Source organism: Rhinolophus sinicus, linkage group LG07, assembly GCF_036562045.2.
Source record: "Rhinolophus sinicus isolate RSC01 linkage group LG07, ASM3656204v1, whole genome shotgun sequence".
Lineage (NCBI taxonomy): Eukaryota > Metazoa > Chordata > Mammalia > Chiroptera > Rhinolophidae > Rhinolophus > Rhinolophus sinicus.
This window is the reverse complement of record NC_133757.1, coordinates 31,278,282-31,337,262: the sequence shown is the minus strand read 5'-3', so window position 1 is coordinate 31,337,262 and position 58,981 is coordinate 31,278,282. Positions and strand designations below refer to the sequence as shown.

Below are 58,981 nucleotides of genomic sequence, written 5' to 3'. Positions count from 1 at the left end.
AATGTCAATATCATATATAGATTCAAAAGTGCTGTGTGTCAAACTTGGTGTTCTGGAAACCACTAAATGACTCTGGTCATAACAAAGGCACTGACAATGAAGATTCAAGTGAACAGTTCAAATAACATTGTTTCATGAAACAGTAGTAAAAAAGGTGCATTACTAAATATTAATATATTTATTATATATTAATTACTCAAGTATCATTCTAAATACATATGCAAACTAAATATTCTAAATAAAATTAAATGAATTAGTTATCAAACTGCTTCCCAAAAACATTTTTCATTTTCACTGAAGTGATTTGAAAAAAGCAAGATGAACTTAAATGTCATTCCTCAAGAGCTAAGGCCATAACTTATTCATTTGTATCCCATGCCTTCACAGAATCTATCACTATCTTTATTCTCATGTTTATTTATTGGCTTATGTGCTTAGTCTGTCTCCCTCACCAGAATGTAGGCCCAATGAAAGCTGGGAACTTGCTGTCTTATTCACAACTGAATGGATCTTAATCTTACTGAATGCCTATGATCTGGGAGGCATTCAGTCAAAATTAAACAGATGAAGAGTGAATGAATGAATGAACATCTGGCAGACCCAGTAGAAAGGTACATTAAATCTTGCACACAAATTTGATGTCATCTTCTGATTGCGGGAAGGAAAAGTGCCTTCTCCCCAAACAATTCTCACAAGTAATGGAGTTTATGTTGAGCATTGGTATAGAAACCTTTCTACTCACTGAACAGAATCATAGTAGAGTTGTAGCTATTAGTAGCCTTTGTCCTGTGGGAAAATTCTCAAAAGTTTATACAACCATCTCAGTTACAGAGAAACGTGGTCTACTAAGCAGCTACTGCAAGAGATTTGGCACAACAGAGGAAACCAAGTAAAAAAGATAATGGAATGGTGTTATGTATTCAAAAGCATGGTTAACTGGTTTACTCATTTACCTCAATAGGACATTTTGCTCCATTATCACTTGGAACCCAGATTAATTCTAGTTTCACTTTACTTGAAACTCTTTGATGGCTCCACGCTGACTACAGAAAAGACCAAAATCTTCATCATGGAATATGAGTCCTTCCATAATCTGTTTGGATTCCTCCCAGTATATGGTTTCTCTCACTAACCAGACTCCAGCTGAAGCAAATAGCTCCCAGTTCCCGGAGTAAGCCCAGATGTTTCCTCTTGCAATGCTTCTCTCACCGTGCTCTCTGCTGGGGAAGCTCTCCCTCCCCTTCTGGTCCACTCCTTGGTCTCTACTTGTTGGTTAAGACTGAAGACTTTTCTAGCCCCCTTCTCCAGGATAAGTGACCAATCCCTCCTTCAAGGGTAGCCTTCTACCCTCACTTATAGACTATGTATAGGACCTGGCCCATGGTAATGCATAAAACTGCATTTCCCACTGCTCTTCCCATTGTTTACTCCAGGCACACTGGATTCCTGGCAATTCCTCACAACCTCCATCCTCATTTGTCAGGAGTAAAATATTTTCTTTCAGGTATTTACATGAGCTCCCAACTTCATTTGACTCTGCTCAAATGTCACCTTCTAAAAGAGGTTGTCTTTGACCACTCAATGAGTGTTGTATCTGTCTTCCCTTCTAGAACGTAAGCTCTGTGAGGATGGGACTTTGTTTTGCTCATGGCTGTAAATATTTGCAAATGAATGAATGACATCTGTGACACTTCATTACCTGTGTTGGCCTAAGATTTCTGTCCTCCTCCTGTTAGACAGCAGGGTCTGAATCCTCTTCTTCCTAGTCTCCTCAGCTCCTGCCAGAACCAAAGTAACTTCTTACTATTCCTTGTATGACTGAATGATGTCAAGTATAAATTACCTGTAACAACGGCTCCCAACAAAGGGACCCTGAATCCATGTACACTACATAGGCTGAAGACTAAGGCTATATTTCCACATCCCTTTACCTGAAATTTTGGGAACCAGATGTTATTTCAAAATTCAGAATTGTTCACTACTTAACATCCCTAATAGGGTCTGGGGCAGTACTCTATAATCAAACACATAAATAGCTCTGCAACAAAACATGTGAAGAGTCCTACAAAGTGTGACAAATAATGCTCAAGTCAACTTTTTCTGTCAAGTGAACTATCAAGATAAATTTGAAGAGTTAGAGATTTTGGAATTGTGGACATCAGCTGTAGACATATACCAGGATATGGAGATCTGGGACGTATCTCTGCTAAAATGGGTTCCCCACATTCCAGAGGTTAGAAATCACTGGTTTAATGCATTCATTTAAAACATCTATTTTCAGTACAGCTAACATCAATGAAGCATTTACTGTGTGTCAGCCCTTGTGCTAGTCTCTTTACACATGGAGGTAAAAACTACTATTTGTCCCATTTTATGAGTGAAGAAACTAGGGCTTAGTGAGAAGGTTAGTAACTTGCTGTATAGCTGGTCAGTGGCTGAGCTGGATCCAAACTGAAGCTGCCTGGCAATCAAAAGCCATGCTTTGGACCATCCTGACTTCACATAGTTCAAGATAAAAATTCACCAGTTTTCCCAAGTTGCTTTGTGATGTTGAGTCAAAGTAAAGTTTCTGTAATTCAAGTAAATGCAAAAACTCTCAGGCTATAAGTCCATTGCTGTGGAAAAAAGGTTGGCTAAAGGGGGTTAAATATACAAGTATGGTGATGGAAGAATTGAGTCTAGGTGGTGAATGCACGATGAAATTTAAAGATGATGTATTATGGAAATGAATGCTTGAAACCTGTATAACTTTACTAACCAATGTCACCCAATTAATTTAATAAACATTAAAAGAAAGACTGATTATATGTAGCCAACATTTAACTGGTATAATGGAATAATTTATTTCCTCAGCTAAAGCAACATTTTAAACATCTGTAAGAAGAGTGATTCTGGATAATTAAAAAATTGTATAGTCACACCAACTTGCCCTGATTTCTTTAGCAGAACCATGATCCAAGGTGTGCTATTCCCTGACAGATGAGAGGAGGAATGGTAGACGAGAACAATCAAAAAAGGCACTATTGTAGATAATATGTAGATTTTTTTTTACACTTATCTTTTTCATCGTGAATACATTTTCATCGTGAAAATGTATTCACGATGACCAGATTTTGAAACTCTTTTGGAATTACCGAATATAGTAGCGATATTTTGGGATTGAAGCGTTAGTTGTATAAGAATAAAATCATATGTATAAAAAAATTCCTGCATAGCGCTACAGTTTCAATTGAAGAGACAATGTTTTGGACTTTACCACACTTATGGTATGTAGATTATGAAATGCAGAGTTTGCAAAAACATAACATACATTCATTTTGTGGTAGAAAAGTAGATTATATGAACATGAAGAATAAGAAATGAAAATAACATATACACTAAAAAAAATCACAACAGAAACAGGCTTTATTTCAACCAGACAAGTGAATACTTCAATTAACATCAACTTCTTGAAGATTTAAAGATGTGGAAATTAAAGGTGGTGCTCAGAAGGCAGAGAAGGAAAGATTCATCATGGAGCAATGTATGCTTTTCCCAAATCCCTTTCAACAATATGCTCAATTCAAAAGATTAATTAGTTCTAAATCATTAGAGCTCATGCTTTTCAATATTTGTACAAGACTGACATTTAAAGGTTGCCCATCAGTCCCAATGATGTCTTTCAAAAAGAAGAATATATCTAGAGAGACCAGTAGGTTAATTTTTTTTTCAATTTGAGAAACTGAGATTGAAATTCAGTTTTTAGTTTAAAATATTTCAAATGAAAAAAACACACAATTATTATTTAAGGTGCCTTGTCATAAAGCTCCTAGGTACATAAATGAACAAAACAAATCGCTATTACTACCTGACTTCTCCTAAACTTCCCAATGTGAACAGTTCATCTACCGGGAGACTTTGCCCTGTAAATTTCAATGTCCTGCGCAAGGATTTGCTGCCATTCATATTCTGTGCATGGATGAGGACATTTCATCATAGAACCTTTCAATTTGATACAACCTGATATAAAATAAATCCAACAAAACACTATATATTCCTAAGGGATGAGACAAAATTGCATATAATTTTCAACTTCCGCCAGACTCATTAAATTCATGAGCACATTCAGAGTTTTCCCTTCAAGGCCACTTTCGAGAGCTTTAGATCTCGTGCTTAATTTTGTATTGAGTTGGACAGCACCTTGATTAATATGAACAATTACATTAAAGGAAGGTATGGCCGAGAGGGGAGTCATTGGAGAACAGACACAGCGGGAAAGACTCTTTTTCCATTAAGACATTCAAACAGAAAAAAAAACAAGACAAAAAGGGTAAACAAACAAACAAACAAAATAGTGTTCACAGTAAAACATGCCAGATTGGTAGTTTCATTTGAAACCAACAGCAAATCATGAAACGTCATGAAAAATATAAGTAAAGGTAAAATCTCCTAGAGTAATTACTAAATGAATTTAAAAATCACCACACTGATCAGTAAACCCCAGAAGAAAAATAAACAGCATTTACATTTCCGGTCCTTCTTAAACATCATACAACTAACTTCTCAAAGTTAATGCATAAAATCGGTAGGTTTGGCCACACTGCACAATTTTTTAAAAAAATACAGTATACAGAAAAAAAAACTCTTGTATTCCCCGTTTTGAATCATAAGCTCAAGACCCAAGAGTAAAAGATCAGCTAGAAGGATTCTGAATTATTTACAAATCCAGCAGGTGTATCTGCCATGAATGGCTTGGCTTCCGTTCCACAGGGGCTTTCACCTTCTCCAGCGGCAGTTCTCAGGTCTCTGTTCTCACAGAAGGCTGTCCCACCTATGGCTCATCTCTACTGGTCATCAGTCATTTTGAACAGTTCTAACAGTGCCCCAACAGCTCCAAAATAACCCTACAAAAACAATGGGAAAACTGTGTAATTATCTCTGAACTTTGTCAAATACCTATTATTTTTAATAACTCTAGGAATGCTGCCCCCTAATGTTGTAGATAAGAGAAATGTAAAACTTTAACTGCTATGAAACATGGTGGAATAATAATTTATTGAAAATCTATTTACTTATATATATTAAATAAGTTAACTGATGTAAAGTGCTAAAAAAATGGCACTTAGTGTGTGCTATATAAGTGTTGCCTGTTGTTATTATAATTATACCATTTTAATTCTTGCCATGGCAAAATTTATATTACCCTCATTTCACAGATGAGAAATGGAAGGTAATCAATTACCCTTTCAGAGTCACATGGCTTGTGCCAGAGTTCAGCCCCAAATCTATCAGACTTCAAAGTTGTAATGTCTCACAGGGAAGAACTGTAAGCTTCCCTCAGTAGATCTTGGAAAGGCATCTAATGTAGCCTGAGCTTCACTTTGCTCACCCGTAAAAGAAAAGCCCATGTTTCTGTGAAAATGAACAACAGAAATTTTTGGAGAACTTTGTTTCCAAAAGGCAGGAGACTCCACTCCACTGAAAAATGCCTAACTTGACAGTTACTGCAGAAACTTCTGCTGCTGTCAGCTAACATTTATTGAGGACTCACTATATACTAGAAATGGTTCTAAGCACTTTACCATAGGCTTACGCATTCAATCTTCACAATAACTTTAGGAGACATACTATTATACCCCATTTTACAAATGCTAAAAAAGAGAGGGAGAGGTAGAGTCATTTCATGGTCTAATGCCTCCCAGTCAGAGGCTGTGCTCTTCACTGCTCAGCTAGACTATGCCTCTTAGGAGATGCTCACTAACATGAATCAGGGAGAGGTGAGAGACTGAATGAGGACTCCTGAGGCAGAGCAGGAAAGCCAACCATAACAGCGCCTCCCAAAAGTTCTCTCTCCATGGTATCCCCCAGTAAGGCCTTCCTGAGCCAGAGCGAACTTAAGAGTGCAGAGAATTTTCTGAGAGATACATCCAAGAGGTTATAAAAACGCTCCACTTTCACTGGCCGTAGAGACTTGAATTATGATAATCACTAGCAAACCAAAGCCACAGTCAGCAGAGGCCTAGGATTGTACAAAGTGACATGCATTTTTACCCACAGATGTGGGTTTCCCCAAAACACTGGATCTTATCTCCTATCTTACTACCCAGTAACTACCAGTGTGCCCTTGCAGATGGCTTTTAGTCCCTGATGGCTTCCAGGGGTTGTTTTCTGCTTTAGTTCAAGAGAATCTGGACTTAGGGTTGCCAGATAAAACATACATAAATGCCAGATAAAATAACTGTGTTCTGTATTTTTAATCACTAAATATGGCAACACTAGCTGGACTAGAACAGTGGTTTTCATTTTAACTATTGTTTTTTTTAAAGCTGAGATGCTTTTTTTTCTTCTCCAAACAAAATCCTATTTGAAAAATCAATAAACAGATTAAAAGGGAGCTGCTCTGATTAAGGCAGAGGAGGTGAAAATTCTGGGACTCCATTCCCCTCACCCACCAAAAGTTTTATCACGCCAAGCCTTAAACCTTTTCTTTTTTTTTCAAAAAGGTTTTCTTTAGTGTTAACTTCTATCATTGGGCCTTAACTATTTCGTTATTTGAGTTCCTATTGTTTCATGCTTTAATAAAAATGAAATATGGGCTTAGAGAGCTCTAAATAATGTATAAATGCATCAGCACCTTTTCAAATAAGTAACTCAGTTTGGCAATGAGAAAAATGACACAGTAGTTAACAACTGGAATTTATGATACCAGTTGTTTCTGTTGTAATATACCCAAGGGATGAGGTACCTGCTGTAATAAACAGTTGCTCTCTACAGAACTGAATTTAAAGGGGGGCGGGGATAAAGGAGGTAGGAAGAGGGAAGGGCCCTATAACTCCTCTTAGAAACCTCTGATTTCTATTAGTGTAGAAACTAGATTTAAGGGACTCTGAATTAACCGACGCTCTCCATTTCGTCTGTAAGCAGGCTAGTTGATGACCAGGGACACCAGTCTCTCAAGGTCAAGGTCTTAGTAGCCCAAGAACTTCTGCTCTCACCAGTTGAGTTGTTTACTTGCCGAAAGTCAGCTGTATTTATCCTCAAATTTGTTTATATGTGTCATTGTTCATGTAATAATCTAATTTAATTATGTACCAACTCAACCAGGAAAAAAAGAGTATAAAATGAATGGTCACGTCTATGAAAATCCAGTTAAATTCTTGACAAAGATTGAAAAAGATAGTTAACACTGAAAGTTGGTACGAAAGTAAGTCTTAAAAGTTCTCATCACCAGGAAAACAAAAATCTTTGTAACAATGTGTGGTAATGGATGATAACTAAACTTATTGTGGTAACCATTTTGTAATATATACATATATCAAATCACTATGTGACACATAAACTTACATAATGTTATGTGTCAATTATATCTCAATAAAACTGGAAAGAAAACAAAACAAGATTGAAAAAGGTAGTCACAAATCATTGCTCTCTATTTAGGTGGGTGCCCCATATGAAAGATTGAGGGGAAAATCTATGATTCTGCAATCAAATTGCCTCACAAGTATCTTTAACGTCTTGATCCACTTTAAAGAAATAAATCAGAAATCAAAGAAAGTGAATATGAAAAAAATTATGGAAAAAAAAAGAGACAACTACAGAGCTACAATCAGCAGAACCCATGCTCAAAAACAGGCCTTGGTCCGACAACAAAAACTGGTGAGTCGATGAACATTTATACATTTATGTTAAAATAAAATGGTTAAAGTAGGGGGATATTTTTTGAGGATTATGCATTCTAACTGATTTCTTTTTTTTTTTTTTTTTTAATTAACCAACTACCAGTCTGGATTTGGATAAGAAAGCTTCCATTTTATATAGTTTTTCCTTATCCTCTGCATAAATGCAAACTGAGGGACCCACTCATATGCCAGACAACCCAAAAAACTTCCACATAGGACAATTAAGTCCACGTAAGCTCAACCTACCTCATGTTCCAAAAACAGAGCTTTTAGCTGTCCTTTGGACCAAAAATCCATGGCATATGCTAGCAGCTTCATGGACACCATATTGATTCTGAGAAAATTCCCAGCAAACACAACTCTGTCAATATTCTGGGGAAAAAAATTAGAGAAAAACAATTGAACCATGGCATCAAAACAGCATTTAGCAAAGACCCAATGTTCTGTGCATCCCTATACTTCCAGGACCTTGCAGAATATTTTTTTTCTTAAGTGTGATTATTTCAGAATTTCCAAGATGAAGTCGAACAAACCTCATAGTGCATTCCACAAAAACAGGAAGGTGAGCTTTTGGTTGGACGACACAGAGACTGACATTGACCTTATTTGCAGGTATTATATTAGGTTGCCCTAGGTCTGATAGGAGATTCCACTCCAACACTCATATATAAAATTGTAACTGGAGTTCAAGTTCAGCTAAATTTGCTTGCGCATTCCTTCAATCCCCCAAACTTCCAATTATAAAATATTATAACCAACTCATAAATAAAATGACCATGGTATATGTTATTCATCTAACGCGTTTGCTCAGTTTGCTCTGTGCCAAACACTGGGAATACAAAAAGAAACAATGCCCAGTCTCTACCTTTACAATATATGGTGGGATATCCTGCTCAGTCAACATGTGGGTTAAAATATGGTAATGAAAAATATCTTTATATTTTTATTGTCATGGATACAGATTTGCATTCTGAACACACACTTAACACTGAGTTCAGCCTGTCTACCATGCAGAGGTTGCTCACTCCCTCACAGAGCCAGTTGCTATGGTCACTCATATCAAAGAGAAGAGAGAGTCTTGGAGGCTGGCATTATTTTCTGTTCAGTCTATTGAGAATAACTGGGTCTGGGAACATTGCCTTTTAACTGTCTCAAGTTTTAACAATGCATGTTCATGAGCACATTTACCACAGTGAAAAATTTCCATGGGTAGAGGGATGGGAGGTGATATTAATAAGTTTCCACAAATAAAAGCTGTAGCCACAAACCACCCAAATTGAGAGGTGGCAAGGAACATTCAAAGTAAGAAAATCAGATTAATGAGGAACTTAATTAAATTTAGGCATTTCGCCTTTTCCCCCAGAACAAAGGTAGGATTTGCTTAAAGCCCAGTCCTGCATTACTCTAGCAGAAAGCCAGAAGGAATAGACATGGCATTAAAAGCCGATGGACGCTCCTTATTTCATGATCCAGGTAGGTCAAAGATAAAAAGAAAAGAAAAAGACTGGAGGAAAACATGAGAGAATTCTTTTTAAAAATAATATTTAAGTAGAAAAGATATAATACTCAGAATCCATTAAAAAGACTGATACATGTTTTTACTTCGAAAAATCAAATATTTATTCAGGGAAAAACAGCACCATGAATAAATCCAAGTGAAAGGCAATAAACAAAAAGTATTTCCAGTACATTTAATATAAAATGTATTGGTTACCGACAAATCAATAAGAAAAAGGCCAACAATCCAATAGAAAAATGGGTGAACAGTATTACTATATAGTTCACACACACACAAAAGGGAAAATACTAAATATTAAATAGATAAAAAAGAATCAGCTTCACTTATAATATGATACAGATTAAAACCAAAATAAGGTAGAATTTCTTACTTATTAAATTGAAAAACAGAAAAAGTTTGATAATCCTCCATGGAGAAACTCGCTCTCTTACACTCTGATGGTAGGAAATTAATTAGAACCACTTCAATGGAGGAAATTTTATAGTATCTATCAAAATTACAATCAATATATCCTTTCACTCAGCAAGTTCACTTCTAGATTTACCCTATAGATATAGCCATATGTATGCAAAATGATGTATATGTGTGTTACGATGTGTGTGTGTGTGCTTGTGTGTGTGTACTATATACATAAATATACTACAGATTTTTTAATAGCAAGGTCTAGAAAAGCGTAAATATCATTAGGGAATTTAATCAAATCACGCATAGCATACCTACATGTAAGGATGCTATATGGCCATTAAGAAACAAAGCAATTCTAAATACACCTATATGAACAAACTCAAGATATATTATTATGTAAAAAAGCAAGAAGCAACATTTCCAGAAGTGCGTATTGAAGTGTGTAGGGTAGATTGATATAATGTCTGGGATTTGCTTTCTAATATTTTAGCAAAAAAGAGAGGAGGAGGAGGAAGAAAACAGAGATAGAGAAAGCAGGCATGGCAAAGTCTTAATCATCTGAGTTGACGACTATATGGAGGTTCTTTATACTCTTCTCTCTCCTTTATGTGTGTTTACCAATTTAATAAAAAGTTGATAAACAAACAAACAACTAAAGCAAAATGTAGAATCGTATATAGAAAACGAATGGCATGGCATATGATTCTATCTCAATAAAACTGTTGTTAAAAAAAGGAATGTTATACAGCGTTTGCTACCTTTGGAAGGATATGTTTATCCCATATTGCGTACAATATAGAGTAAAAACAAACGAACAAAAAAAACTAAAAACAACAGCTGCCTCTAGTGAGGTTAACATTGAGGGCCAGAAGTGGACATGGTGACTCACGTCCCTGTATATCCTTCTGGTGTCAGTTTCTGTGTTATGTGTTTGTATTATTCTCTCTTTAAAAATGAATAAAAACATATTTAAGTTGATAGATAAGCATTTCATAGCATTCCAATAACCAACGCAAAAATATGTTAGATTCAGTACAGGTGGCTGAAATCAAAGATTCTCCAATCAGTGATTCCAGGGAGCAAAGCCATGACTGAAGAATTTGCATCACAGGACACGTGGTGTTACCAGACCCTAGTGTGTCCACAGGGAGCCTGCACTGGCAGGACGCCAGCTAATAGAGCCCTTGCCCAAGGTGATGGGTGATTTCTCTCATTCATTCAACTCCACAGAAACCTCAAAAATAGTTATTCTAAACGAGCACGGAATGTGGCTACACTTTCAAACAGCCACTTTCGCTGTGGTAATAAAATAAATGGTACTGACATTGAAATAAAAAGTTAAAAATAAAATCAGTTGTCCTTCCCCTGAAGTGATTACAATACCTGTAAAAAGACCTGCTGGCTCACTCAAGCTCTGTGGAAAGCAGGGGAAAGGTCTGTGGCTCTATTTCCAACAAATTGACCTTTGAGAGTCCATGAGTACAGCCAACTAAACACATATTAGTTTTAGGAATTGTTTGGCTATGTGGAAAAACTCTCTTTAAAGGTTAATGTCAAAAAAAAAAATAATTCTGTTAGTGAGTCCCATGACTAAAACGGACTTTGAAAAGTCATGTCTCTATAATACATTCTTTGACCTGAATAACAGCCTCACATTTAAACTCCATTGAAATGGGGACTTACAAAAAACTATGGCACCAACAGGCCAGTGACATATTCTATTCAATGTCATGAAAGGAAGGTGTTTCTCTTGTGACCCCAGAACTCAAAGACAGGGCGGGCACCAATGTATCATAAAGCCTGCCTCATTCCTTGTTTAACACTCCACTATTCAACTAGAAGGGGACTCGAGGGGGTTTCTGAAGTACCTGTAATGTTCTATTTCTTGATCTGAATGGTGGCTATATAGGTGTGTGTGAAAATTCACACTTATGATCTGAGCCCTTTTCTGCATGTACATATTTCTATTAAAACTATAGTTTAAAAAACTCTATTACTAATGCTACCATTGATTCTTTAATACTTCTCCTAACCCTCTGTCTTGTCTCGCTAACATAGCTCAGTGAAAGCTGTTCTACTTTACACATCTTGTATTTCAGAAAAAAGGGTTCCATTTTTTTCCAAAGGAATTTAGCAACAATTCAAAACCTGTTACCAAAGTTTTGTCAGCCACCAGCAACACCCCTTCTTGTGCCTGGGGCTCTGGCTGGCCTCAGCTGCAGCAAGCTCTCTGTGCTTTGATAGCCCTGTACAATGCTGCTTGAACTCCATGCCACAAGGCAACACTGTAAAGAAGCTGAAAGCAAAGAGAATATCGAATATTGCAAGTGGAATGTTTCACCCAAAAATATCTGCAAGGATGCACAAAGCTTTTTCTCACACTTCAACAGGCACATGGTAACAGTGATGGTTAGAGAGGCTATGACACGGGTTATAATTTTACAATGTTTCTTCCACAGTTAGATGGTTTTATTTATCACCCAGTACCTACTTAAAAATAATACACATATTCTTTTCCTCCACCCCACACATAGTCCTCCCATTTTACAGACTGTGACTACCAGAAAGGGCAGGTTTCCCAACGGTCTAGTTTTGTAAGGGTCACAGTTATTGCACTGCCAAAGCGATGTGGATGAATGACAGGTGGCTTTCCCTGGGTTAAGGCCTTACCTCATTCAGTGCACACATCCGAGCAATGGAGCCAATATTGTTGGTGATGGTGACCAGTGTGGCTCGGGCGAGGTCCTCCTTGCTGATGGAATCTCGCTTTTCCTTACTCATCATGTTGCCAAAGCTATGTTGGAAATATTAGTGAAAGTGTTCAAAATCATTCCCAGGCAGACTCCATGCTTCCACAAAAGTACTGTGGAAAGCTGTATGAATAACTGTTCAAACTCAAGTGACCTGATTCCACTGCCATGGTTTACAAGCAGACAGTATTACAGATATGAATGGTTGGCTGCCCTTTTCTTAATAGGGACAAAATAGCATGGCTATTAATGGCGGGAAAAATTCTTTTTTAACGTCTCTAGATATCTGAACAAGAATGAAATACAAATTTTCCAGAAGCTTCTTTCAAAGCTGCCCTATTTTAAGCACCAGCATCAAGCAACATCTCAGAGCTTCATAAAGGGCAAGAGATCAAGTGTGAGCTCCAATCCCATAGATACTTGTACCAGGCTGGCGGTGGGTTAAGATTTTTAAAAACGAATGAATGAACAGCCAGGGTGGAGAGGCTGCCTGTGTTTAATCACTACCGCTCCTAGCTACTTAGTCTCTACCTTGATGCTACAGCAGATCCTTGAAGGCCAAATCGTTCATAGTCTCCTCCGTAAATGTCCTTCACCAGCTTATCAACATTGGTGCTGTCGCCTTTAGCAGCCATTTCCAGAGCTTCTTCAAAGGTCTCACAACCAGTCAGCAAGCAACATAGGCCTAGGAATGTTCCACCTCCAAGACTAAAGGAACAATAAGGTTTATTTTTTTAAATTACGGAAAGATATCCCATCCGAGTCCCCAACTACATCAAGACCACTAATCTGGGTTAATAAAACAGAAGAAAAACAAAGGGGCACTGGAAGTAAAGTGCTAGGGTACAAAACAGCTTTAGAGTAGATTGGATAAAAAGAGAGGGCAGAGACTAAAAAGAAACCTCAAGGAAAACATGCCCCTGAATTTTAAGAGCAAACGCAGCGAGGGACTCTCACTGATTTCTGTTGTGAGACCTGCAACTAGCCACTAACCTGTACTTCATTCAGTCTTCTAACCTATAAAATGGAGCCAAATCACGATAGCTCTTATTTGGGTTGTCTGAAAGCAGCAAATAACCATAGAAATGATTGCTACATATTTGAAAAGAATATACATATAACTATATAAAACTATACATGACTATAACTATATATGTATATATACACATATATACATATATAGAGGGTGCCAAAAAATGTATACACATTTTAAGAAAGGAAAAAACTATTAAAATTGTAATACTCAATATATACCAATAACAAAAGATGAATACAAGTCATGTGTATACATTGGCATCTATATAAACATGTATCTCAGGGATGCCAAAAAAATGTACACAAGTGGACACTTTGGTCAGCGTTGCTCAAGCAGTAGTTCGCCATAATCAGAAGTGTCTGGACACTGATGGTAACCACTTTGAGCACCTCTTGTAATTGCAGAAGTCAAACGTGACTTGTATTCATCTTTTGTTATTGGTATATATTGAGTATTACAATTCTAATACAGTTCTCCTTTCTTAAAACATGTATTTTTTTTTTTTTTGGATATATGTATATATATATATATATTTGGAATACAAATACTTAGAAAAAGAAACTATGGGTACATGAAGCATAGTTCACATCTACGGAGCCAAATTCTATGATGACACACTGACCTAGGACTCAGCCAGGAATAGCCAGCCCAAAAGCTGTATCTTTCACTCGACCTCACTCCTACAGCACAGATTTCTGAAAGGAAGTCAATAATTGGTCTCATATTATGTTTTTCTAGTAGACTCTGGAAAAGGTTACTAATATTTTACTTAACTACCAAGAGACAAAAATAGTAACAACGGTCATAAAATGGTTCCAAGGCTCAAACTATGTTTTAAATTTCAGTTGTTTGGGGGAACATTCCTCTAAAAGAACCTTTTTAGACAAGATTGAAAACTAGTTATGGTAGTTGAGAATGAACTCAATTAACATCAAAGTTACCCAAGGTAATTTTATTTATGTTTAACCTGGCAGGTCATGCTCTGTTGTCAGTTTCAGTCTACTCTACAAAATTACTGTGTTTTAACAGGAATGCTTTTTGGTTTGCAGGTCATCTGGATTTGTCTTGTTTTCTCTCTATATATATATTTTACAAAGTCTTTGCTCATATTTCTAGCTTTCTCTTTCATCAACACTAATAACTTTTCTTTGAACATAGATATCAGTATTAATCAAGGCATTCAACAACCTACTCCAAACATAGGCAACTGAAGACATTGGCTGACTTAGAAAGAAGGCAACTCATCAACTGATATGTTGGTATGAGTGAAAAAAGATAAGTGCTTTGTATGACTGGAAAATGACAGGTGACTCCAGACACAGGATTGAAGCTGAATGGGGAGAGCGAGCATGCACTTGGACAGCTGGCACACTGCACATAGGAGGAAAGAATGCACAGCCACAGAAGAGCACTTTATTAATATCCCCAGCCTGCTAACCATTGTTTAATCAAGTGATTCTCTTGCTTATAATCAGATACATCTGTTTGTTTCAGCAGACACACAGTAAGATCCTCAGCAAATCAGAGACAAAAACATGTTGCTAGAAACAGCTGTTGAATATCAACACCGTTTTTTTTTTTTAAAAAAAACCAACAACCGTAGAGTGAGGGAGAAGTAGAAGAAACCTTCAATTATCAAGTGCTTGTGCCCTTAAAATAGATTCCAAAACAACGAGATGAGCTGTACTACAACTCTCACTGAAGTTTCAAAATTCTTTACATTCCTCTTTTAATAGACTACATACACATTCTAACAATGTCAGCTGTGAAGTCCTGTTCCTCCCCGCCATTGGCTCTTCTAATAAAATTGGAATTGTGTCAATAGAAAAAAAAAAAATATTGCTACCGAATCTAGGATGCCATAAAATTACACATAACACTGAAAAGAACCATTAAAAATCATGTTAAAACGAAAAGTGATATCCTGTAATGAAGTGGCTTCCTAAAAATAAAAACGCTCAAGAGAAAATAGGGTATAATATGTACCATAACAAAAACCTGGAGTTACAGCTATCAGTTCACAATTGAAGTAGCAAAACTTAAAGCTTAAACCGTTTGCTTAGATCAGTGATTCCCACAGCGTGTTCCACATGCAGATGTTTACTGTTGACCAAGGTAGTTTATATCGGTGGTTTTCAAACTAGAATCAAAAGACAACTTTGGTAGAACAACTCTGGTTGAACCAGGAGGACGTGAGGCCCAGAACTGACGTTTCATTCCTCTCCCCTACATTTGGCAGCCTGTGAAAGGGCTCTCTATTAACATTCAGTCTCCAGTAGCACATTTCCAAAACTACTGGTTAAAGAAAGCTTGTAGCTAAGCTTGGACATCCAGACAGATTTCTTGATGACTGCAAAGCACTGATCATTAATGGGCATTTACGAATAACTAAAATGTATAGGCCTTATTATACGTGAAATAGAATCCAAATACCACAATTAGTTCATTAGCAGCTATTCAGGAAGATGACCAAAACCCCTGGAACCTCCAGGTTTGAGAAAGTTCACTTGTGATGTAACTTATGGATGTGTTAGTAAACAAAATAAATATTCCTAATTGTGGGAAATAAGTTTAGCCTGTTGTTACCTTGGGGTTAGTTCTACCACTTCAATAACTCCTTCTAGGAAGAAATCTGTAGTTTTTCTTTAAAAATTGTACCTTTATCAGGAAATCACTCTCCAAGGTAAAACCAGATCAGTTGAAATACCCATTCGTCTCTAATACATCTGACAGTCCTCATGAGGCCATGGGATCAACTGTGATTCTTGTGTGGACAAGTAGGCTTAGTTCTGTATTCTCAGTGAGAAAATGTATACCTATTGGTAATTAACTTACACACTAAAGCCTATATTCTGAACACAAGCAGGATTCAGTCATAGAGTGAGAGAGTGTGTGTTAGCCTGGGTTTCTCAATACCAGTACTACTGACTTTTGGGGTTTGGTACTTTTTGTTGAGCAGGGCTGCTCTATGCATTATAGGATATTTAGCAGTAGCCCTAACCTCTACCCACTAGGTGCCAGTAGAACCCGACCTCCAGCTGTGACAATTAAAAAATGTCTTCAGACATTGCCAAAATCCCCTGGGAGGATACATCTCCCTTTCCCCAATGGCGAACCACTGATTTATACAGACCCATCACAAGACTGGAAATACAGTAGAAAAGTAGGGCTCTTGTCCTAATGGGTGAGTAGTACTATAGCATTTTCAGTACTGGAAAAGCCTGTAGAAACTATCTAAGAAAACACCCCCTTCATGGCACACATGAAGATACTGAAGCCCAGAGAAGTTACGCAATATCTTCTTCATCTATCCAACACAATGGTTTGAATATCAGGTCCCAAAGCACATTCCACAGGGCACTAGTTCCTGAAGTTGTTCCTCCAGAAAGGGGCTCTGTGGTCCAATAGGATGGAGAAACACTTCATACCAAATCCTTCTCTTAGAAGGAAAACCTGTTTAGGTTTGTTTACACCAGGAATTCCCCAAGATTTCTGACCCCAGATCTTTTCCCTTGTTGAATCCCCATTAACAGGAAGCTGAGCCCACATGCCCTTGGGTGTGTGTGCCTAAAAACACAAGGTGCTCTGCCCAACTGTGAAGGCAGGGCTGTTTTCCTGTCCGTTGCTTTCCAAAATTCTCTGTCAGGTGTGCCAGCTATTCCAGTTTTTAGCTGGAGCATTTACCTGAGGGTAACAAACATTCCTTATAAACTCAGTTTGTTTTATACACTCAGTTTGGCTTACTGCTTGGAATGATGTATTATTTCAAGGAGTTCATCCTGTGCTAGGCACCAAGGTGGTTCCAAAAGATGGTTTCTGACCATCCAGGTATCCTTTCATCTGGATTCTACTGTGTTTATTGTCCCCGACATTCATTTGGCACTTAATATGTACTGTCTTTTGGGCAAACTTCTGATGTATGTGACCCTTCTTCCCTAAACCTGACTAGTTTCCAGCAAGGCAAGGGCGGTGTTTTATTAACCTTTATGTAAATCACCCTTGTCACATCTCCAGTAAATGCTTTTTGGTTGACTGAGGGTAAGATCTTTCTTTTCAAAATGTATTCACTTTAAATAACCTTTTTTATAAACTGGTCTTCAAGAAAGAGGCCCGGGTGTAAGCCTAGAAAGGTTCTCTGAGTGGAAACCAAGTTTACCTGGTCCCTGTAACTCTTTTATAGTTGTCCTTGGAGTACACGGCTAGGATGCTGACACCTGAGCCCATATTCACCAGCAGCATAGGGTATGGGTTATCAAGGCAGCACGGCTTTTTTTGACACAATTCAGGATTTGTGGGATTTTCAAAATAGTAACATTCCGGGTTGCCGTTGAAGCCAACGGAGTCAACATAGAGCAGGCCTTGAATCAGACAGTCCAGTTCGTCCAGTTTATGAAGCTGCAGATTCGCAATCTGAAAAAGAACAAATCCTTGTGAGAGAGGTTGCCACGACCTCAGGGGAAGCGCCAGAAGCTTTTAGCTGGACTTCAATGTGTCATTAATATTAAGAGTATGGAAACATGAAGCTGTATCCAATCTTGTTGATAATTAGTCACTCCATTGGAGAAGTGGTTTTGACCAGACGTCAGACATCCTGTCTGCCCACAGTGCGAGCTAAAGGATCGGAGCTTGCCTGGCTGCTGGAAAAGCATCTTATTAGCATGTGTAGGGGGCTGAATGGTGGCCCCTGCAAAATAACATCCATGTCCTAATTTTTAGAACCTGCGTTACCTTATTTGGATAATGGGTCTTTGCAGATGTAATTAAAGATATTGAGATAAAGAGAACTTCATGGAATATCTGTTGGGGTACCAATGACAAGTTTCCTTAAGAGACACACGAGAAAATATTTGATAGACGCAGAAAAGAAGGCCCTGTGAAGATAAAGGCAGAGACTGAGTGCTGCACCACCGGCCAGGGAATGACAACAGCCACTGGAAGCTGAAAAAGGAAAGGAATGGAATCTGACCAAGAGCCTCTGAAGAAGTGTGGTTCTGCCAACATCCTGATTTTGGTCTTCAGGCCTCCAAAACTAAGACTGAATAAATTTCTGTAGTTTTAAAACACTAAGGTCGTGGTAATTTGTTACAGAAGCCACAGGAAACAAATACAGAACACCACTGAGATAGGGGATGCTCTCACAAAGTGAGGAGTAGAAATGTTCTGAAAGCAGCAAGAATCCTACACTTCCTTGACAGGACATGACATCCGAGGGTGGCATGTTGAGCCTGGAAGCTGGGGACAATCTCCTTGGCCCACAAAGTCTAGCTCCCCTTTACCCAGGCCTTGGCTTTGGAGTTAGGCAGGCCTGGCTTTGAATTCTGGCTCTAACACTTATTTAACCGAGGGATGTAGGGCAAGTTACTAACTTCTCAAGCCTCAGTTTCCTCATCTGTAAAATGGGGATAATAATACCCATTACGCAGTGTTGTTGTAAAGATTAAATATGACAATACTTGTAAACTGCTTACACAGGGCTTGGCATGGGCAAGGACTCAAAAAATGTTGGCTCCTTTATTAACACCTGGAGGGTCCTCAAAGTGTCCTTTCATGCTCCTATAAGACAAAAACTCCCATTCTCCTAGGTATATGGGGAAAAGGAAAAGGGGAATGAGTTGGCTGTGGGCTAGCCTTGGGGATGAGTGGCTTACTTTGCATCCTCAGAAGTTTAATTCATGATCCTCACGAGTGGTATTATTGCTGGTCCAGGGGTCTGGGTTGATGATCATTTTCCATGGACACACACACACACACCTAGCAATCACCCACATAAAACTGAACCAATTAAGGAAGATAATTTATAAGGTCTAACTTAAATTTTTGGAAAATCTCTTTACGAAAACAACAGCTCGTATTTGTTGTTTACTACATGCCACGCACTTATACTAGGTCATTTAATTCTCACAAAAACCCTACAAGTAGGTACTATTATCCTTATTCTATGGTTAAGGCTCATGAAGCTTAAATAACTTTCCTTACTTGATACAACTTGCAGATATCTCCCACAGACTCCCTGTTCTTCCTCAGCTTATACCATCACACTTACAGCACTGGTGTGTTCTGGGGTTCATTCTGGTTTGTTTTGGGGGTTCATCAGTGCCCCTGAGCACCACGCTCAAAGGCCTGTCCAGAAAACATTTGTCCAATGAAACAGGAAGAGTTATCACCTAGATCACCCCAAACTGAAAAGTGGCAATTTCATCAGTCCGTCTGGGGGTCATAGGTTAACTCGCTTAAAAATTAATCAGAGGTCCATCAACAATATTGACAGCTATGTCCAGCGCCAACAGCACAAACTCGGACAGAGACACAGCGTGTCCAGCTGGACATCCTGAAACTACAGGAAGGAGAAAGAAAAACCTGTCAGGGCAAATAAACTAAGCAAAGGAAACACTGTTACCTCACCTTTCCCCTCAAAATCATTTGCAAATAAAGTGCTTAGCAGCAAACACACATGTCTTCTACACATTCCACCTAGGGATGGATGTTTCTGCAGCCTGAGGGGAGGCATCCCCAAACTGGGAAACGGAAATATGAGTCACTTTCATTGAGACCCATAGAGACCTCAGCCGTCTTCACCATCCAGGAAGAAGGACAGGCTCCCAAGTGTGAGCAACAAGTCAAATCATAACTTGGACTCTCAAACATGCCGTCTGAAATGCAAAACAAGATGGGAATTACTCCTCAGACTTTGCAGTTCATTTGCACAACTGAATGACCGTGTGGGAAGCCTAAAATAGCATGCCCAGATCCCAGCTCCAGAGAAACACTTTCTTTGTATCAGTGATTCCCTGCATGCTAAAATTAGAAAACACAAGGCAAGCTCAGGATACAACTGTAAGAGGTACTCCTCGTGCACTTCAGCTCAGTCTGTCAAAAATAACTAAACAGCTAAGTAAATAAATAAATCTGGTAAAAACCATCCCAAGAGCTTCTGGACTCCTAATACTCTGTATGGGTGTATTCTGGGCATCTACTCTCAACCAGTTCTATCACTCACCTACAATTGAGAAATGAGTCACCAAATTGTATTTCAGAAATGAGTAAAATACACATCTGTATGATACCTTACACTTCCCAAAGCAGAGAAAGCAGGAAGGATTTTTAGGGACTGGAAGGGACCGCTGGAGAACAGGACGTGTAGCATTCTTGTGCTACATAGATAAGAAAACTAAAGCTGAAGAGAGATTAAGAGGCTCTAGGAGTGCCCTCTAGGTAAGAGCCGGGGCACAGTCTCAGTTCTGATTCAGAAGGAATGGTGGTCCCCCGCTAGTAGTGAGCTCCTAGGTGGCTCAAGGGTACCCTGTCTGTTCATCCCCACTAGGGAGGCCGAAGTGAATCAAGGTGACCTGGAGCATTTATGCAATGTCTGTCAATGCCTCCATCACTCCTCTGGGGTAATACATGTTCTGGGAGGAAGTTACTCAATACATGTTGGTAATGAGCAAGTGTACTTCTCAAGGTTCTGAATGGAGGAAGGTCATATCTCATTACAACCAAGGTGCAGAAGCCTCTGTTCTCCTGAGCAGGCTGCTGGAGCCTAACACACTGGAGCAGGGAGCAAGTCTGAAGTACAGCCATGCACTGTTTAGACGGGTAGTGTCGTGAGGAGATTTCATTGCTTGAACATCATACAGCACTTTCACAAACTTAGATGGTACAGCCTGCTGCTCCTAGGCTATAAGCCTGGACAACATGTTACTGCACAAAACGAGAGAAAACGATGCAATCAAGAGATGCAATAAACATGAAATGTGTGAGGCTGCTTCCAGCTTAACATGGCTTCCTGTTTTACAGCAGACTTACTTTTTTTATAAGTAGAAAGAGCACACTCTAAAATAATAATAAAAAGTACAGTAAATACATAAACCAGTGGCATGGTTGTTTATTACCATTATCAAATATTACGTAGTGTACATAATTAATTGTATGTGCTATACTTTTATATGACTGGCAGTGCAGTAGGTTTGTTTACACCATCATCACCACAAACATGTGAGTACTGAATGCACTACAATGTCACTAGGTGCTAGGACTCTTTCAGCTCCATTATAATCTTACGGGACCACCGTCATATATGCCATCCCTTGTTGACCAAAACAGTGTTATGTGGTGCATGACTGTATTTTCCAAACAGCCTGGCCAGGTGGCGCATACACCTATAAAAGGAAGTATATGGGCTGCCTTCTGTTTTCATGCTTAGTCTTGGCCAAAGTGAAGACAGAATTGAAGAAGACAGATCTCTTCCTATAGCCTGTTTGTCAGTGCACTAAGTGATGTGCCCTTATCCTTCCAAAGCCTGTGAGGATGAGTAGGTTTTATCACCCTCTTTCCTAAGCGTTCATTCATTTACTCACTCACAACAAGTATTCCTCATGCGCCTTCTATACACCAAGTACTGAGGAGAACAAAACAAAGCGCCTGTCCCCTTGAACCTATTATATTCTAGTGCCAGGAAATGATCAATCACCAAATAAGCTCGTGAATTTGGAACACAGCAAATGGCAGTAAGTGGAGAAAACGTGGGGCAAGGCAGACAGGGAGTGCTGGGCTGGTCTTTGTGTGATGAAGTAACAGAGCAGGGACCCGGAGAAGTAATACAGCAAACCAGGCCTGTATCCGGGGAAGAGCATTTTAGGCAGAGAGCACAGTAAGTGTTAAGCCTGTAGGTGTGCTTTAGGTGACCTACTGCCACCTTTTTCACATGATGAAAGTGAGGCACAGACGAGGGACATGTCTTATCCAAAGTCACCCAGCTAGTTAAATGCAGAAAGAGGCCTACAATTCAGGTTCAAGGCTTTTTCAATTATGAACTGAAATTTAACTTTCATGTCCCTGGATCTCAACCTTCTCAGTTTCAAAACTCTTTGATTATTGGGCCGCCTTGGTGGGTGAAAGAGCCCATGAATCATTTAAGTAGGAGGCAGCATCAAATTCTAGTGCTGAGTAGGGAAAGGGGACACAGAAGAAAAAAGCCAAAACCTAAATACAATCAGTCTCATTTAGGGTACACTGTTAGGACTCCACTGCCAGCTCTTCTAGAAACTACTTAGTATAATCAATGAAATAAATGTTACCTTTGATTATACAAATAAAATGTTCATTTATAGCTTAATACCATAAATAACACATTGATTCATTAATTTATCCATTAATGACAGACTTCATGACAAGTCCGTATTACATTAGTTCCATGACAAAATGCCAGTAATTTGTACTCTAGACTCTGAGAAAATGTATTTTACATCTTACCTCACTATATTTTCAACTTTCTGGCAAGACTAATCCCAAAGTCTTCGAACCCTCCCTTCTCCTATATTCAATCACTTCTGTTAATCTAGTTTCTTTTATTTTCTCCACCTATAATTTTACTTTACTCTTACCTTATTCCCCGTGAGATGAGGCTCAATATAGATGGGCAAATGGGAACACATCGATATTAAGAGATTGCTAAATAAAGAGGAAGTTTGGACTCCATGTGTCTCATGCATATCTTCCCTTTAGCAAAATTTGTCAAATCTAAATGAGCAACACAGAGTTGGAATGCACTACCAGTCAGAATACAGCATTACTTTATTATGTAGAACCACACTCCCTAAATTGTGTTCCTTAATAAAGAAATTCATCTATAAATGATATCAAAGATTTTTTTGTTTGAGCAGAACTTCTGAGTCATCTTCAAAAACAAGAAAGACACAGTGCAAATGGTTCGACAGAACTCACAATTTTTAGTAACAGCTCTAGAAAGTCTTTTCTGAGGGCCTCAGACTATGTATCTATAAGACTGGGACAGTGATTATGCTTTTCATAAAACTGTGGTAAGTGTCTATGGAAAACTCTGACTAAAATACTTTGGAAGGGGGTTTGTCATCGTGTCTTTAGCGTACTGCACAACAGTAATTGTAACAAAAATGATAACTGAGAATAATATATATTGAGCACTAACTAAGTGCCAGGTATATAATATCTCATTTAATCCTTCATGTAAAAGCCCTATGCAGTAGGAACTATCCATATACATGAGGAAACTGAGGCACAGAGAGGTGAATCAACTTGTCTCAAGTCCCAAGGCTAGTTAGTAAGTAGTAGTTTAGCTCTCTGGTATGAGAGGCCATGATTATGGACATGTGAAAGGTTTTCTTTCTTTCACTGAAAGGTGGTTTTGTGGTTTTAACAAGGACAAACCCACATACCATTCGGAAGTCCTCTTCGAACTTGAAAGCCCCACCTCCTGTGGCACAGAGAGTAGTGTGAAGGCTGGAGAAGTTCTTCTCGCTGCCCATCTGAATGAACGTGTGCATAGCACTGGTGGGGAAGCGGATGAAATGCAGGTTCCCTTTGCGCCCACACATGGTCAAGTTTTTCAGTTCCAGGTGGACATCCCGGATCCCAGTTTTCCCATAAGCAGTATTAGAAGTCAAATACTTCCTGATGCTCTTCAGGTTCTCCACTTCCTCTTGTTCCTCTTCGGCTGTAATATCCTTAGGTTCGAAGTAGACCAATTTAACCAACGTGCCACCGATATCCATGCCAAACCACGGGAATGCTAGAGGACAGAAAGACAGAGTGTTGCTGAATTCTATACAGGCAAAGAAAGGTTTTAAATATTCAATAAGGAAATGCAGTGGTGTCACATCTGCGTGGGCATTGAACATTCAGTTTCCCTGAATTCAACTATATGTGCCTAAAAGAGAAGACAGACCAGGAGAAATTCACAATTTAAATGGTGCTCATGATTCTGCCCACACTCCACTCAATTAGAGTCGGCCTTAGGATTGAGTATGAGGTGAGAAATAGGATTCTGCAGTTTCCTAAAGCAGTCTCAGTTCCCATGTGCTTCCCAGGGCTCAAGAATCTCACCAAGTTGGGTGCAGTTCCGATACTTACAGAATACATATTTTGCATCTACAATGGATCCCAAATGCTAACCATTTTATCACAATCCTGACTAAAGAAACAGTGACCTGTTCCAATGCCATAGGAAAAACTGGCTTTGCTAGGTGTACCCATAGGCGATGTATTGATGTCTTAAGCTTCACAATGCCTTCCTAGGATATTTTTCAATGATAATCTTTACAGCATTCAATTTTTGTCTCCATGCGCTGACTTTATAAAACACGACTCCACTGCTTCATTCTACAGAATAGGAAGCAGAAAGGGAGAAAAAGTGGGCGATGAGAGATGACGGGCAGACATGATGGTGGCAGGATTCTAAAATGAACAGCTCCTGTTACATCTAATTTCTTCATTAAGCAGAGACACTTGGTCCATCTCAAACAGCCTACCTAGAAGTCCCTAACCCAGCTGCATGTTATAATAGAATTGCCTTTAACATTCCAATATCTGGTCTCCTCTCCCACGGATTCTGATTTAATCCAGGGGTGGGACCTGGGCATGAGTATTTCTTAAAAGTTCTCCAGTGGTTACCACCTATAGGCTTGGGAACTACTAAACCAAAAAGAACCACAGCCACTGACAGGCAAGCCCACAAATAAGCACAGCTCCTGACCAGGTCTGCAACAAGAAGGCATGTCTCTAGATCAGGGGTGTCCAAACTTTTTTCAACGTTTTTCACCAAGGGCCATATGCAGTAAAATAAACAAACAGCCGGGCCACGCACTCGAAGTGAAGTCTGTATTGCCTCACCTGGTTTATTTAAGTAAACTAAATATATTTTTGGAATTTGCTGCGGGCCAATTAACAATGGCTCATGGGCCGCAGTTGGCCCAAGGGCTGTAGTTTGGACACCCCTGGTCTAGATAAAGATACGTAATATATGTATCTCACAGATGACGTCTCTTGGTCCATTCTCTAAAATGATATACATACAAACACAGCAGGTCCTCCAATAACGTCGTTTCCTTATAATATTGATGGGATGCCATAGGAACTTAACTCTTGTCTGTGTCAATTAGCCTATGGTAAGTTGGTTTTGTTATATGTGACTTTGCTTAAAGTCACAGAACCTACCGACATTACATGAGGACTTAATGTGTGTGTGTGTATATATAATTTTTTGTCTTAATCGGCTGGAGATGTTTGTCTATGACAAAATGAATCTCCATTGTAATTATTTTTATTGAGAATGGGCTGAGCTCCCTGAACAGGCTGACTTTATTTAGAGGCAACCTGGAAAGTTACTGCTGTGCTGTTAAATGAACACAGAGCAAACCCAAATGAGTATCCAAAATCTGGAGTCTCCCGTTTCATTCCCTCAGCAGACTCCAGCGGCTAAACCTGAAACTGTAATATGAAAACTGAGTGTAAAGACACGGGGAGCTAAATTGACCTCTTTCAAAAGTTTAATTACTCAGCCCTAGAGAACATCCATATGAGTAAGACCTGGTCAAATTGTTCATATTTTATACCTAGAGATTACATTGCCAGGCACGTAAATGGGACCTACAGAGTTCTTTGTTCTCAGCAGCCCTACTACTTAGCCCTCTACATTGATATGCTGGGGACAGAGGGTGTGAGGGAAGGGAGGAGGACGATTCTCTGTACACAGATTCTTCTTTCCTGTGTGTCACTGCTGTCATTTAGCTTAGCTGCTCCACACTTGGTAAGCAGTAACTTGAACAGTATGGAAAAATAAAATCCCAAACTGCCAAAAGATTAAGATCAACAAATCTGTCATTAATGGATAAATTAACGAATCAATGTGTTATTTATGGTATTAAGCTATAAATGAACATTTTATTTGTATAATCAAAGGTAACATTTATTTCATTGATTATACTAAGTAGTTTCTAGAAGAGCTGGCAGTGGAATCCTAACAGTGTACCCTAAATGAGACTGATTGTATTTAGGTTTTGGCTTTTTTCTTCTGTGTCCCCTTTCCCTACTCAGCAGTAGAATTTGATTCATTGCCTCTTTTTCCCACCAAAGGGGCCCAATGATCAAAAGTTTTGAAACTGAGAAGGTTGAGATCCAGGGGCATGAAAATTAAATTTTCAGTTCATAATTCAAAAAGCCTTGAACCTGAATTGTAGGCCTCTTTCTGCATTTAACTGGCTGGGTGACTTTGGATAAGACATGTCCCTCGTCTGTGCCTCACTTTCATCATGTGAAAAAGGTGGCAGTAGGTCACCTAAAGCACACCTACAGGCTTAACACTTACTGTGCCCTCTGCCTAAAATGCTCTTCCTGGGATACAGGACTGGTTTGCTGTATTACTTCTCCGGGTCCCTGCTCCGATGTTACTTCATCACACAAAGACCAGCCCAGCACTCCCTGTCTCCCTTGCCCCACGTTTTCTCCACTTACTGCCATTTGCTGTATCTAAATTCACGAGCTTATTTGGTGATTGATCATTTCCTGGCACTAGAATATAATAAGTTCAAGGGGACAGAAGTGTGTAAACTAAAAGCTGATGTCCATAAAACAAGGTGCTATGGATAAGTGGCTGACTTTAGGTCCATCTTCTCTCAGCATATTCTAAAGAATAAAAGGAATTATTTCCTAAAGAAATTCTGGCACACGTGTACAAGGAGACATATTCAAATATGTTCACTGCAGCAATTTATAACAAAAAACTGGTAATGATCTAAATGTCCAACAATATGTAAATAAAAAGTGACATGCTATATAGTTATGAGAATCGACTAGGTTTCTGTCTCAAGATGGATAGAGTTCAAAAACAATGATGAAGGAAACCTCCTTTAATGGTGAGCAGAAGTGATGTGTAGGTCATCGCTTCCAGGCCAGAACATTTAGCTACAGGCATGAGACTCTCCAGAGCTTTCCCACAGCAATGGGAAACATTCCAGGCAGTGGCCGGTCCATCGGCCTAGGTCCTGGCGTGAGGACGCAGCCAATCCTCAATGCACATACAGCATGAGCACAAAATAAACCTTTGTTCTTTAAACCGTTGAGATTTGGGAATTGTCTGTTACTGCAAAGAACTTGGCCTATTGTGACTGCTGCTGGAAATGGAGTGTTGCTTCAACAGCAACTAACAAAATGTGGCACTGGCTTAGAGGCCAGGCAGCAGGGAGAAAGGAAACAAATTCTAGAGGCTAGCAAAGCATTTTGTAAAACCACCATGTATGAGGACTTAGAAGGCAGACGATACACCTAAAGAAGTAGTAGATCTCGTGGAAAAGGTTGAAGGTCAAATGTTAGTAGCACATGATGGTGACTACTGGCTACATCTTAAAAGGCATAACCCAAAAAAAGAGTGAGAGATGGGCTCAGAAAATAATGGACTGGTTGGCAAACAAAAAGGAAAGGGAATCAAGTCCATCAAGTCAGAGTTGTAGGGTTGGAAAAAAGTAGCTGCTTCTTTCTCTTCCCTGATACATCAATGACAAAACTGAGAGAGCCTTTGAGTAACAAAGATCAATTAGCACTTAGCTTTGGAGTGAGGTTCAGAGGAAGAGAATTACACTCCCTCTCAACACCCTGAAAGGGTAAAGATGTCTCTAAGTAAAGATGCAGTTAAGTGGCTTCTCAGTTAATTCTTTCAATTAGAAAAGCTCAGGGGAAAATACACCAGATGTGGCTTCCCCACCAAAGCCTGACAGGTTCAAAGTAACATCAACTGCATTAATAAAGAAAGGCTGGAAGTACAAGCACAAAGCCCTACAGTAAATATAAATACTATGCCAAGAACTGAGTGCTGGGCATGTGGAAATAAACTAGAGTACAACAGGTAAGAAACCTAGTTCCTTTTGAAAAGAGTGGTGCTGCCAAAGAAACCAAGAGCTTGAACCTACAATGGCTGGGAAAAGTGTTTAAGACCTGGAAGCACTCTAGAGCCCCAACTCCCTAAAGCAGGGGTGTCAAAACTGCAGCCCGCTGGCCAACTGCAGTCCGCAATCCATTGTTAATTGGCCCGCAGCAAATTCCAAAAATATATTTAGTTTACTTAAATAAACCAGGTGAGACAATACGTACTTCACCTCGAGTGATTGGCCCGGCTGTTTGTGTATTTTACTGCATATGGCCCTTGGTGAAAAACGTTGAAAAAGTTTGGACACCCCTGCTCTAAAGTCAGGAAGCAGCTGAGAAACTGCTCAGCCCCTATTGGGATCACATTCTCCAGAGCTCACTTAAGATGTGATCAGGGAGGCTACTGGGATGAAGGCAGCAATGCAGTGGGGAGGTCCTCCCTGACAGAAGAATCAGGACCCCAAAAGAACATTCTCCACCTACCAGGCAGGAAGCCTTGAAGATTTCAGAACTGTTTCAGAATTGGGAATGCCTGAGGTCCAATGAATGGGTGTCTCCCATTCACCCCAACCTTTGTTTCACCATTATGTATTAATATACAATGTGGGGGTCGGGGTGAACAGCAGGTAACTTGCCTTTTTTGGTTCAGGTTTCTAGATCGAGTTGACGTCAAAACAACTTGGTATCACACCCTAATTTGGAGACTACTGTGCCTCACGCAGGTGCTATGACTGGATGGGACTCCAGGGTTGTCTCCTTGGGGAAGGGCATGACTATGTCTCACCTGCAGGCGGGAGAGTGGGCCAATTTGGTAATCAGAAACTCAAATTGTGCTGGCCAAATATTTCTGGTTCTCTTCCTTCCACACCCATGGGATCAGACTGTAACTCCTGGCCATTTTATAATTGAGCTGGGCAATGTGCCTAATCCGGCCAATGAATGGAGAATGGAAATGGTGTATGTCATTTCCAAACAGGAGTGCCTATGGCTGGCATTAGACCCTTCAGAACTCTTTCTCTGTTACCATGACCAGCAGAATCCAAGATAATGATTGCTCCATCATCTGAGTCAGAGTGAAGATGAGCCAGGCTGGAGCCCCCAGCCACCCCTCAATAGACTCGTAGTGTGAATGAGAAACAAACCTTTGTTGTTTTAAGTCGTAGAGATTTGAGAGTTATTTGTTACTGAAGAGTGATCTCACCAATCCTGACTAATGTACCGTCCATCAAAATCTTTGGCTGGTTTTTTTCCCCCTGGATCCCTCCCTCTCCTGTAGAACCAGACCCAGGGACTGCCAGTATTGCTGATAAACATGTGGTAGCTGAATAAGAATAAAAAGGTATGTACGTCCTGCTGCATTTATTTCTGTCTAAAAACTTCTCTAAACACAAGCCAAGGCTGGCAACCCTGTTAGTAATTAAAACCATGAAATGAATCTGTATTCCAAAAATGGTGGTAAAAACATTTTAAAATTTCATTGGTAGTTGATAGCTTTAAAACAAAGCTTGCTTCTTAAAGACCTTTCCAGAACACTAAAATGGTCTCTAAGGGACCCTTATGCTTCCTGCAGTAAATTTCAAAGGTTACAGTGAACTCCAAATAGCAAAAATGAGGGGGGGTGGGAATCAACAACCACAGATAAGGTTTCCCAGCAGTCAAAGGAACAATTTTAAAGAGTGAAGGGAGTCGGACATTAGAAAATCTACCTCCTCTTGAACAATGAGCCACAGAGCTTTAAGAGGGGTTCCTGGTGAGTAGCAGATCAAGCTCCCTAACGCCCATATTTCTTCTTGTATGTAAATTAGGCACCAAGTACTCAAGATTAGCTCCTTTGGGCACAGCTGTAACTCAGTAACCAGTTGTTCACCGACAGTAACAGATCTCTCAAGGTACCACCAAGCTGGAATGGACTGTCATAATAATTTGTCGTGACTAGGGAGCAGCCGGACTGAATTTCTTTTCCCACAATTTGTGAAGAGATTTGTGAAGCAAACTAATTGGTGGAAAAGATGTCTGAGGACGTGTAACCAACAGGAAAAAAGGCTTTTAAAGTACTTCGGAGATATTTTTACACTACATGAATACTAATTACATTGGAGTTGCCGAAGAACCTCTACATGTTAAAAAAACAAAAAAAATAAATAAAACCAAACAAAAAACTTTTATTAACTTAGATCTAGGTGTGTAATAGAATTGTATTTCTTTAAAAATTTCCTTTCTGATAGCTAGGCTTCCCTTCACTACATCTAAATTTGGTTGACAGTATAATGAAATTCTTTGCTAATATAGTCATAGAAACATATAACTTTACGAGGTGGAAGGAACCTTAGGTCGAGTTCAACACCCTGTTTACAGATAAGAAAATTAAGGCTTAAAAAGATCAAGGAATTGTCTAAGGTCAGTCACACTAAGTATCATCAGAGCCAATTTTCCATTTCACAAGCCAGTAAATCCCCCTTTTTGAAAGGCTAGTCTGAGTTGTCTGTCAATTATAACTGAGAGCTTCCCCACAGATAGAATGATTATGGGCAAGTTTCTTTCTTGAGCCGTTTACTAAGCTGTAGAATGGTGGTGGAATAAACTGATCACCAAAGTTCTGTCTAGTTTTCACATTCTATCTCACAAACACACACACAAATACACACACACACACAAAGCCCTCCAAAACCATATATATATGGGTTTTTCAAATATATATATATACATATATATATATAGTTTTTTTGTTTTTGGTTTTTTAAGCAGGGCGCAGCTCACAGCGGCCCATGCGGGGATCGAACTGGCAACCTTGGTGCTACCAGCACCACGCTCTAACCAACTGAGCTGACCGGCCATCCCGAAAGAAAACATATATTTTAAACAGCACAAAACATGAGTTGAAAAACCTAAGAACTATTTAAGAACCTTGAAGAAAGTAGTAAATGTAAAATTTACTAAAAGGGTTTCTGTAACACCGTAAAGAAACCCGTAATTATTGCACACAGAGCAATCTGCTAAACATTAAATACTCTATGCAGAGGAACTTGAGCCTCGTTTTCTTTCAAATTAATGCATACCAGATTTCTTTAGTTTGAATTTTAGTCACATGGCAATACCCAGCATTGGCAAGGGTTACAAGGGCAGACCCTTGCAGAGTACTGACGGGAATGTAAACTAGCACAATCTTTCCATGGGGCTATTTTTTATATATTAAAAAGCTCCAAATTGCTGTACACGTTGATACACTAGATCCACTTTACACTAAATAAATAATTATGCATGTATTCAAAATTTTACCTGAAGTCATTGAACTTTTACTGCTAGTAATGAGAAAACTTATTTATTATCCAAAAATAAAGGGCGGGTTAAATAAATGATTACCTATTTTGTAGCACAGCACTTAATGATGTCAGAGTGTTCATTCTGTATTATTAGGTGGAAAGGTCAGGTGATCAATGGTACAGTTCATATGCTTACAATTTTGTGTAAAAATTAAATGGCCATTTGTATACAGAAAACAAGACTAGAAACTTTAAGCCAAAATGTTAATGGCCATTCATCCCTGGATAGTGAATTTAGGGTGATATTTTTTTCTTCTTCTGGCTTTTCTGATGATGCTTTTCAATCTTTTATAATCAATACATTTAATCTTCACAATCAGAGTTATTTTAGAATTCTCAATCAAAGCCTTCTCTCGAATGATGTGAAAGAAAAATTGTTTTCACTTGGCTTCAATGAGCAGACAGCTGATTTATAGTCATGGAGAGAAGATGTCGGCATTCCCCATCTCAACAGCTCCTCCCCTTCTCCTCAGGCAATAGCCTCCCCAAATCAAGTTTGTTAACCATTACACACAAGCCATCAAGAATGACAAGGAAGGGCAGGTCAGGGCGGGGCTGGAGGGGCAGCCTTGTCCCCACCCCACCCCACCCCCCACCGTAGCTGGGAAGGGGAAGGGAATTAGATCACATGACGTTGGAGTAGAACTTATCTTGGTGACTTCAGGATGCTGGTCCCATTGTTAGGTATAATTATGAAAAATTAAGACTCCAAGAAAGAATTGCCAGAGAAGAATTAAAAATAAGATTTTTAAATGAAAGTACCCACCTGAAAGAAAAGAAACCAATGGCAACAGCAGCAATTGAGCAGGGTCCTGGGCATAGAAAACCCACATACAAACCACTGAAGTCAGTGTGAACAAAGCTGAGATCGACTATAAAACATTGTATGTACCATAAGGAGGCTTTCAATCAAGAAAAGAAAGTATGTGTAAGTTGTAAAGGAAGGAAGGAAGGAAAAGGAAAGGAGGTTGGGGAGGGAGGGAGGAGAAGGAAAGCATGACACCCAGGAGCAGAGTTGTTGAGCCAGTTAGACTCTTGACACCACCAGCTCTCCCTCAGGTAGGAATTCAGAGTAGGAAGAGGCTTGATTTACCCACCTACAATAATACACTATCGTCAGGGCAAAACGCTTTATGTTAAATTTGGCATTTCAAAACACACTTAAAGGGACCCAGGTATGTTTGCAGGAAAGGATCACTGTGGGAAAGGCCACACAGCCTCAGATTCTGATCAACTTTCTCCCTCTCGCCCAGACAAGGGTGGGAACAAAAGGGCTGATCATATTCTCATATTCAAGAGGGAAAAAGAGAATAGTGAGGATTCCTTTCAGGACTTCTGAGGCAAGAAATATTATCACATCAGCCACAAGAACTAAAGTCTGCATGCAAGCCCAAAGGATCTGTTAGACACAACAGGTTCCATGCCAAGGACCTGCGGTAGTTTTAGACACTCACAAAAATATTTAATTTCTTTAAAAATCGGAAGAAAACATCTGACCTTTCAGGTCAAAGAAAATGTTGTACTATATCATATCAATATAGTAATCTTCATACCAACACAGTAGAAAAACATTTTTATTTCTTTCGTATGGAGGAAGGGGGCCCATGAGGGAGAACATGTGCCTGGGGTCCATGAAAAGTGTCCTGTTTACATTTTGCTCCACACCTAATGCCAGGTTAGAACGGACAGGATACCATACCAGAGTGTACTCTGCATTTGCAGTTTGAACTGAATCTTTATGGTTTATTTACAATTATATTTCCTTCAAGCAACTTCAATTTTGGTATTTAGTGCAACTAAGTTTTAAAGTGTTTACTTACATCTATTTTAAAAAAACCAATGGTGCTATGTTCACCCACATTATGAGTATGTCTCAAATTTGCCTCATCATCAAAACCACGTAAGGCACTTGTTAAAAATATAGACTCCCAGGCCACTGACTGGAGATGCTGATGCAGCGGGATTGGAGAAAATGTTTTCAAGAAGGGGCTTCCGTAATTCTCACTGGTCAAGTTGAACACCACTGTTCTAGTTAAACCAAACTCAATAATTTAAGCAGCTGGACCACTTTTAAGTGAGAAATCAGAAGTTTGAAGAAGTTGTTTCCCTTGCTTGTAATTTCAAGGGACTGTGAGGCTGGCAACTGAGGGCAAGGTACAGCAATGACCCAGCAGGTGGTCTCCTTCCCAGGAGGGTCTTGAACACATCTAATTGCTTGTTAATGAAATTATTTATGGACAATTTATTACAGGAGTGCCGCAGGTGATTTTCAGATTTTCATTACAGCCTTTGACGGTCCAGCTATCATCCACCCATGACTAAACCCCATGGCTCTGGCTTTAGATGTGTTCCACATATAATTAAATGTCATTGTGCTTCTCTCTCCCAGTGAGTCCCATTTTAAAAGTAACCAGGCATGCCTCCATAAAGAAGTGAGCTCTGGCAACAGTACTTGTGCATTTAGGTCGTGCGGGCAGACGTCTGATCTGCAACTCATGTGGTCGCCCTTGACACAGACAACCACATGAAATCAGAACAGACAGAAACACCGACATAAAAGCTACGCTACTTTTTTTGTATTTTAAGGCTAAGATTTGAGAGAACAACAACAAAAAAGCTCTCTTACAGGGCACCATTCTGGTGGCACCAGTAAATGTATGCTTAGCTTGGATCTGACCAGGAGGAAGCAGGGCCAAGATGAAGCTTGAGATGAGGGGACCCAAAAATGTCAAACCCCTGAGGTTAAAAATACGTGTCCTTGATTCTCTTCTTCAAGTCGCTGAGCCATTCATTGAGGTGCAGTTTCTTCCTCAAGGTCCTGGGGCATCTCCCTGCCACCCTTACGATCAGAGTAGAAAGAGGGGCATCACTCTAGTGACCACTGAGCTCATCTTGTCCATCATCCCTGCAGTCGAGCCCTGTGTTTCTGCTCCATGTCTCAAGGAGAGGAAGTGGTAGGCAGATGAAATTCGGTTCCCATTCCCAAGTCAAGTTCTCAGGCTGAAGAGGTGGGAGGAAAACAGAATTCCAGACCATCATGGTCATCTCCCCTATTTCCCATCAAGAAGCTGCCTGCCCTGCCCAATCTAGAGGCAAGGGAAGGTGAATATCAACCTTCTGTGTAGTCCTCACCTTTAATTACGCCACCTTCTTCGTCAGAAATACAGCCCTTGGACTAAAAAGAGATTCCATAGATTCGACTATGCAGGCATACGAGGGTACACGTGTGACAATCTCCAATGGGACTGTCTCAGCAACCGAAATGATCGCAACTTGCACCCAGAATGGCTCCTCCAGCTACCTAATGCCCCAAACTGCTGCTCAGGATGGTAATCTCATTACTTGCTTAAACAAATCCCAGTTTAAATTACCAAGAGGTTTAGCTTTCTGTCTTGACAAGCCACCCGAGCATGCTTACTTACTCCAGGGATGCTCCAGGCAATTTAACACCAGGGAGTGGAGTTAATTAAAGAGGCTTCCAGGAGAGCAGCATTGCTAGTCGGCACCGCCAGGCAGAACAACACGTCTACTTGAAATGGGATTTGTTCATTTATTTTAGCTCGACTGTGAACGTCTCACAAATCTTTCAAGTTGAGCTGAGTGGGGACTGAGGAAAGATGTGCCAACAGCTCACATGCAATGCAAGCTGGAACAGAGGACAGTCACAGCACCCTCCTCAAATAATCTGAGACAAATACATGCTTGTGCATCCACCAACTCATTGAACAGACATGTGGCAATGAACCTGTCCCCTTGACACTTATAGTCTAGTTCACAAGGACTGATAAAGAAGAACAGTCTGGAAAGGAATGAAAACTCCGCTGAGTGAAATTCACATTGTCTTGGTACCAGACTCTACTTAACTAAAGCAATCCTTTAGTATTTATGAATGGCAGCTGTATGCAGGGTTTCCGCTTAAGCACCGTAACTAAAACAAAGTAAAGCCTGACACTTCCTACCATTCAAGGACCTTATAGTTAAACGAGATGACATTCAAACCTATAGAAAATTTAAAATCACAGGATGTTAGTGTTGCAAGGACACAGGGCTCTTTTAGGAAAATGCACATCAAGACCACAATGAGATACCACTTGAAACCCACCAGGATGGCTGTAATTTTAAAAAATGGAAAATAAGTGTCAGTGAGGATGTGGAGCCTTCACACACCGCTTGTGGGAATATAAAAGACTGCAGTCACTTTGGAAAACAGTCTGGCAGTTCTGCAAGAGGTTGCACATAAGTTACTGTATGATCTAGCGAGTCCACTCTTAGGTATATAGCCAAGAGAAATGAAAACATATGTCCTCATAAAAACTTCTATGCAAATGTCCATAGCAGCATTATTCATAATAGTCAAAAAGTAGAAGCAACCCAAACGGCCATCAACTGATGGATTAAAAATACACGTGATATCTCCACACAATGAAATAGTACTTGGAAAGGAAAAGGAAAAGGGGAGTGACTGCTAATAGATTTTTTTTAGGGGGTGATGAAGTGTTCTAAAATTTTAAGGCATGGTATAGGAAATGGAGTCAACAGCATTGTAATAACTATGTGCGGTGACAGGTGGTTTCTAGACTTATTGTGGTGATCACTTTGTAAGGTATATAAATGTTGAATCACTATGTTGTACACCTAAAACAAATATAATACTATTGTGTCAATTATAATTAAAAATAAAGAAACTTTAAGATAAAATTGGTTGTGGTGATGGTTGTACCCTATAAATATGCTAAAAAAAAACACCACTGAATGGTACACTTTAAATGAATTGTGTGTAAATTATATCTCTATAAAGCAGATTTTACACATCTATAAAGCTCAGGCCCAATCCCTTCATTTTATAGATAACTTACCATTTAAAATGTAAACGACGACTCCTAATAGTTTTTGAAGGAAATCTTTCTAAAACGTATAACCCACTTTCCCATATTCTTAAAGAAAATGTTAACTCTTTCTGATGACTCAGGGTCATATGGACATCAATTTTTGTGCCTCCTCTATAGTGATGTCCTCAGGAATGACATAAACCTGTGCTTCCCAGGCTGCCAGGGTATAGGTATTCTTTTGTCCCTATTATATAGCTTTCTATGTCCTGCTTTTAGACTAACGCTATTCATTTCTTGCTGCTGCCAGTATTACCACAGTGTATGTCTATCCTGCACCTGCTATGTATGAATGCAGAGAAACCAGAAGTCTGTGACTTTGGCAAGAGTAAACAGATGCAGAGAGAGCACAGGATGTACAAGTGTAAAATGCATGAGCATCTCCAAATATATCTACTTTCCAACACTGATTTTCCAACTCAGAAGCATTTGCTTCCTTTCAGGTTCTCAGCTGCCTTCTGGGTTATCGCTGGCAAGTCACCATAGTGATGATTACTGTAGTCAGTAATAGATGTTTTTTTACTATAACCATTTTTTCAAAGGCACAGCTAGATGTAATATCTAATTGGCGAAAGATATTAAAACTTGAAAGTATAAATATGAGCAGTTAAAATATTTTATTTATCTGGTGCCATTTAGTTTGGGGACATAGTGCCCTTCTGTATCATTGAGATTGGCACCTTTTTTTTTCTGTTACATCTTAACTCTGAACCTCACATACGAAAAGATAAAAAGCAACATCTTGTTTACATTACTTTATTTTACCAAGAAAAAAACATCATACATTTAATGTAAAGTTAATCAATGAGAATGATGCTGTTTTGATGAACTTAAAGGCTGGGCAACTGTCACTTATGAATGACAGTTGCAGTTTAATGAACTTCAGTATCCAATTTATTTCTGTACATTATTTGGATTACACAATATGGGGAAAAGCTTGCTTCAGTGAATAGGTACAAATCCTAACTGTTTTTCGAACAGCTTTCCTTGCAATTTCAGGGGTTTCTTGATTCAAAACTGATTCAGGAGCTTGAAAAGATTTACTGAAAATGTTTCACAAAAGCTGAATACAAAAAATAACAACTCCTCCTATTAGTTTGCTTGTAATAGATATAAAAAAACAAAAAGCATCTGAACCTTTTAAATGCTAAAACTCTTAGGCAGCATGACCAGGACTTGACAGGTTACCCATTTACTTGATATTACATAACTGACCCAAGCCAGAGTGAGCACATTTGCCAAGTAAAAATGCCTAAACTTGCCGAAAATTTACTGGAGTGTGGTGCACGTGTACTGCAGGAGTGTACTGGCTTGTGAAATTTTATGTGGACATATACGCAGAGGACAGACTTTTTTTTTAAAGACTTCAGATTGGCTACAAACTTGCCAATCAATGTTTATAGAATTCAGAAGCTTATTCCAAGGTCTATAAATAATGAGTTAACCCAGCAGCAGCATTGTATCAACTAATATTAAAGGCTTACTATGTGTCAGGCGCTATGCTAGGAGCTTTACATGCAATCTCTAATTCAATTCTCATAACCCAACGAGGTGGGCACTAGTATTATGGCCATTTTACAGATGCCAAAACTGAGGCTCAGAGAAGTTAAGGAACTCTCACTCAAACATCAGGTATACCGTATGCTTTTTAATTACAGCTTTTAAATAAACAAAAATATTTTTAAAGAAGAATTTTGAATGAATTATTTGGATCTCCTAAAAGTTACAGCCGATACATAGCAAATACCCATTGACAGAAAAACAGGAGCAAACCCGAACACTCTGTACAACATTACTTATACAACACAAGATAAAAACTGATGTTAATGATGTCCCTATATTTTTAGAAAATATTAGATGATACTCATTATTCTGTCAAAGAAGGCAGGGGTGCATAAAATGAATGTGAAGCCCATTTTTCATAAAACTGACAAAAGCCGTAAAACTGACAAAAGTAAACCAGTCCTGGCAGTTTACGGGTAAGAAGTCATGGATGTTTAACTGATTTGATCCCCAGGAATAATACTAAATAGACTCAGGATCTTGTTCTTTGCCCCAGGTCCAACCCTGAGTCCAGCACCTCCAGATTCCCAGGCCTGAGCCCAGTCCTACCTCCTAAATGGCTTCGGGACAAGTGCTAGCTTACCTGCTCCCACCCTAATGACTTCAGAGGAGAGGAGAGGGGTGCAATTCTTTTAATACTATTCCTAATCTTTTCATCTTAAGACAAAAATTCAAAAGCACCATTTTTGGCACAGGACTATTTCATTCTAAGAATGAGGTTTCAAATCGCAAGCCATAAAGAAATGGTTAAAAATTAATCAGACACAGACAATAACAGGTATGTACTGTTATAACACATAAATCCTCTGAGGCAACACAGTATCAGATTTTCATCTATCAACAAGCAGGATGTAACAATTTCAACTGTGGTTAGCCAACTGAATTTATTAACCTATTTGTGCATCATAAAATACCATAGTCTCTCAATTGGATATGATACATTGTTAACTTATTCAGCAAAACAGATTACGGTTATGTTTTTAAAAAAGAGTTCTTATCCTTTAGAAATATATATGAAAACATTTACCATTGAAATGATAGGATACCTGAGATTTCCTTCAACATCATCCAGTTTGGGAGGGGAAGGTTCCCGTATAGCAGATAAAATAAAATAAGACTGGACATGAGTTGATAATTATAGAAGTTGAGTGATGAGTAATTAGCAGTTAGTTATGCTCTATGCTCTGGTTTTTTTATAACGTTTGAAATTTTCCTAAATAAAGATTTTTTTTCTAATCTAAACATTCTCCAAATATTCATTCAGGGCAGTGAGAGGATGAAATAAGGATAAAGAAGCCCAAAGTTATGATTTTCCTGTGATTAATACTTTGGTGTGTGCGTGTGTGTGTGCGTGTGTGTGTGTAAAGACACAGCATATGATGTTCTTCTCCTTTCCTTGGTCCCCTGATGCAGCATTGGTACACTAACACCTGCTTGTTCTACTAATTGGGTAATTCAGCACTGAGCCAAACTATATTTGAGACAGGAATTTAAGAGGGAGAAAGGGAGGCAGATAACAATGTGATTCTAAATTCTACCCTCATACCACAGTGGGCCCTCAAATATTTGTCAAATGCCTCCTTTCCCTCATCTAACTTATCTTCTGGAATTGTCCTATTTAGCAGAGGACATGTTGACCTTTTCCTCCCATTCTCTGTCCTCAACTGCTTTAATAATTCATTTGTATTACTGATGTTCTCTGAGACATTTCTCTGAGTGACCTGTGACCTGAATCCCAGTCAGTAGTGTACTGATAAATGTCTAACAACTGGCTCTGAAAATACAGCCAGATTTTCAGCATTTACCAATTTTCATTGTATAAATACACCCACTAGGGCCAATTTCAAGCTACCAACACAAGGACGTTGAATGCAGTTAGGAAGTAAGCAGTCAGCTCGTAGATCCCATAGGAGCCAACTCCAGCATACCACTGGCACTCCTGTGGTAACTCCTTCCACTCTTTAAAAGTGTTGATAAAATGTTACATGTCACCCCAAAGAATAAATCACATTTGGGCCACTTCCTAACAGTAAGAACCTTCCTTAAAAGGTAAGAATAGGAGACATCGCCTTGGCCAACCTGATATTACCTTTTTCCCCTAAATACATAGCATCTCTTTATATATTTTTTCATCAATCATAGGTAGTAGGAGAAGTATAAATATAGAGTAAGTAGTCTCAAGTATGTTCAAGTCCTCTGACTCAGTTTAGTGACTTGTGGAAGTGCCGTGGCATATGAATAAAATCAAGCCAGGCAATGGGTTTCAGGCTATACTGTAGTTTAGAACCACATGACACTGGGTATCTCATCCAGAGTCTAGCACAGTGCCGGGCACAAAAGAATAAAAATTGGTTGGTCCCTGTAGTACCCATATGGATTATTCAATCTCAGCACTCAAGGCCACCCAGGGCAATACTTACCTGATCCCTTTATGACAACCCCAAGAAGGCATCCTACCGTCTTAGCTTTCACACTTTCTGACAACCCAATACAACCTGCACTGAATCTCATGGGTGATGGGAGTCTGGCAGGTGACAGTTTGAGTCTTGGTTCTTCATAGGGTAGGACTCCAAGGAAAAGTCAAGATTAAACAATGGTCTTTACATACCTAAGGAGCTGTCATGTAGAAGACGTCTTAGATATACTATATTGTTAAGGAACATACAGTACAGTCATGCAAAGGCAGATTTTGACAATATACGGAAGGACATCTTACAGCACCACCCATAAAAATACCTAACATGTATTAAGTGCTGCTGTTTTCCTGGAAGCCTTACCAAACTGCTTACACACATCAAGCCTGAGGTTAACTAAGTCTATCCCTTCTTGTTTCACTCCTGGACTGACTACCTCAGGCTGTCCAGGAGTTGTTTACCCAGAAGCCCCAGAGGGTTCCTAGTAACTGGCACTGCCCAGGCTGACCACAGGTCACAGAGGTTGACGAAGGTCCAGACTGTCCTGAGCTGCTATCTAAAGTCCCTGTGGACTCAGATTCAGCGTAGGGTCAAGGCCAGGCACACCAGAAGGTCCACGGGCTGGTCTTGAAAGCAACAGACGCCCAGAAATACCCATGTCATCCTCTGCCAGGACGAAGTTTGCAAGGCTGTGGGTTAAAAAGAAGGACCAAGAACTGGTGCAGCTGTTCTGAATTCTGACGCTGTATTCAATTCATGAAGCTTTTATACACGAAAAGGGCTCGCTTTTCTAATCCTTCTCATCTCTTTCGTGCATATCTGCCTCCCTCAAGGGTGGAGATAGCAAAGAGTGGAGATCAAAGGAAGATACTTCCTTTTTAAAAATGAATTTTGTCCTGACACTAGATTAGCAGGAAAATAAATGTACAGTCATCTTACTCACCAAGTCATCAACATTCCTCACTCTTAGGCAAGGGACGCTGTCCTCGTCTCAGGAGTCGTTAGTGGGGCAATCTATGAAAGTGACAATGAGGTCACGTCTTGTGACAGGACTTGTGTCCTTCTAGAAATGTCAGAGAGAATTAGGGGAGCCTACATTCAGGAGGTGAGGTCAGATCAGGTTGGAGGGTAACCTGAAACTCAGTCCCAAAAGGTTCTCAGTTGGGACAAGATGAGTTCATGGAAATCCTGAGATTTCAGAAAGTCTTGCAAGACTCTGTGACTAAATAACTCACATTAATATTAGATGACCTTTATTAGTAGTAGATAGTATTGATAGTAAAATACTTTTTACTATGTATATACCAGGGTCAAGGCATTCTACTATACACTTTATACATGGTTTCTACATTTGGTCCTCACATGTGAAAGATAAGCACCGTTATCTCTACTCAACAAAGCGAGCCTCTAAGTAGTTAAGAATCTCACACTGTTAGTAAGTAGTAGAATGAGAATCTGAATCCAGGTCTGGTGGCTCCAAAGTGCTTCCATCACAGAATACTACCCACATTTCCAGGGAACCCACTAGAATAGTCTAGTCCCACGGCCCAACAAAGTCAAAATCTGAACTCAGATGGTTTTACCCCGAGTACTTGAGCCCTCCCTCAATTTCTTTCCCTGTGAAGGAACATCATGATAGTACCTGTCTTACTCCGTTCACGCCACTATAACAGAAATACCATAGAGTGGATAGTTTATAAACCAGACATTTCTCACAGTTCTGGAATCCAAGACCAGGTTTGGCAGACTTGGTGTCTGGGGAGGGCCCACTTCCCAGATGGCTGTCTTTTCGCTGTAACCTCACATGGGAGAAGGGGCTGGCTAGCTCTCCAGGGTCTCTTTTATAAGGGCACTAATACCAATCAGAAGGGTTCCAACATCATGAGTTAATCACCTCCCAAATGCCCCACCTCTTCATACCGTCACCTTGGTTAGGAAATCAACATATGAATTTTGCGGGGACACAAACATTCAATCTACCACAATACCTATCTCAAAGGGTGCTGGGAGTGTTTTATGTTACTGGTACTTCCACAAACATACGGATGAGCTTTTCGCCAAAGCTGTAAAAATTGCATACACTTACTTATCTTTTCTGAAAGTTTTACAGAACATACTTCTTTTTTCCAACATAAATACCTAATATTGTGGCAGAAAAGAATGCCAGCTAGCCGGCAATGGAGTTAGACTTGAGTTTGAATTTTGGTCCTGCCATTCACTAACTACAGGCCTTCGGGCAGGTTGCTTCACTTCTGAGCCTCTCCTTCCTCATCTGTAAAAACCAGAGTGGGAGTGGTAATTGCATGCTTTTATAAAAACACACTCAGAACAATACACACACAGCTGTTGCTCAATAATAGCTACTCTAATTATTCAGTCAATCAAAGCAACTACTGTAGGTACCTACTATTGTGATAAGTTTTTCCATCTTCTTCCCGAACTACAGAGAAATCTGTTAGAGGTCCAGATCATTGTTTTGATGAAACTGCCTCTAAAAATAACATTCCCTAACCCCTTTCAATCATCTGCTGCTTTCAAATACATTCCCAAGGAGAAAGCGCGCACACACACACACACACACACACGATTAGCCAATTCTAAGCATCTAAAAGATATCATAAATTAAGCAATGAGATATGAAGCTTGAGACAGCTGCACTATCTAGAGAAAAGGTCTACTTAGAAATTCTGTGTACCATTTTGGGAAGAGTTTCCATATTTGTTTTAGAATATTGTCATCCCAGGGTGAATACAGGTTTATATATTAAAAGTTAAAGCACATGTAATTAAATATAATAGAAGTTAAACCTTGATTTATTTTTATTTTCATGGTTATTGGTTTGTATTAAAGCACACACACACACACACACACACACACACACACACACACAAGGCATACTATCACAAAAAAAGAAAACCAAAAACCTGTCAATTACAACCCCTACTCCTTTGTTTCCCTATTAATTCTGTCTCCAAAAGCATGATGGGTTTTGTTTTATTAACTTGTGAAATGGCCCACATGTTAACAATTAACTGCACTCTTTCTAACTTTGGTTACTATGCCAAACAAAATATGCTTTGTATTAATGTTCAAATCCACTTACTGATCTTTTTGGGGAAAAGTGGTGTTCATATGTCTGCCAGATCCTGATACCTGACTTAACCACTTAGATGCTGGACAGCTGGGCCTGAAATTCTTAATCTTCAGTTCCAATGTGTACTGTATAATTTACAACTTCATTGACAAACTTGGGGATCTGACCACGTCCCAGAAAGTAGCAATGCTAGAATGTGCTCTTGCTTTCCATTTCAGTCTTTTGTTCTTAAATTTGCAATGCTTCCCATCCATCTAGAAGGGCTGATTATGTTTTTTTTAAATGCACATGTATCCAGTCGATGCAGATACAACCAAAACAATTCTACTTATTTATCTTCTATTCTGCTTATTCTAATTAGCCTGATTCAGAGGTAGTGGGAAGCCCGAGTGGCAAAGGTAAATATCCCAATATTTAGAAAATTGAAGCCTTGTACTTTCACAATGGTGGCCAGATAAAAATGGTAACAGATTTGGGTTTCTTCTCTTTGTAACCAAGAGTATGTTATGTGCATAATGAACTCTACCCATCTTCTGCCAGTGATCTATACGGATGATCTGGGAAGTCGGAATTTCCCCGCCACCAGGCCACCGTACTCATCAGTCCTTAGCCTGCTTTTTGCAACACACAGGGAGGGAGAAGGGCAGAAGTCCTCCAGCCTTCTGATGATGCTCAAATATTTGCCTTTCTGTAGCAAAGTATTCAGTGACTCAAACAATTATGTCCTTCCCAATTTTTCCCTCTCCTCTAATGTGGCTTATCTAACAGCCTAAAATATCCAGGATTTCAAGGCAACATCTATATACCACTGTGTGCCATTTCTGTCCCTCCTCCAGAAAGTACGTTACGTATTTACCAATTTCATCAAAAGTAACCTACTGAGTAAGAAGAGTTATGTACTAAAGTGATGCTGTAGCACTAGTAATGATATAGAGACCCTAGCTGCAGCCTAAAGCTATGAGACAGGTTAAGTACATTAGGGTATATCCATAGAATGGAATATTGGGAAAACAACACAATCATTAAAAATGATGTTTTAATACCATAAGAAAATGCTTATGTTAAAATATTTAAATAAAGTTACCAAAACCTTATTTTAGTATTGCCTTTAAAATATGGCACATTTTAAGCTGTTGTTTTGAGTGATGGAACTGTGAGTACTTTCTCCTGCTTTTTTGGTACATTTTTGTATTATCCAATATTTTGAGGGGGAAGGGTAAACAAAGTAATTATGGGACCAAAAGTATTTCAGCTAATCAAATAAAACCTTTTGGTCTTTCTTATTCTAGGCCTATTTTTGTTGTTGTTGTTGTTTTGTATTTGTTTGTTTGTTTTAACTATGAAAGTCAGTCTGAGATTGTCTCTGCCACCTCAACCATCTGGTCCTGTGGATTAATGGTGGAGGGTGTTCTGTACTGTGGGGAAGACAGCTGGCATTTACTGAATAACTGCTATAAGCCAAGCAGGAATTGAAGTTCTTTATATGTATTATCTTATTTAATCCTCACATCAACCTGATGAGGTAGTATGATTATCTCCATCTTACTGATACTAAAACTGAAGCATAAAAGTTAAGTAACTGGCCCCAGGTCATCCAGCTGCAATTCAAACTCAAGCCCTCTGGGGTCTGAATGACTACTTAGAACTCACTGCATTTTATTAGGACTATCATTAGTTTCAAAATATTTGGGAGGTGAGCTGACTCCATAAAGTGCTATTTATGTTTGCTTCAAACAGAGCACCAAGGAGAAAACCAAAGGAATCTCCCTAGCTGGTATCTTATGGAAACTTCACAAAGGACTTTGTCAAAGTCTGTTGTAGAGATGGAAACAGCTACCTCAATGAGGTGGTAATGTCACTTGTACCTTTTTTTCTGTGACATCAATCAAATGTTCATGTGCAAGGACAAAGAGAAAAAATACATAGCATCTATAATCAGTCTTCCAAAAGACAAAAACCAAAAACAAGAACAACAACAAAAAACCAAGCATAATTAAATACTAAGTGAAGTGGCAGAGTGGACAACTAGTGCAAAAGTCATGTCGGAAGAACTCTCAACTCCGAAGTACCATAGAATTTTGAAGGTACAAGAAACAAGTCCAGAATTTCAAGATGAGAGCTAGTAACTTGGTTGAGGGCACACAGCTTTTAAAAAGTGGGTAAAGTAGCCAAGGAAGCTTCAGGAAGCCGTCTTGGAAAAGCTTTCCAAGGATATCGTAGAGTGAGGTGATGGTCCTTTAGATGAAAACAGTAGACAATATTCTCCTTTCCTGGTTTAGCAAAATCAACCTGTACTGTTCTGATTTTTAAATGATAAGATTGTGAATATTTCCTGCATGGAGGGCTCAGATGTAATTTTTTTAAATAATCAAAAACTACTGAGCTGTTTTATTCCATGCACTGTTTTTTAAAAAATTAAGTATTTTAATGTGTACTGCATTCTACCCAAAATATTACAAATAGAAATTCACCTACCCACACATGCATCCCAGGTGCCTATCTGAGAAGTGATGTGTGGCTATCCTAACATACTTCTGGTTTGGACAGAAGTTGGCATCTGATGTTGTAAACTGGTAACTAGGAATTATTTGTCTAGCTTTGCTACTTCCCCCACTGACATCCTCTTAAATTTCATTTAAAGCACTTAAATACTCTTTATAATACATAATTGCTCACGGAAAATCTATGAATCAGAAGAAAACAGGCATATGCTTAATTCTAAGTAGATTCATCTTAGAGTACCTAAATACCAACTGATTGAGCAACTTTTTATAACAAGATACCTGAATATTAATAGGCATGTATAAAGATATTAACTTAAGCCTAAGTTCACATAAGAAATTTTGGTAGTGAACACATCAGATGTACCTCCAAACATGTAAAAAATATTTCAGAAATGTTTCCTTGGATTTGAGAACAGAAAACACGGTAGGATAATGAAAAGTCAATTATGATGAATCATTTTTAAAAGTTTGTAAGCATCATGGTCACTAAACTTAAATATAAACCATTCACTTTATGACACAAGGCACACAAGCATAATTGTATTTTCTTATATTCTAAAATAATCCCCGTGGGTTTGCAAGCACAAATTAAGTCTCTAAGTCTCAAGATTATATTTTCTTTGCCTCCAAGCCATTATTAAGAGTATATTTTCAATTCCTCAGATATTATTTTAAGAGGTGGTACACCCTCAATTAAACATAGACCATTTAAGCTAGCAATCAATACTAAACAAAAACTCAATACAGTCCTCTCATTATATTTTAGCTATTTATATTGCAAACTCTCATACAATTTGGTAATATAGGTTAGAGAAATAACTAAAATACGGTTTCAAAAGAAGTAAAAAAATTAATAAATCACAAGTAACTAATATCAAACACATAAAGAAGGTCCTTTTCTAACAAGTCTCAAAAACAAACTCCGGTGCTGGATGTCTTCCTTACAACGATAGCCAAATTTGCTATGGCTTCAAAGTTCTAGAAAAGATTTTAACTTTCAACCTAAACATTTCAGACCTACAAAACACAAGCATCAGAATCACCAAGTCCCACAGTCAGGTTAAAATACTTGCCCAAGTCGCGAAGATTTTAACTGAATACAGAAAAGCTAAGAGTTTAAATTGATAAACAGAAACAGAAAAAACTGAACCTGTTTGACAAATATCAAGCTTTTACAGACAAATCCAAAACCTATCTAGTAATTTCCTTATAACAAAGAGAATAACCTGTAGGCAAAAGGTGCATGTTTTAATGCAATCACTCATTGGCATGCATTCCACTTACTTTGCTTTTTGCCATTTATAAGCTTCATTAAAGACGCCCAGAAAGAGGTAACCAGTTGAATGAGGTTCAGCTCAGATCGGAAAACCAGTTCTAAACTCGATCTACAAATTTGCATCCCAGAACGTCCCGCGGGGAAGGTACTCTTTACAAATTAACTTTACACGTACAAGCTTTAGATTGTGAAATAATGCATTTCAGCGTTCTGCGCTGTACATTACCATTAGAAACCCAACTCTATCTCTGCAAGCTCCGAAAAAAAAAAAAATCCACCTCCAATCCTCATTGGTCCACATAGTTCCGGCCCACATGGTATCAGTGGGAGTGTCTGGCACAACAGGTCCTTTCATTGGCTGCGAAGAAACAGCGTCTAACAGGGGTTGTCAAACTCCACGCCTCCAGACCTCGCGTTCGCCAATAGACCCAAGGTATTGGCGGCTAGTCTACGATTCAAAGGGCAAGCTGCCTGCCTGAGCGCCAACCCCAGAAAGACGAACTCTGAGAAGGGCAAGGGGAGCTCCGACGGTCCCTTCTGCTTTACTCCTACTCCGGACCCCACCAAATGTTCACACACGTGCATTGTCCCACAAATTAGAAAGTCAGGCAATGCGGTCGCTTTCTATGGAGCCGCGACCAAGGCTCGGGCTCGGTGTCCACCGGCCCATTCTACAGATAGTGGCAAGCAAGGCTCAGGCTCAGGTAGCTATCTTTAGTGCTTAGCGCCCCTGGAGGAAAAGTTCCGAGCGCCCCCTCCGACAGCGGGCTCTGGGGCGCTCCCCGCGCACCCCGCGGTTCTGGGTGCCGGCCCTACGCGCTGCGCCTGCCTCGCGTCGGCGCTCCCCTCCCAGTGGGACTTACGCGGCCTGTTCTTCTTCCCCGAGTCCATCCTCCTCCGCAGCCGGCATTTCTTGGCTGGCGAGTCGTGCTGAGCGGGCGGCGGCTGCGGCTGCGGCTGCGGCTGGAGCTCGGGCTGGAGCAGGAGGCGCGGGGGCGCCGCGTCGCCGCCGCCCACGGATCCCCGGTTGAAGAAGCGCGGCTGCTGGACCGGCAGCTGGTGGAAACCGTTGTGCAGCAGCCCGTTCACGGCGGCAGCGCGGGCGCCGGCGGGATCCCCCGGGGTGTGCGGGGCCGAGCGCTCCGGCTGCCCGCCGTAGTCGCCCATGCCGGAGGCTGGCGGGGCGGCGCGCGGGCCCCGCCTCAGGCGGCCTCGCTGGGAGTCATTCTCAGACGTCTTTATTTCCTCGGATCCTCCCTGCGGCTTCCGATTCAGCACCCGCAGAGCGGGCGGCGGGGGAAGGCGAGCCGGGCGCTCCTCCGCTCCTCCCACCGGCTCCCCGAGCTCCTCCGCGTCCTGTCCCCCGCATGCCGACCCCGCCGCGCCGGCCTGGAGCATGCCCACCGCGGGCGCGGAATCGGGGATCCCGGCGCACCCCCAGCCAGGGCCCCCGCAGCTCGCCTCCCCCAAATCTCCCGGCCGCGCGACTTCAAACGCGGCTCCCTCGCCTCCCAGACCAGCCTCCGCTACTGAGCATGCCCAGTCCTGCCCGCTACCGCCACTGACGAGTTTCAACATGCGGACTGAAGTTCTCTGGGTTTGCAAAGAAGAGATGGGCGGGTTGGGCTTTGTATGGCTGAGCGAGCCGAGAAGCGACTGGGCGAGACCGGCGCGAGAGAGGAGGGCTGCTTCCGGAGGAATGGCGGGGGAAGCCGATAAATATTTGTAAAGGTTGCAGGTTTGCTAATCCTGTCCCCAGTGGGTTAGATGCCTTTGCAAGGTCATTCACGTTGTTGCCTCCTCCCTGAAACCTTTGTGAGTGTGCGTGTGTTTGGTTAAGTGACCAAACTACTCACAAGCCTGAGGGGAGGGCGGAGAACAATTATTTTTAGAAAGGTAGGCTGATTAGGAGAGGAGTGATATTTCTTTGCTGGCACCGACACAAACACCATGTGGTCTTGGGGAGTTGTCTTTTGCAGGAGGTAACCTAGGAATACAGTGTAAGGACAGTGAAGGACACAGCTGTAGGCAGGATTAACCAATGTTGGAAGAGACCAAGTAAACAGAAGCAGTTCCAAGCTATAAAAAGCACTTTCCTCACCCAGAAAGGACTTGAAGAGACAATGTCATTCTATTAATAGCGTAAGAAGTTGCCTGTCTTTTAAGGACGTAGGGCATCATCAACATCGCATGGTGGTCAACACCCTCAGTTTGGGAGTCAAAACTGGGTTCAAATTTCAACTTAGCCATTGTGCAAACTCAGAGAAAGTCTTTGCTCAAGTTAACACACCTGGCCATAGGAAACAGGACTGAGCATGCTCCATTGGCAGGACAAATTTGGGTGGTGAGGACCTTCCCAAAGTTGTGTAACCCTTTGAGGCTTCAGTTTTTGACTACCTAAAAGTACCTGGTACAATCCTGGCACACAGTAACTGCTCAAAAGAGGTCATTATCTTTATTACACTGTTATTGTTTGTTCACCATTTCAAACCAGGGGAGCAAGAGCAAGTCAAGTTCATAGCTGTGTTTATTGTGTGTGATGTTCTCCATCGTTTGTTAATCTATGGAAGAGTCAGAGGCCTCCCGTGCATTCAGCAGCAGCTGGGGCCTATGGCTCAATCTGGCAATTCCTTCCAGCAGAGCCTTACCTAGAATCAGATTTAGAACCTGTGGCCACCTGAGAGCTCTGGTCCATCCACTCATTTCCGCGTCCCCTCACCCCCATGAGGAAACAGCCACAGAGAGATGGCTGAGGTTATTAAGAACAAAGCTAGGGCTAAACCCTAAATCTTCTAATTAACTCCGCTTCCCTGACCTTATCTTTGAAGACAACAGAGAAAAAAACCTAGGTGATCTGGCCCCTGCCTACCTTTCCTGCCTTATCTTGGGCTGTTTGTGCTCCCCTCTACAAAGCAGCCTTTCAGTTCCTCAAACAAATGATTATCCCTTTGCATCTGATGTTTCTAATTGCCTGAAATTCTCTTCCCCCGATATCTTTGTCTATTGGATTCCAATTCAATCCTTAGATTTCTGCTTCAATCTTCTATATTTAGAGATGTCTTCCCTGACTCTTAGGACTAGATTAGGTCTCCCTACTCCCTATACTTTACCTTTGTGACTGTTAGGTAGAAGTTAGAAAATGGAGGAGGAGGAGGGGTGGAAGGGGTCCCACAGTGCCTACAGAGAAAGCTCCTAACTAGCTTCAATTAACTGCTTCCAGCCACAGACCTGTTTTTACAGCATACGGCAAGAGGTAGTCTGGAGCAAGATAAGGATCTGAGTCAACAGACCTCCACCTCCACCCATCTTAGGGGGTCACACCCTCCTGTGGAAGAGCATGTACCACCTTTTCCTGCCAAATCAATATCTAATCCCCACCCCACCCAGCAAACTAGAAGTCCTCGGGACAAGGGCTCTCTCTCTGGCCCCTGGCCCTTGAGCTCTCTGGCTCGCTCGCGCGCTCTCTCTCTCTCTCTCTCTCTCTCTCTCTCTCTCTTCCCCACTTCCGCTAGGCCCATTCTCTTCCCTGAATATGTATCATTAATAAACCCTACTTGCTGACCTTTGATTCTTCACTGCGTAGGCAAGAAGAGCTGAGACCCCCATAACAACTCTTATCAGTTTTAATTCTACAATGAGATAGTAATAGAACATCACTGAATTGTTACAACGATGAAAGGTAAAGTGCCCCACACATCATAAGTACTATGAAAAAGTTAGCTATTATTATTTTATTTCCTGTCTCCCTTCACTACACAGTAATCTCCATTAAGGCAGATGAGTCTTCTTCATAATTATAGCCCTAGGCAGCTCTTGGTAATTATTTGTAACTGAATAAATGACTTAGGTGATACTTCACGCAGGGCATCTCTCACTTTCTACTGTAAATTTGCTTTTAAAAAGTCTCTGTTGCTACTCCTAAATATTCAAATATATAGTTTTCAAATTCCTACATAATTTAAACTGAGTAGTTTAGGTAGCAATTTACATCCCAGATGCAAATAGAAGCTTTAGCAATGCAGAATCTCCAAGGACATCATCTCGCCAGCTTCATCCCCAGACGTGGTGAGGAAGGCCTGAGCCAGGTGGCTCAGATCCAGGTAGGGCAGAAGTGCTGGTACTGGGGACAGAACGTCCTCCACCGGCTTCCTTTCTCCTGCCCTTGTCAGAATGGATCAGTTACACCTGGCATGGGGTAGGGAGGAAGACGGTGGCATCTCACGGGTTTATTCAGGGGTGTGTGTCGGAGGTGTAACTTTGAGGCATGAGCTATCATGTGCTCCAGCAGGGGCATGGAACACATGTTTGGAGAGAATGCGGGGTGGAAGGAACCCACAAGCCACTTCCCTCCCTCTGTTCATTCATTTATTTATTTGCCAATTATTTATTAAGTGTGTACTATGTTGCTGTGGGGGTTCAGAAGGAGCCACCCCCAGATATGCCTCAGTGGTATGTGTTGTGGTGTGGAATTAACCCCTGGTCATTCACAAAAGTTGAAAGCATTCACAGACTCTACAAAGGAAGTTTGTATTAAAGTTGAGGCAGACAGAGAATGCCCATGGCAGTGTCCAAAGATGATGGCTGCCTCAGGTAATAAGGAGAGAAACACTGGTGGGGTGCGGGGGAGGGGGATAGGAGGTAAGAGTTGCTGGGGTAGAGTGGACAGCTGCACCTAACTTTAGGTTAGCTTTTTCTTATATAGGAAAGGAGGACTTGGTCAGGAAAGTCTGGGGATCTGGGGGCTGACATCCCTTCCTGGGGTCTGGTCTGTTTGAAGACTGATGTTATCTCCGGACTCTGGACTCAGACTTGGACTCGGCCATCGAGGCCTGTGCTTTAATGCATCACCAGTAAAAACGGCAAGAAGTTGTAAATTGGATTCCAGTGTCCGGGCACCTGAGAATTAATTGTTCTTTTTAGGTTAGGATTTGTAAATTAACGAGGTATGGGTAGCCTTGAGAAAGGGAACGAACAGAGTTCAGTTAATCAGCAAGGAGAGAAACAGAAAGAAAACAGATGAATATCAGGATGGATCAAACTGCAAACAAAGTCTCATTACAGGTGGCTAGATAGCAAGCCATGCAGTGAGTTAAACTGCAAACTAGCTAAGTCTAACTGCTTTATGGATTCCCTGGATTTCACCCTTACAGTATGCAGACTACTTTGACTTAAAGGCAATTTTAGCTTCTGACTCAATAGAAAATTCGGGTCCTTCCTTTAACTACTATCTATAGGGCAGGGCAAAGTTTTAAGGCCCCAAGGTGCATTACCTCATTCCTTGCTCAGGATGTCTTATGTACCTCAATCCCCCTTTCTATCGCCTGACATGCATGTGGGGGTTCCCATACATATGTGTATATGTATTAAATTTGGTTATTTTTCTCTTGTTAATCTGTCTCAGGTCTATTTGTTTATTAGACCAGCCAAAAGAACCTTAGGGGTAGGGGAAAGCTTGTTCCTTCCCCAAACTGCAGACACTAAAACATGCTGAGAACACAAAGACAAAAATAGATGCCTTCACTGCACTCTAGGGCCTTATAATTCATCAAGAGAGTCGGAAGTCAAGGGTTCTCCAATATCCCTGTACATAAGAATAATCCAGAAAGTTTTTACTTTTTAACTTTTTGTTGAAAATAATATACACACAGAAATGTATACATATCCTAAGGTTGAGCTCAATGAATTTTGCACAAATGAACACCCCATGTAACCACAGCACCTGATCAAGAAACAGAACGTTATCTAGGGAATTTTTTTTAAGAACAGATTCTGGGCCCAGGTCCATAGACTGATGCCATAGGTTTGGAGCATAGGCATCTGCATAGTGATGAGGGTGATGATAATAAATATACTTTAAATTAAAGAAATGAAACAGTAACAATTTTTAATGGGATTATGATGCACATGGTCTTTGCTTGGAGAAACAATGAACGAAGCAAAGTGTGCCACCTGTGCCATGGGAGGTGTGGATGAAAAGGGGGCTATGTAATAAATCTAACCAAAGTAACCACACAGAATGGTCTGATCATAAATTCCTAACTGAGTAGGTTGTGGTAGGCAGTGATGCTCCTGGCCTATAAAGGTTTTATCTTTTAGCAGACCTTGGGAATGCCTCTTTTTCAGATGCCTCCAAGGCATGACCACCCTCAAGGGGGCACATAGTCTTGTTAATTATCCTGTCCTTTGCTGTCTCCCACCTTCATGTAATCTTCCTTACATTCCCTCCCTAATTCTAAATGTTTAAAAGAAAACTGCAAAACTGTCATTCTCCAGAGCATTTCAGATCTCCTGGCATGTTGTCAGTTTGGCTTAACTAAATTTATAAAAATTAACTAAACTTATAAAAATTCTCTACAGGTTTGGACATTACTTATACAAGTAACTCCAGAGGACTCTCGAGTAAGCAATGATGGAGGAGGAAGGTGGTGCTGAGATAGATGTTAAAACAGACTTCAGGGAGGAAACGACATTTAAACGGAATTATCAATAACAACCAGATTTCTTCAGAGAAGAAATCTTCCTTCAGAGAAGGAAATCCATTCAGAACTGGAGGGGCTAAAGACTCTGCAGGTGGGATTGAAACCTTGTGGAATGTTTGGGAAACTGCCAAGCATTCAACAAGGCTGAAGAACAGCTTATAAAGGGAGGAGGTGAGCAACGGTCCAAATCTCAGCTGGCTTTCTGTGCCAAAGGAAAGAGTTTATAGACTTTTTCCTGAGGGCCAGGGGAAACCACTGAAGAATTTTAGGCTGTGGAAAAACTACTGGATTTGCATTCTAGAAGGATCTCTGGTAGCAGCCTGGAGAATAGACTTGGGGAGGAGATCCCTAGTTGGGAGAGATCAGATAGAAGATTATTGGGAAAGACGAGATAACAAGTGACAAGGGGCTGAGTGAAGGATACCGCATTCAGAATATCATCAGGTGGATTTAAGAATTAGTTAAAGGTAGAATCTGTAGGACTTGGTGACCAGTTGCAGTATGAGGGAGAGGTAAGGCAGGATGATTTCCATGTTTCCAGTTTGTGCAACAGGGAACATAGTGGTTTCAACATGCAAGATAAAATATGCAGAAAAGGAGCAAGACCTATCTATATTTTCTCTGGGTCTTACACTTTATAAAGAATGAGCCTTTGAAAATATAGTTCTGATCATGATATTCTTGTAGCAAAAACAGACGAAGTTCTTGCCCTTATCTAGATTACAGAAAAGACACAGGCCTTACGCACAAAATCACCACAAAAGCAAAGGTGTAAGTGCATTCTACAAAGTGCAAAAGGGTAAAGACTAGCAGTGCCATGAGGACACATACCGGGGTGACCTGGCCTAGTCTTCAGCAGACAAAACAGACAAAATGACATTTAAGCTGAATTCTGAATATTGAATAGAAGTTAGCCAAGGTGGAAGTGTGTGTGGAGGAGGTGTTCTTAGTCTACCCTTTATCATAAATATGGTAGGCACTTCCTAAATACTTGCTGAAAGAAAGAATGAATTGCCCCTGTCCCTCTCAATAGGGCAAATCAAATGTAAGGAAAATTATTCACTGGAATGAACCATTGCAGACGAATTAGGCCAATCTCTTTCTCTTTCCTTTTCTTCTATATTGGTTGCTTTTCTCTCTGGTGATGGAGTATTTTCTACTCAATACTTTTGTTGCCTATTTAAGGTTCTTTTGTTTTTTTTTGTTTTTTTTCCAGTCAACAGAGATAGAAAAATTTAGCATCAGCAGCTGCTACTACCAGTAATAACTGTGTGTACAGGAGTGAAACACAGCCCACATGAACAAACTTCTTGTCAGTCACTAATCTTTTTTGAGCACCTATTAATTATGATTTGGTGAAGGGGGAGGGAGTGTGGCTACCTAGAAAGCTAATAAGGTATAATCAGCGTGACCCCAGTATTGGGCATAATTTCAGGAATGGAGCTGGATTTAGCAAAAATTTAATAGTTTTATTATCTAACATTTATTGAGTCCTTACATGCTATACACTGCACTAAGCATACTCTAAGCACACTTTTTAATCAACACATGTGAATTGGCAACTATTATTAACCTCATATTCCAGATGAGGGAACCGAAGCTTAGAGAGGCTCGTTAACTTGCCCAAGTTCACACAGCAGACAATGCATAACTGACATTTGAACTCAGCTCTGGGCAGCCCTAGAAGCTGCACAATTCATAACTCAACTGTAGTGCCTCCCAAAAGGCAGTGTATTTCCCATTACCTGCAGACTTTGCACCATGATTGTAAACACCTGATCCAATATTCCACCCTATATAGCATTGCCTTTCATAACAATTATTGGGTCCCTTTATTTCTCACGAAAATATTTTTGCAGTCTAGTATCTCAGATTCTTGTTTCCAAAAAAGTCTATTTTCCCTTTGTAAAAATTTCCTAGCTATAACAATTTCTACTATAGCAATCTCTATTTTGTGTCTTTATTCAACAAATATTTTTAAATGATGCTACCATATACAAGCCACTGTTCAAAGTACTGAGGTTATAGAGACGAGCAAGGCAAAAAAGGGTCCCTTCCATCATGGAGCATATGTTTTTCGGGGGTGGGTGGTGGGGTGAGCAGGGGAAGACAGAAAATGAACAAGTACAAGTAAATGAATAAATACAGATTGGGTTAAGTGATACAAAATTAAACAGAATGAAGTGAAAGAGACTAACTGGAAGTGGGGGCCAGTTTAGATGGGGTAACATTGGTTAATATCATTACATAAATTTCAGGTGTACACTTTACAATATGACATCTGTATACTCTATTGTGTGCTCACCATCTGAAGTCTAGTCTCCTTCCATCACCATATGTTTGATCCCTTTTACCCTCTTCTTCCTCCTCCCACCCCTCTAGTAACCACCATTCTGTTGTCTGTATCTATGAGTTTACTTATTTTTGAAACCACTATATTGAGGTATGATTGACATACAAAAAGCTGTTATATTTAATGCATACAACTTGATGAGTTTGGAGATAAGTATACACCGTGAAACCATGACCACAATCTATACCATAAAACTATCCATCACTTCCAAAAGGTTCCTTCTGCTATCTTTATTATTTATTATTATTATTATGATAAGAACACTTAACATAAGATCTATCTTCTTAGCAAATTTTTAAGTATGCAATACAGTATTATTAACTACAGGCATACAGTACAGTAGGTCTCTGGGACTTTATTTATCTTTCATAGACATGTGACTTTGGATCAAAGTCAATGCCAATGGTGAGCAACTGCTTTTTACACAGGAGCCAATTTAACAACTAGGGTAGAGACATCACTTATTTTCAGCCAGTGTTTATCATTCAAATATTTTTTAAAATCCCATAATGAATAAGGAAAGGTTTTTGTTTGTGTAGTGGCACTAAACAACATTTTTTTTTTTTTAAAGATTTTATTGGAGAAGGGGAACAGGACTTTATTGGCGAACACTGTGTACTTCCAGGACTTTTTTCCAAGTCAAGTTGTTGTCCTTTCAATCTTAGTTGTGGAGGGTGCCATTCAGCTTCAAGTTGTTGTCCTTTCAGTCTTAGTTGTGGAGGGCACAGCTCAGCTCCAGGTCCAGTTGCCATTGCTAGTTTCAGGGGGCACAGCCCACCATCCCTTGCGAGAGTCAAACCGGCAACCTTGTGGTTGAGAGCCCGCACTCCAACCAACTGAGCCATCCGGGAGCTCAGCTCAAGGTGCCGTGTTCAATCTTAGCTGCAGGGGGCACAGCCCACCATCCCTTGTGGGACTCAAGGAATTGAACTGGCAACCTTGTGGTTGAGAGCCCACTGGCTCATGTGGGAATCGAACCGGCAGCCTTTGGAGTTAGGAGCATGGAGCTCTAACCGCCTGAGCCACCGGGCCGGCCCCAAACAACATTTTTTTTATGCTCCTTATTTTGTGTATCTGGAATTTGGACAGGGCTCAGGGGAAATAACTTGTCTATTTCATGATGACGGGATAGCTGGGATGGCTGAAATGGCTATAGATATATGGAATGGTTCAACTAGGGCCGCGTATCTGAAGGTTTAATTCTGGCTGCAGTTTGATCCCAGTGTTTCTCCACATCATGTCTACTAGAGGTAAAATGTCCAAGATGGCTTCTTCATTTCATGTCAGCACCTTGGTTGGAATGGGTGGAGCTCCTTCTGTATACCAATATTTTCCTTGGGCTGGCTGGTCATCATTCTCTTTCCATATGCTATCTCTGTCTGTTGGGCTAGTCTGGGCTTCCTCGCAACATGGCATTCTCAGGGTAGTAAGGCTTATGTGGTGGTTGGCTTTAAAATGTGTATTCAGACTGCTTAGATTAATCTCCTTTATGGCATAAAAGACTGTTATTGAGAAGACTGGCACTGTAATTTAGCCACTAAATTATTAAAGCTTGGACATTTTTGAGAAGAAGGAACATAGAAGTGTTTTCCATTCTTTCATCCTAAAATTAGATCAAAAGCTGTATTGTGAAGTTAGGCCAACTGCTGGCCAAGGCTTGTTCATACCAGCTTGCACCTTCTTGCACTTGTCCTGCCGTTATCCTTATTCTTCAGAGTACTTGACCCAATCAGCCTGATCACGTATCAACTGGCATGGCTGCTGGTCTTGACACTTTCACCTCTTTGGCACAAGCTACATCATGTTTAGTAAAATTGTAAGTGGACATATGAAGATTCATAAAAATGGACTCAGCTTGTACTGCATCTTTAAATTCTACTCATGGCAATTTATAGCAATTTATTTTAATCCAAGTTCAAAAGAAGGAAAATAAGCTATATATATACAATTGTGTTACAGTGCCATCTGAGAGAGAGAGAGAGAGAGAGAGAGAGAGAGAGAGAGAGAGAGAGAGAAGAGAGATTGGTTACAAGTAACCAATGTATTCAGCAATAAAGGGGAATGGTTTACTTTCTTTGTTTAAGAGGTTGTACAGTGTAGTGATGATTAAGATTATGGACTCCAGAGTCAGAGTCACACTACATAAGTTCAAATCCTGGTCCTGCCAATTATTAGCTGTGTAATTTTGAGCAAGTTACTTAACTTCTCTGTACCTCAGTGTCTCATCTTTAAAATGGTAATAATAGTACCTACCTTACAGGGTTGTTTAGAGGATTAAGTGAAGTAATATGTGAAAAGCAATTTAAATAGTGTCTGGAAAATAATGCCGAATTAGCACAGTAGTTATAATTATTAAGTTATTGAAATATATTTACTGGGACTTACTATGTGCCAGATGCTGGCATGCTGGAAATAATACATTGAATAGGACATAATTCCTATCCTGGTGAGAGATAAGTATGAAGCACGCATGAGAAGTACAATATAAAATGAAGAAAAGTATAAGGGTGTCTAGGAATGTGGAAGTGGGAGCATCTTCCTCCTTATGGAGAGGACAGGAGATGCTTCCTGGAGGAGGCAACGTTTACATCAACCCTAAAGGAGATGTAGTAGTTTGCGAAGTAGACAGGAGAGGAGAGGGGTAGTAGGTGAGTTATTCTAGACTGAGTAACCCCCATACACTAGGCCATGTGCTTTTCAGGGAACACAGGCAATATGGATTGGAGGGGTAAGTGAGGCTGAAAATGTAGGCAAGAGCCCAAACCAGTCAGGAAACATTTGCAGTAATCTAGGCAATGAGTAGGCTGTTCCGAACTAGAGTAATGGCAGGAGCAACCCAGGTGTAGCTCAGGTTTCTGGCTTGGGTGTCTGAGTGGATGGAGGAATGTGGTCAATTAGATAGAATGTCATATAGTCTTTAAAATGATCATTATGAAGACTATGTAGCAAGATGAAAAAATGTTCATGTTGTAACAGTAACTGATGAAAGCAACCTACTAATCATGTCTGTACCATGTATGACTATGAACCAAGCAAATATATTCAAAGATGAGG

General features: G+C 40.2%; 1 protein-coding gene across 2 annotated transcripts; it reads right to left on the bottom strand.

The window, feature by feature from the left end:
- Positions 1 to 3,387: 3,387 nt before the first annotated feature.
- On the bottom strand, positions 3,388 to 48,918 carry PANK1 (pantothenate kinase 1). Of its 2 annotated transcripts, none has more exons than XM_019739082.2 (7): positions 47,959 to 48,918; positions 23,559 to 23,911; positions 17,525 to 17,778; positions 12,864 to 13,040; positions 12,253 to 12,376; positions 7,905 to 8,030; positions 3,388 to 4,883 (listed from the first exon to the last, which is right to left on the bottom strand). In XM_019739082.2, exons 1-7 carry the CDS (start codon positions 48,671 to 48,673, stop codon positions 4,824 to 4,826), a joined length of 1,809 nt encoding a protein of 602 aa, XP_019594641.2. In that variant the 5' UTR covers positions 48,674 to 48,918; the 3' UTR covers positions 3,388 to 4,823. The 2 variants fall into 2 exon arrangements, with proteins under 2 accessions (XP_019594641.2, XP_019594650.1); XM_019739091.2 differs by lacking the exon at positions 47,959 to 48,918 and adding an exon at positions 47,104 to 47,344.
- Positions 48,919 to 58,981: the final 10,063 nt, after the last annotated feature.

Bases quoted from the DNA above. Each gene is read 5' to 3' on its own strand.
- PANK1 (XM_019739082.2), bottom strand. From the start codon at position 48,673: ATGTTGAAACTCGTCAGTGGCGGTAGCGGGCAGGACTGGGCATGCTCA. The intron at 8,031-12,252 runs GTAAGGCCTTAA...TTTTTTCCCCAG, and splicing joins GGATGTGTGCACTGAATGAG to AATATTGACAGAGTTGTGTT. The intron at 4,884-7,904 runs GTAGGTTGAGCT...TTGTTTTTGTAG, and splicing joins CTCTGTTTTTGGAACATGAG to GGTTATTTTGGAGCTGTTGG.